This window comes from Urocitellus parryii, chromosome Y (assembly GCF_045843805.1).
Source record: "Urocitellus parryii isolate mUroPar1 chromosome Y, mUroPar1.hap1, whole genome shotgun sequence".
NCBI lineage: Eukaryota > Metazoa > Chordata > Mammalia > Rodentia > Sciuridae > Urocitellus > Urocitellus parryii.
Genome location: NC_135548.1, coordinates 9,194,798 through 9,266,886, shown reverse-complemented (window position 1 = coordinate 9,266,886; position 72,089 = coordinate 9,194,798). Strand labels below are relative to the sequence as shown.

General features: G+C 39.1%; 1 pseudogene; it reads right to left on the bottom strand.

Moving 5' to 3' along the window:
* Window positions 1-47,716: 47,716 nt before the first annotated feature.
* LOC144251069 (protein transport protein Sec61 subunit alpha-like) lies at window positions 47,717-58,465 on the bottom strand (annotated as a pseudogene).
* Window positions 58,466-72,089: the final 13,624 nt, after the last annotated feature.

The window sequence follows — 72,089 nt, the reverse complement described above, 5'->3', positions numbered from 1 at the left end:
GATTATATACCTAGAAGGCTCAAAAAGCTCCACCAGAAAACTTCTAGATCTAGTAAATAAATTTAGCAAAGTAGCAGGATATAAAATCAACATCTATAAATCAAAGGCATTTCTGTATATCAGTGAAAAATCTTCTGAGAAAGAAATGAAGAAAACTACCCCACTTACAATAACTTCAAAAAAAGATACTTGGGAATCAACTTAATGAAAGAGGTGAAGGGTATATACAAGGAAAACTACAGAAATCTAAAGAAAAAAATCAAAAAAGACCTTAAAAGATAGAAAGATCTACTTTGCTCATCAATAGGCACAATTAATAGTATCAAAATGACAATGCTACCAAAGATCTATACAGATTTACTGCAATTCTGATCAAAATCCTAATGCCATTCCTCATAGAAATGGAAAAAGCGACCATGAAATTAATCTGGAAAAATAAGAGACCAAGAATAGGTAAAGTAGCCCTTAGCAGAAAGAATGAAGAAGGTGGCATCACTATACCAGAACTTAAACCATAGTAAGGAGCAATGGTAACAAAAACAGCATTGCATTTGCAAAAAAAAAAAAAAAAAATACTGCAGACGAATGGTACAGAATAGAGGTCACAGAGACTAACCCACAAAATTATAATTATTATATATTAGACAAAAGTGTCAAAACATGCACTGGAGAAAAGATAGCCTCTTCAACAAACCATTATCTCTCACAAAACTCCAAGTGTATCAAGAACCTAGGAATTAAACGAGATACTCTGTGTCTAGTCTAATGGAATAAAATACAGGCTCTAATATTCATCATGTGGGATTAGGCCCCAATTTCTTTAATAAGACACTGATAGCACAAGAATTAAAAGAAATAATCAATAAATGGGATAAAATCAAACTAAATAGTTTATTCTCAACAAAAGAAACAATCTGTGACATAAAGACAGAGCCTACATTTTAGGAGGAATATTTTACCCCTCACATATCAGATAGAGCACTAATCTCTAGGGTACATAAATAACTCAAAAAACTAAGCAAATAATAATAATAGTGATGATGATGATGATGATGATGATGATGATAATAATAATAATAATAATAATAATAATAACAACAATAATAACCCAATCAAGAAATGGGCCAAGGATCTGAACAGAGAGTTCTGAGAAGAGAATATACAATTAATCAACATTTTTTTTAATATCTGATTGGTTATGGTCCTCCCTTTACAGGACCAAGAACAGTTCTGGTTCAGTTTCTAAGGAGGGGAAACACAAGCAAGAATTATTCTCAACTCTCCTTTATAAACTATCAAATACAATTATCTATGTCATTTTCTAAACATAGCTGGACATGGAAAATATAGGTTTAGAGCAGAGAAAAGAAAGAAAAAAAAACATAATTATTTCTACTACATTGAACCACAAGAGAAATGGAGCCTGGAATTCAGAAAAAAAAGATTCAAACTTTTATACTTTGGAATGTGGATGACATGGATGCCTAAAGTGAAAAGGTTATTACAAGCTTTTGAAAGAAAATTCATGGGAGTGGCAGATAATGGTTAACCAAATAGAATCTGCACAGTGTATTCCAGGGGCTTTGTCAGCTGTGCACTACAGAACATACAGGTATTCATAGCCTCATGAAGAGCATTATTCATCTGTGCCCTCTAAAATTATTCCCAAAGTACAGATGAAAAAACATGGGTATCTGGATATTAAATGGCAATTCAGCAGCCCACAGAAAACTACCAAGATACAGAACTGTATAAAATTTCTTCAAAGACCATCAATTTATTGTTAGCTCCTGACATAGGGATATCAGTCTGGGGAAATATTATTTTCTCTCCATTTTGAAGAGAGTGCATTGAGAATACATTTCGGGGGCAACATAAATACTTTTTTTTTTTTCATATTAAGAAACTCTTCAGAAACAGAGCTCACAAGACAGATTTCTTAGAAGGGTAAATGCCTGGAGATTACAAAACAAAACAAAACAAACAAACAATAAATCAGTGGCCCTAAGTGACTCAGCAAGGAAATAAATCCAAAAGGCTTATAAGAAACTGAAAAGCAAAAAAGTAACTATTTCTAAAAATAAATATATTCATTAGTTGCTATCTCCACAACATGTCATTAGGTAAACAACAAATTATATATGAATATATCTAGGATTGGACAAATTTTATTCCATATGATTTTATATTAAATTCCAAAGTCCAGATAATAGAATTCATGATTCACTGCCAAAAATACTACAGAAAAAAAATTTTAAGGAATGGATGTTTAGTAAATATGTCATTTAACAATTTTATTACCATATGATTTTAAAGAAATTTACTCATTTTCCTGCAGCCATAGTGTAGAGAAATTTCTTATTTATTTTTCCTGTAGTGTAAGGGGGGAGTCCGGCGGAATGTCGGAGGAAGAGACCACACACAAGAGACTTACTCCATGCAATTGGCAAAAGGGGATTTATTGGGGATCCATTCCAGCGCGCTGGGACTCTGTGCCCACTCAAGAAGGGAGCTCAGCTCAGAGCCCCGAGCAGAGGTTCAAACAGAGCTTAAGTACACTTTTTGGGGAGGGCGGGAGGCTTTGCATACATCAGAACAAATCATCATGAGGCACAGGGAAATTGAACAACAACTCTGAAACGTGATTGGCACATTCATTGGCGGGCGAGGGTGATTGGTCATTCATAAGCGGGTTACACATTCAAACTGATTGGTCCAGGTCCTGTGAGGAACTGCACAGGGCCCTAGGCTAAATGGCCAGTAGGGTGTTGTCTTAACTATCTAAGGAATCTGGGTGTAACAGAGGAATTTAATAATACCTAATCTTTTACATTCAAGCTTTCCAGCTTAGAAACTTTACCCTTTCAGTGGTTCCAATACTCTTCCTCCCCCAGCCTCCCTTGCTAGGCCAATGCACACTCACCATTTCCTGCTTCTCAGGAGTAGGGATACTTGGGATCCTCAGTTCCTGCAGAGCAGAACAACATGTGACTCCGAAGTGTGAGACTACAGATGGCAAAAATGCGGGACTCAGGAGATAAGAAGTGAAAAGCCCACCCTCCCTGATGACACACGATTGGACAGTTCCCACAAAATGCTCTTGATTGGAAGGAGCTTCAGATCATGAACATTGAATCTGAGAGAAGTGAACCCTTTTATGAGTGACAGGGAATATTATCCAACCCAGGCATGAATAAGGGCTAGAATCTTAGGTCTTTGAGTGCTTTTTTTTTTTTTTATTTTTATTTTTTGTATTTTTTTTTAATCTGAGAAATGTACCCCAGAGTCTCACGCTGCTGTTATTTTAAGGCATGGTTGTTTTTCCATAAGTGGGAACCAACCCAACCAACAAAACATTTTCATTTAAACTTACATATAAAGTCATTTCAGTTTATGGATTATATATGCTTGTATATTATTCAGGAATTAATATAAAATAATGACAATAATTCTCAAATTTTATTTATTTATTGATCTCTATCCTTTTTAGGTGACAGATTGAACTTTGAACTGGGAAAAAACCCTAAAGTAAAAATGCCCAATAAAAACAACACATAAGGGGCTGGGATTGTGGCTCAGCAGTAGAGTGCTCACCTCCCATTTGCAAAATCTGGGGTCCAACCCTCAGTACCACATAAAAATAAATAAGTGAAATAAAGGTATTGTGCCAAGCTACAGCTAAAAGAAATACATAAAAAAACACATAAGGTACAAGGTGAGAAACCAGCCTCTACCTCAGAGCAAAGACTGTCCAAAGAAGGGGGCATGACTCTTGTCCTTGAAAAGACACACAGAGTAGTCCTATGCTCATACTCACCCTGCTGAGTTCTTTATCTACAAATAAAAGGAGAGATCTGCTGTTCCTGATGTCCCTGACTCAGTATGGCTAGGTGGGGATCCATAACAACCCCCTAGCAGTCACCAATCAGCATGAGACAGGGAAAATTCCTGGGATTCCAAATTACCCTTCTAGTAGTTTATGGTGGTTGATAACATTTTGGGAAACCATAGAATTCAGCATATAGTCCCCTCATGGCCTAAGCCAATCTGTTCAAATGAATCCCCATCTTGTACTAACTAATCACGCTTACCCAACTTGTTCCCACCAGTGAATGTGCTAATCATGTTTTAGAGTTGTTTATGATTTTCCCAAGGTGTGTGATGATTTGCTAAGAGATGCTATGATGTATGTGGGGTCCCTGGCTTCCCCAGAGAGTGTATAAAACTACTGCAAACCCTGTGCTCAGGGCCTCTCAGCATCACCAGTTGATGTGTGCATGGAGGACTGAGCTAGCTCACAATAAATGCATCTTTGCTGCTTACATTGATCTTGGTCTCTTGTGGTCTTTTGGGGGTCCCACATTTGAGCATAATAGTTTCTCCTGAAACCCATGGTAAAAGAAGACAGCACTCCAGTTCTCTAGGACTGTAGTTTTATACCACAAAAAGTTACAAAAAAAGGGGTGTCTTGAGAACTCACATGAACAACAGGATTTTCACAAGCATAATACAGAGACACGCAGTAGGTAAATGGTCTAAATGGTTTAGCACTTAGGGAGTAATTTGGATCACAACATCAGAATTTATGATGCACCACTAAAGTTTCAGAGTGAGTTGTTATTTGGTCAGGGAAAACCAGAATTTATGAGTCATCACTAAATTTCAGGTAGGGTTGTTATATCATGTGGGAAAACCAGACATGGGTGAATTCAAGGTACTGGTAGGCATTTCAAGCAAGTTTACAAATCACAGTAATTTATAATGAAGCAGAAATTAACTTTTCATGCCTTTGTGATGAGATGGCTCCCAATCTTAAGAGGAAATTAGGCTGGATTTTTCACTTGCTATAGCCATAGCTTTTAAAGTATATGTTTCATATTTAACAAGTATTATAATTAAAGTATTAATATTAATTACTACTAATTTTTAAAAGACTGAATAAAATAGGAAATTATATATTTGTTATTAAATGCATAAAAATTTTGATTAATATATTGATAATATAAACATGGAAAATTTTGACAATGATAAAAAGACTTTTAATATAAGGGATTCAATATTATAAGTCTCTCATATTCAGTGGGTCAGTCCTTCAATGATTTTTTTTTCATTTTTTTAGGTTATTTTGAATTACACTTCTGCAAATGTTGGTTAAGTATACAAATATAAGATTTTGTATTTTGTAAAGTAGAAAAATGGCAGATTTGAGCTCTTTCAGGATTTTGAAACTTATAATCCATGTGGGGCATCTTAGTACATTTTTTTCATATTTGCACACAGTCCATTTCTAGAGAGGCATGAGTTGGAGATATAGTCTACTGTCCTGAGCAAAAAAGAAATTGCCTTAGGATATTTCTAAAGCTTTTAACATTTCTAACTTTTAAGAATATTTGGTGATTCAAAAAAAATATTTATTTTAAGAAATTAATTGTTTGAAATTAATTATTTATCTTTTCTGCATTATTTTCCACTTTCATTGATTTTTTTAGAACTACCAGAACAGAATTCAAAAAGTATTCCATGTAAATTTAAATGTATGTTTCTAATAATCAAGATAAAAAGTAGAAGCCAAACATCATCTAGTTTGACGGTTCTGCCTCAAACTAGAGAGTTACTTATTTATTTCTGCTATTATTCACTAGGTTCCTGAGGTTGCAGAAATCACCAACCAACACAGAGAAAAGTCTTTTTAGTTTGTTCCTCACAATCAATTCAACCTAAAATACACTAGTATCACTGTAGTTTCAGACCAAAGTGTGTTTCTAAATTGTAAAAATATGTATACATAAATATATAAATAAATATAAAATTAAATATTATATATTTTTTTTTCTTGATAATCAGTTTGTACATATTTTCCTTTAGACACAGTTCTGGGAACAAAGTGTCACAAATAAGACATAAATCCTACATTGCTACGCAGAGTAATTAAGGCAAATACTAAGAGCTTGGTATAAAACTTAGCATATTGACATAGATAATTAGAGAACACCATAGAGAATTATACCTAAGTGATAAGCAGCAAATTCATAGTCTTTAAGTACATGAAGAGACAAGTTATCATAGCAAATTTTATAACTCAGTTGCTGCTAATATAGAGAGATAGAGATATTTATTAAGAGATTTTTTTATGCAGATTTTTCATTTAAAAAGGGAAAGATCAGATAATGTAGGTGATTTAAACATGAGCAATAATATTTTTCTTCATTCAGTACCTTTTTTGCAGATATATGAATTATACTTAATTCCAACCAGTAAAATGCAGAAATAGTGTAAAGATTATTCACTAGGAATAAAACTACTTAAAAAGAGAACCAAAACTTCCATTCCTGCCCAAATGTTTATTTCTGACAAAAAGACTGCTTTTTTGAACCATTTCTGTAGATATAATTTTTTTTGTAATAAATATTTTGGTAATTTTTTGCATATTGCTTAATACATTTATGCTTCACATTTTCTCTTTTGTCCTATTTTACTACCTATATTCTGAAAGAAAAAATTTCTAACTCCTAAACTCCCTTGATATATGAGATATCTTTTAATTTTTAAGCTTATATCATTTATATAATGACTACTCTGCTTTCAGTAAAGAGTGACTATTTTTACACACCTGGCTCATTTACAGGAGTTTTCTTGTGTTCTTTGGTTTTATTTATAGTGAAGTTAAAAACAAAAAGGTTGATGTTAAACCAAAACAAAGAAAAGACCACCAACTCAAAATTTAAATCAAATTAAATCAAGATTGTATTTTGTACACAAAAGCTGGCCAAGACTGTCTGTTACAAGATTCTATGCTAGAGATCATCCCCCTGATCTTCAGGAAAAAGTTTTTATGGCACAAAAAGTTACACAAGAGGTGGGTGTCTAAGGTACTTACAGCTAACAAGATTTTGACAATCATAATACAAAGGCAAATAGCAAGTTAAGGATCTACGAGGCTAACATTTCAAGGTAGAAAATAAATTCAGCTCCAGACATTAGAATTTATGAGCAACCACTGAGATTTAGAGAGAATTGTTATTTGGTCAGCAGGAACCATAATTAATGAGGAAGCAGTAAGGATTTAGAGAGGGTTGTTATCTGGTAAGGGATAGCCAGTCATAGATGAATTCAAAACACAGGTAGGAATTGCAAGCAAGATTAAAACATCAAAATATTGTCAGGCCAAAGAGAAATTTTAGTTTTCTTACACAAAACAGAAATGAAGTTTTTACCTCTAAAAGCTCTAAGACAAGATATTATTATTATTATTATTATTATTATTATTATTATTATTATTATTTTGGCTTCTGGAATTCCTTTGTTTGTGACTATATATATATATATATATATATATATATATATATATATATATATATAGAGAGAGAGAGAGAGAGAGAGAGAGAGAGAGAAGCCCTTCTCATAGGGAAGATGTTTCTAACATAGCAAGTAACTACCCTTTAACCCACAGGGTCTGACAACCATATTATAGGATATGAAAAGACCCTCCAATATGCTTGTTCTTCAAACCATTGTTTGCAAAGATTGACAAAAGTCAATTCATTGCACTGAATGAGTGAGGTGAGTCTCTGCTCTGCAGTCCAGAACAGGAGGTAAAAGAGCCCCCAAAGTGAGTTTAAGACAGGGTTTTACATGACATAGCTGACAAAGTCCTAAAAACAAAAGAAAACATAAATTCAGAGATAACCTACCCCACATAATCTCATTTGACAGAATCAAATTCATAAGAAGAACAGAGGACAGAGGCAAATCTAAAGGGATTTAACTATATTTTCTTTTTCTAAATTGCTATTAATGTCTCCCACAATTATAGAGTTCTGGATCTCCTCAGTTACTACTTTATCATTACCTTCAACCTACAATGCATGAGACACACTGAATTTACCTTCATACTCATGTACTTATCACTTATTTTTTGCTATAGAAATGCATATGTATATGAATTTATTTTTCCCACATTTCCAAGATTCTACCCTGAAAATTTCTGTGATATCACTTCCCTGAAATGCATTTTCATTATTTCATGTCAGTTCATCTAAGTATTCCATATCATGTGTTGGAAAAGTTGAGACAACTCTAAGGCCCTTATTATTTGACTATTTATAAACTATAATTAAAAGTCAACCTCAGTACCTGCACAGAACTTAAGTCTCACTCACCTTTCTCATTCATAGTGCTTTATTTTTTAAGTAGGTAGCAGAAATTTTATTTTGAAAAAGAAAGAGTGATTTAAAGCCATTCAGTGTACTTTAGAGGATCCCAAAATCCTACTGTTGTGGTTCCTAAACAACCTTACCACTGAAAGATCTGGATTACACTCCACATTGGATGCAGATACTATGCTTCCATGGGAAATGGTTTTTTGGTTGTGAATATTCACTTTCCCCTATAGTTTTGGAAATGTGTAGATTGTGTGAACTTTTAGAATCACTATTTTCAACACACTTAGCCTGGACCCATTTGATAATAGAAGAAAAAAAAAAAAAGACCCTTCACCAAACCCTAAAGAAGTGAAAAAATGATCTATAGAAAAAGTAACAGTCATCCATTAGATTATTTTGTTTGAAATACTAAGCATAAGTTTAGTTGGTAAAACATTACTGTACTAGGAAAAGTGATATAAATGCAATTTTAATTTTTAAAGTTGTTTCTGATTACTACACAGAGAGTATATAAAGCTGGGTACATGGGCAAGAGTTGTGTCTCAGTTGGAGACTACTTTGCTAGCATGTTCAAAGCACTGGGTTTGATTTTCAGCAATACATATAAAGATTTTTTAATTTGTTTTATTTTTTGAATACATGACAGTGGAATGCATCACAATTCGTATTACACATATAGAACAATTTTTCATACCTCTGTTTGTATATAAAATATGTTCACATTAATTTCTCTTTTCATATATGTACTTTATTTTTTTTTAGAGAGAGAGAGAGAGAGAGAGAGAGAGAGAGAGAATTTTAATACTTTTATTTTTTTAGTGTTCAGCAGACACAATATCTTTGTATGTGGTGCTGAGGATCGAACCCCGGCCCCATGCATGACAGGCAAGCACACTACCACTTGAGGCACATCCCCAGCCCCATATATGTACTTTAGATAATAATGTCAATCACATTCCACAATCCTTGCTAATCTTGACAAAACACTCCTACACTGACTACTTCACATAAACTTGCCTCAGGAATTTAATGCATTAATCAAATAGATTTTATTCAGCCTATGCAGTGCTGTTGGAATGGCTATTATAAAAATTTAAAATTGTCATGTATAATGGCATATGCCTGAAATTCTAGAACCTATGGAAAATGACACAGGAGAATTGTTAGTACAAAGACAGCCTGTCTCAATATATAACATAAAAAAAAAAATTTGGATGTATCTCAGTGGTATGCACCTCTGGCTTCAATACTCAGCACCAAACCATACAAAACCAAGCAAATATCTCATAATTAATAGGGATTCCAGGGTACACAAATATGTAAAAATGTTGGTGACAATATAATTTAATAAATATATTTTTATAAAAGTGTTAAGGTTCTTTAAAAGCCCAAAATAAAAATGCCACATAATTCACTAGTAATAATTTGGAATAGCAGTGCAAAATTGTATATGTCTGTACTCCCAGGAGCTTAGGAGAATAAGAGGTAGAAAATTAGGGATTTATTCTCAAGTTAAAGACCAGCCTCGTGAACTTGGCAAGGTCCTAAGAAACTCACTAAAACCCTCCCTCAAAAATAAATAAATAAATAAAAGTGTTGGAGCCTGGGTATGTAGCACACTGGTAAAGTGCCCTGGGGTTAATCTCCAATATTTAAATAAATAAAAATATATAAATAATAATTCTCGGTAAAAAAAAAAAAAATGCCATACAATCCAGTAATAATAACTCTGGGTATATATGTAAAATATTTGGAATCCTCTTACTAAATATATTGACACACATCTATTTTTATTTTACCTTTATTCACAGTATCTAATAAAAGAAAACAAATAAAGTACCTTTTAGATAGAAAGTATATCAGAAAATGCCTTCCAGCTGCAAAGCATCCAATTAGTCCATCCTTTCAGAAGCTACACACTTAAAAATTCAAACTGGTCCCTAGAAGACAAGACTCAGAGAGTGGTGTTTTCTAAATACACCAAAAAATTGCAATCTCTGGGAACCTTGTTTCAGATATTCTAAAACTCAGAACTAGGTCCTATGGGAGGTCAGAATGAGAACACAACACATAGTAAATTCATTAATGGGGAATCTTAACTCAAACACTGATATAACCAAAAGCAGTGTTGGAGATAAAAAATAGATTCTGTTTCACTGAATTCTGGGTTATGGATTCAAATAAAATATATATTAGAAAAAAAGTTAAGGCTATTGGTTAAAATATATGTAAAACAGGTATTAAAAATGTACCAGGGGCTGGGGGTGTTGGTGCAAGCCTATAATCCCAGTTGCTGAAGAGGCTGAGGAAGAATTATCAAAATTCAAAGCCAGCCTTAGCAGAAACAAGGTGCAAGAAACTCAGTGAGATCCTGTCTCTAAATAAAGTAAGAAAAATCCTGGGAAGTTGTCTTAGTAGTCAAGTGTTCATGAGTTCAATCTCCAATATCCCCCATAAAAAATATACCAGGGGGCTGGGGCTGGGGTTCAGTGGAGCTCACTTTTCTGGCACATGTGAGGCACTGGAATCAATTTTCAGCTCCACATATAAGTAAATAAAATATAAGGTCTATCAACAACTTTATATATATATATATATATATATATATATATATATATATATATATATATATATATAGAGAGAGAGAGAGAGAGAGAGAGAGAGAGAGAGAGAGAGAGAGAGAGAGAGAACCAAGATATTGACATGGACATTGATATAATTTGTGTGTAGTTTAGCCCTTAAGATTGAAGTTGTTTGGGGCTGGGGATGTCGTCAAGGGGTGGTGCACTCGCCTGGCATGCATGCGGCCCGGGTTCAATCCTCAGCACCACATACAAACAAAGAATTTGTGTCAGCCGAAAACTGAAAAATATTTTTTTAAAAATTCTCTCTCTCTTTCTTTCTCTCGCTCTCACACACTCTGTCTCAAAAAAAAAAAAAAAAAAAAAAAAGAAGATTGAAGTTGAAGTTGGTCAGTCATGGTGGTGCATACCTGTAATATCAGCTGTTTACAAGAGTGAGACATAAGGATCATGAATTCAAAACCAATCTCATCAATGGTGAGGCACTAAGAAACTCAGTGAAACCCTGTCTGTAAGTAAAATACAAAATATGGGTAGGAATGTGGCTCAGTTGTAGAATACCCCTGACTTCAATCCCTGGTCTCCCCACCAAAAAAAATTGGGGCTGAGTAAATATCTCAGCTTGTAGAGTGCTTGCCTTCTAAGCATGAAGCCCTGGGTTCAATCCCCAGTACAGAGAGAGAGAGAGAGATTGAAATTGCATGTAATTAAAATTTAAGTTAGTCCCAGTTTTATTTTTTCCTGCCACACCAGAAGAAAAGAGTTTCCTGAAATGTTTGGAATGTTTCTGTGGGTTATTTATTTATTTATTTATTTATTTATTTATTTATTTTTATATGATGCTGAGGATCAAACCCAGGACCTTGCATGTGCTAGGTGAGTGCTCTATCACTGAGCCACAACCACAGATTGTCTGAGCATAAATAAATAAACAAACAAACAAATTAATAAATAAATAATCCCTCAAATGATGACCCATTACAGTTTTTAAAAATCCTTAATTGGGACACATAAACCTCATTTAGGAGAGAGATTCATTCTTTTTAATGTCACCTAATTTTATTCTGCTTTCTTCTCATGTGAAAATCTCAGAATGATAAATTAAAATCTTTTAAAAATGCCCTCCAGTTCTTAAAGAAAAATATTTTTAAATGATGCATACATTTGAAATAAAACATGGGAAAGTAATGATTAATAATTCTGAAAGTGGAGTTTAGAGATGAACCAAAATTTCTCAGTTTGCCAATTGAATCTGTGTGCTTGTCTCATAAATTTTGAAGAAAAAAATCTATTTAAGCAAGAAGAAATAGAACTGCCATCGTGTGGTATGAGGAATGATACCAGAAAAAAAAAATTATTTTAGTGTGCCATCTTAGAAGTTTCCTGATGGTTTTGGGCAGAACAGGAAGCATAATACATTTAGAATAGGCATTGGAAAAGGCATTCTGACTACCATATGGGTTCACTTTCATCCTTTCAGTAACCTATCCTTTTTTCTTCAAATTCAATCTGGGACAAAGGAATTTGTTGAAGGTGTTCCCACAAGTGGGCTTCAAGGTCTTTTACATTTGAAATAGGCCTTAATGGTGCCCATTAATATATCTTCCAGTTAGACTCCAGGTGTTGTTGAGTGAGGCCCATTATCCTGATTACATGGTCATTATACTATCTATTCTATTGCATACTTATTCACTGTGAACAGAGAACCCTAGATTTGGATATGTGAACAGAGAGCTAGAAAACTAGGGGTTTATTCTGAGACATATGGAGAGTTCAGCTGAAGTTCTGGATTTCAGATTTTTGTTCTGGATTTGAGATACTGCTTCTGCTACATTTAAAAATCTCAGGACTCATGAAGAGAATGAGTTAAAAGCTAGCATCATAAAATTAATGAGACCCTAAAAACTCAAAGGGACCCTGTCTCTAAATAAAAATATTAAAGAATGGGTGGGGATGGGAATCAATGGAAGAATGCCTCTGGGTTGAATTTCTGGTACCAAAAAGAAAACAACACACACACACACTAACACACAAAAAAATAAATTAAATAAACAAACAAACCAACAAACAATCAGCAGCCTCTCTCATGCATGAGTACAACAAATGGATTTGGGGTTCTCTCCTAATAATTATCCCAGTCTTCACCACACAGTCTGGGACATGCTGGACTCCTGGCACATGGATGCCCAAAAAGGGCTTCAGAAAGTAGCTAAAAACACCATACAATGATGCAATAAAATGCCCAGGTTTTCAAATGCTGATCTAAGCCTCACTAGACTAGTCAGAGGGAGGTGAAGGCTAAGCTACCACAGAGAGACCCTCTGGCCACAAAACTCTGGAGAGGACCATGAGGAGTCCCTAGCCAGGACTCCCAGTTTCCACCATTGCCACTCCTGTCAGCATTAAGCCACCTTCCTACCCAGTCTCAAGATAGTAAGTCACACTTACCATCTCCTGGCTCTCAGAGTTCTCAGCGTTCTCCCTGTGGTTTGTTTTCAGATTCTGCACAGCACAGACACCTGGGCTCTGGATCCAGGACAGAAGCCTACAAAAAGATTGAAAAAAATGGTGGGCTCCAGACACCAAGGGAACAGAAGATTGTGGACGACCTCCCCCTCATCACCAGCTGCATGAGGATTGCACAGTTCTCACCTAAGAGACTGATTGGTCAAGGCTTCAGGCACTGCCTCCAACCTGAGCCAAGTGGGCACAGAATCAAAGTCTGAATGACAGGCTGCTCCATTTTCATTGTTAAAAGACTACAGATCATGGCTGAGAATATAGCTTTGTCAATAGAGTGCTTGTTTGGCTGATATGAGGCTGATATGATTCAATCCACTGCACTACACACATACACTCTCCTCCCCCCCCAAAAAAAAAAATAAAAAAGATTAAGTAAAGGACTTTGGGGACTAGGGTTATGGATCAGTGGTAGAGCACTTCCCTAGCATGCATGAGGTACTGGGTTGAACACCCAGCACAGCATTAAAAAGCCACCCAAGAGGCGATGTGGCTCAAGCAGTAGCACACTCGCCTGGCATGCAGGCAGCCCGGGTTCCATCCTCAGCACCACATACAAACAAAGATGTGTATCTGCCAAAAACTAAAAATATATATTTAAAAAATGCTAACAAAAAACTACTAATGGTACTGTGTCCATCTACAACAAAAAATATTCAAGAAAAAAAATACTGTGTATTGGACTTGTGCACCCTCACTACAGAACTCATAAACACTTTTTATAAATAATATATACATATATGTCTTCAGACATTAAAAAATTCTCCTATTATGTCTTTTCAAGTAACTTATATTACAGCTATGCTTCATAACCCTGAAATCCTCCCCACCTCTCTTCTTCTTCTTCTTCTTCTTCTTCTTCTTCTTATTATTATTATTATTATTACTATTTGAGGCCTGTTAATTGCATTAAATGCCTCTGTATGGGGTTATTTTAAGACAAAGTTTTCTTCCAATAATAGGACCTATCCCAGAGAGAAGTGTTTTGAAACTTATAACTGTTTATAAGGTTAAAGCAATTTTTGAATAAATATGTATACATTTTTTATGGAAATAATATCACAATTACTTTATTTTTTTTTAATTTTTCTATTCTTTGTCTCATAAAAAAACAGTTTGAGCTTTAAACTCATTAGCAATGTCTTCATATCCCTTTCCCCAAAAAAAGTGACTCACAGGTATAATTCAAGTTATTTAGACTCATATATTTTTGATCCTTTATTTTAATGAGTGAAGTCTAAAGATTTTCTTTTTATTTTCACCTTTAAATGAAGCTCACTTTTTATAGCTTTCTTGTTGTGTAACTGACCTTTAATATTCTGCAAATTTTACCCCCATTCTGATCACTTTGAACTATTGATGTTTTGATGAAGGGGATCTCAAAGTGGTAATGCACAAGGTAGAAAATGGATATACTAAGATATACGCCTGGTGATTGCTGAGTATGTAGATTTTGCTATACAAAATAAGTATTGGTGGACATATGGGGGTTGGGAGAAAAGAGCAATGAAAAAATGAAGAAAAACTTGAACAGTAGAGGGGTTCACATGCTACAAGTCTACAATGATAGTGTGAATATAGAGGGTAGTGTTCTTGGAAGCAATAAAAATTGAGGGGAAAGAAAAGGGTAATTTTTTTGCAGTTCCCAAGTAAGAGAGCCAGGTGAATGGGTTCCATGTTCGACTCTTCCCACCTAGGAGTGGAATTTGTAATTCATAAGGTATGTCTCAGTAAGTAGTAAAACACCATTTCTATGTACCTGTACACTTTTTCATGGCTACAAGCTCACTTTGAAAATTCTAGTCACATTACATCATTGCACTTGTTAGCTATTCATTAATTCATTCATTCATTAAATTATTTATTTGTTTTTTATTAATTCATTTTTTCTTTAGTTGTCATTGTTTTTACATTACTGGTGATTACATAATTGCATAAATATTCTGAATGTTGACTTTTGGTTAAATATTGTTTTATGTGTTTATTCATACATTTACTTTTCATTGAAATGTTTTTCCTTTGCCAACCCTGATTTATATTAGACCTCAATCTTCATTTATTAAGACTAGATAAAATCACATTATTCCAAATAACTCAAGGATTTATCATCTTTGCAGAACCCTAATCACCCACTAAAGTTGACCCAGTCTGGGTCAACTAAAAGCTATATCAAAAGTCTTCTTTTTTCTTCTATACACTTTAATAAAGAATCCCTTTCTCACTTTTATATTTTGGAGAGTAGACTAACTTCCCAAGCAATAGTTAATAATCTAGATGAGTTTTCCGACTATCTCACTATTACTTTTAAATTATTTACATCCTTGACACTAACAGTGTCACTGATTACTTTTTTTTATTTTTGCAAGATCTCTCTCTCTCTCTCTCATCTCTATCTCTATCTCTCTTATATGACAAATTGAAATCAGATTTTTTTTTTACTAAGAAACACTCTCAGCCTTTAATAAATTATTCTATAAAGAAAAGGGGTTTCACTGATTTTCTTAGAGGTGTTATATATGCAGGTTTTAAAAAGTCATTTACATAACAATAAGCCTATTAAAATTGGGATGTATTTTGTCTTACGTTAAAAAACAAAATCTACAGACTGCGCTGTTAAACTGAATTGTTTAAAATTCATTAATCTCAATAATTTGGAAAAATGAATTCTATAAAAAGTAGAATAAAGAAAAGAACATAATACATAAAAGTGGCAAATTTGAAGACACACCAAGTGTATATCTCAAAGAGTGTCATATATTGGTGCTCTCAAAAGACAAATTAATTTAAAATAAATGTAGTAAATGTGAGATATAGTAATCATTTATTAGTTATATATAATGGTAGTATACATGTATATGTACAAAATGCATCTCATATAATTATGTGTATACATTGCAAAAAATGAACTCTACAGTATTTTTTTTTAATTTTGCTGACAACACTATAAATACCTACATCTAGGTTTATGTATTACCAAATGTTCAGGATACATTTTGTATTTTATAAAGTTTACAACTGACCAACAGACCTTTTTTTTTTAATTTTTAAAAGGAGTAGTATTTATTTTCTGTTAGAACATAATGCCATCATTTATCTTTAATTTTAAATATTTTTAATTACATGACAGAGTGCGTTACGATTCTTATTACACAGAGAGCACATTTTTTTCATTTCTCTGATTTTATACAAATTATATTTACATGAATTCACTTTTGTATACATGTACTTTATATAAAAATATACATCATATTTCACCATCATTTCTAATCCATGATCCTTCTCCTAACCTCCCAAGCCCCAAAAGTTTATTTTGATACACTCTGATGTATGCTATGAAGTTATAGAAAAGAGTATATAACCTTATAATAATATGAACAGATAAAGTTTTATAACTAATATAAATAATAATAATAATAATAATAATAATAATAATAATAAACTTGCCATTTAGATAGTAATAAATTATATATCTGGCATTATTGACATCTTTTCCAAAAAAATGACATCTTTTCAAAAAAAGGGGTGTTATTTGTGGTGGAAAATTGTATTCTATGCTTTCTTAATATCAAGAATAAATTATTTTCATAAGTAATATATATTTCAATATAAGTAAAATAGAACGAGGGTCCATGGCACACACCTCTAATCCCATTGGATTTTGAGGCTAAGGCAAGATCATCCTGAGTTTAAAGCCAGCCTCAAAAACTTAGCAAGGCCCAGCAACTATGTGTGACCCAGTCTCTGTGTGCCATTGATTTAAATTTCCAGTAAGCACTGGGCTTATTATTCTCTCAGGTCTTTGACCACTGAGTTCCCAAAACAGAGCCTTCCTCCAGTCCAAGTGAACTTTGTCCAAGGCCATATTTTCATGAAATAACAACAGCATTACTTCTTCTGACTCTGGGCAGATAGGGCCTGCCTCACAAGTACCAAAGAACCCAGAAGGGCCTCCCAGTTGTTCTTCTGTGCTGTGCTGACCATCTTGAAATCCTCAACAATTTCATCCTTGAACTTGTGCTCTGAAAGGGCAGTCTAGTGGAACAAAGGCAGTCCACAAGCACAGAGTGCCTGCATCAGGCATGGCCATCCTCCCTCACGTTCCCAGTCACCTGCAGAGCCTGCATCACTCCAGGAGCACATGAGGCTGGGGCTGGCAGAATGCCTTGTCAGTCAGCAGGATGCATAATGAGTACCACAGGTGCATCATGAGGAGGCCAGGAAGACAAGCTGCCTCAACAAGTTGCTCAGCATCTAACCACAGCTTGCTTTCAATGCAAAAAATAAAAAAGAGAGAGCAGCAGCATTCTAAGAAATATGACTGACAAAAGAGCTGCCTAGTGGATTCCTGCCTCCTGTTACTCTGGAGTATTAACCAACTGTTCAGGCTACAGTGAGGCCCACAGAGGAGACGGAGGAGAGGGCAGTACCGACGTGCTTCTCTTGCCAGCTCTCCTTGCTCATTGGCACACAAAAGGAATAAACTATTGATATCATCAGAAAGAGATAAGTTTCAAAATAATTACACTGAGTGAAAGAAGCCAAAAAATAAAAGTACATGTGATAGAATTCCATTTACAAAAAGCCCTAGAAAAAGCAAACTAACCTACAGTGCCAGTAGAGAGGGAGGTCAGTGGCTGCCTGGAAAAAGGGACAGAGAACCATGAGGATAGAAGTACAAAGAAATTTGGGGTGGTGATGGATCTGCTCATTCTCCTTATTGTGATGAATGTTTCCTGAGTGTGCACATGTGTCAGAACTGACGAAATCATACACTTTAAACATGAAGTCTATTGATTATCAATTAGACCTCAATAAAACTGACTTTAAAAAGAGCTACCTGAATTTTATAATATCTATTTTAAATTGTCCCTTTTCCATCAGCATACCAAAAATCTTTCACTGTAGCAAACTTACTCATGTAACTGCTCCAAATACACCTTTTCCTTTGACCTTTACTCTATATAAACATGACTGTAAAAGAAAATTACTATTGGATAGAATATTGAAGAAATTGGTCTCCCTGGATTGCACAGTTGTCTGTTTACTGGCTTCAAATGAAGTCTGAATGTTTAGCTAAACTACCAGTCACTGAATACTGAGAACATTACTTTTGCAAGCTGCCCTAAAGCAAATCTCTAATTCAAATAAATATTTCTGCATATGTGCTCTCTGTATGGCACTGTTGAAAGTGCTGGATTTCATCCAGAATAGAGAGTACCGAATTACAAAGTAATTCCATGTCTTTTTTTTTGGAATAATTTGTAAAGTTTAGCAACACTTAAATCACATGATGAAAGAATAGCAATGGAAACATGCCACAGCCTAGAGCAGTCACTCTTCTAATTAAAGGTTAAAATATTAAATTTCAATGATAACATGACTGAAGAACTGTATCTTAACAGCTTAGAATTCCAAAATGACAAGTATCTCTCCTCCCCCTCCTCTGCCTGCGACCGGTTGCCATCAGACGCATTTCCACCACAGTGGGGCAGGTGGGTCAGAGATGGGAGTCGGCAAGGGACTGCCCCCTCCCTCCGACCACCTGGCGAGCGGAGGAAGGTGGCTAGGGGCACCCGGCCCTTTCCCTCCCTCATGGAGGCAGAAAGGACTAGGTCCCCAGAGTCTGAGTTGTTGCTTGGGAATGCAGCCCCAAAGCGGGTGGTAAACTTTGCTCCCCTTTGTTAAACAAAATTAGGAAAACAATGTTTTCTTTCCCTCCCTTAGTTGGCTTGAGTGCAAATAGAGATGCCTGCTGATTAAATTGGTGTTAATTGGTTTTTGGGGATGGGAACCAAATTTTCAGTCACAAATTTTGACACTCCCAAGGGGGCTTTTAAGAAATCCCCACTTTGCTTTCTTGGGGAAGCCTAGCACTCAAAATAACTGCAAGCAGAGGGTGAGCATATTGGGAGCTGGCTACTAAAGTTAGAAAAAAAAAAATATATATATATATATATATATATATATATATATAGTGCCTAAGGTCAAACCAAACTGGAGAAGAGTTAATCTTGCAAATGAAGGGGAAAACTGAGGAATTCCCAGCAGCTGCCAGAGCCATTTTCGCTTTGGGTAAATTTCCTCATTTTTTTTCTCTGCACTGTAAGGATTACTACTCCACCTAAATGCAGTAAGTCAGTCACACTGAGAATTTGCTGTGACCTTGCATGCACTTCTAACAATGGGAAAGTACCCACATTAAGCAGAGCAGTAAGTACAAGTAGGGATGAGACAGGAATTCTTGAAACTTAAAAGAGGGGTGAGGAGATGCAACTGGAGAAGCAAGCAAGGAAGGGATCCTTAAGAAGGCCATTATCTAACAGGTAGGAAAGGATTGGGGCAGCTAAATGATATGGAGAAGGGTGTGTTTTAGAATAATTGAGAAGGTAAAACATTGCCATGGATGGCAACATTAGATCAGATGCCTAAAGGGGGTCAGTACTTCATGTCTCTTTAGTGCCTGAATTCTTGGGTCAGTCCAGGGGAATTGTAGCCCCCACGAAAATGAGAATAGATATTCCTTGCTGTTTTGTTCATGTCTGTGTCCTCTCTGCCTAGGAAAGAGCCTGGTACTACAGTTTTTTTTTTTTTTTTTTTTTTAATGCAAGGAATTATGTTTCCATATATAAAATTAAATGAAGGCTGTGGTTTTGCCTAGAGGTAGAGTGTTCATCTATTATGCATGAGGCATTGGGTTCAAGCCTCACCATAACATAAAAATAAAATAAATATATTGTGTCTACCTACAACTAAAAAATGAATGTTTTAAAAAAAATACTAAATGATAATACTGTCAAAATAGATCCCCTGCCCCATCCATTGCATATTGCCTTTTAGAGAATCATGAAGCTGGAACTTTGCCTTACACAAGCCTGAGAGGCAGATGACACTTTGTATCCCACTTTACAGACTTTTGGAGTGTCCCAAAGTAGCACCTGGAAAGCGTCAAGGCCTCTTCCCTCATCAATGCTTTTTTTATTGCCCAGGTGCTATGAAACCCCTGCCTGTGAGTGAGTGAGTGAAGGGGACTGTGCGATCCAGATCAGACTCCAGCAAGTGATGGCTGCATCACAGGCTTACCTTCTCTGGACTTCAGGGTCTCAATATGTAAACAGAAGACACCAAGAGAAATCTCTGTGAACACACAGGAAAAAATTATTGTTCCCCCAAAACAAAGTGTCTCAGGTGATATCCCAAGGACCCCTTCAAGAAACCCCATGGGACCCAACCAACCTGAAAATATAGAAAGTGCACAGCATCCAATGAGTGGGAGGAAGAAAGATAGGCTGTGCCATGGCATCTTCAGCCTCCCTTCATTGCCTGAGTGGGTAAGAGGGGAAACTGAGGCCCCCAATGGAGCAGACATTGAGGTCACATTACTATCTCAGAGGCCAAAGACCCTGCTTCCCCTCTGGGTCCACAGTGAATCCTGACAGAAATACCAGATGGATGCCTCTCCTGACTCCATTTGCCTCCTGTGATGCACCCACCATGCCCTCTGCTCCTGCATTACTGTGCCTCCTGGTTCCTAGGCTGTGCTCACCTAAGGGTCTTGGGTGGGGTGCTGCCTCCCACTTTCTTAGGAGTTGGGCTCCACTCACTCAGCCTGACTCTGCCTCACCAGCTCTGCCCACAAGGTCGTCTCCACTTTTTTTCATAGGCTTCACCCAGCATCTGGCCTCTTACCTGCATTGTTCTGAGAGCCACGCCCACTCCACCAATTTGATCCTCTGTATTTTGTCCACATGACTCATCCTCCAATGACATATTAACACTATGGGATTGCAGGTTTTTCCCTCTAGTCCTGGAACCTTTGCAGTCTGGCTTGGCCCAATTCCACCAGCATCCACTAGCATACAAAATGGCTCTGCTCTTCTTTATTAACCATGGTTTTCCATCAAGTTCACTCCTACACCATCCTCACTGTCACCTGGCCTCTCCACTGCTCCTTGAAAACTCCATCTGAAATGAATGAAAGAGATCTTGCTTAGATATCCATGGTTGTGACACCACTGAGTCTAAGGGACAATTACCTTTGGGCTCTGGTCATGTTTGAACCCCACATCTTCAAAGGTTCACCTTGAACCACTCTGCTAACCACAGAGTATCTTCATTTACAGAATTCCAACTGATGATAATACTTTTTTGCATAAATGTGAGCATGTTTTCAGCACTGTCTTTGTATTATGGATGCAGAAGAGGCACTATACAGCAACTAGCAATGTCCCTGCCCTATTTGTGAAAGATCCCAGCCAGATTTAAAAAGGATGTTTTCAAAGGACATGGCCTTCTGCTTTTTTTAAGCTCTGTGGCCTTCAGCACCTTCTCTCCCCCTTTCAGCACAGGATGGGCACAGCTACTTGGCAAACAAGAGTCATCTGTGATCTCTTCTCCAGCCAGCCTGGGGCATCTCAGAATGAGGAAGCATAGGTATCTGGTCATGGCCATTTTTCTCAAGGTTCAGTCTCAGAAGGGAAAGCCTCTTTATAATGACTTCTATATAACTATGGTTTATTCTGACAACCTGACCCAATGCTGTAGAGACAGGGCAGCAGTTGGGGACTTGGGCTTCAAGCTGCAGAAACTGAACTAGGTGATTTTTTTTTTAAATGACACTGGGGAGGTCAAGGAATCTGATAGCAAAGTTTAATAAAACCAGGAGCTGGGTTTTGCCGTGTGATTTCCGTGGCCAAAACCCATTTATAGTTCTCAGTGAACCCCATTTCTATATGAGCACACTGAAAGTCTTCCTGCTGTTGCTTTGTTTCTGCAAAACAACAAAGAGAAGGGGTCCAGTAGGCTGGGTATAAGTATTGGCTGGGAGTAAAAATTCTTCACATTCAACTAGGTATTAAAGGATAAATTGAAGTATGCTAAAGAGCAAAGAAAAGGACATTCTATGTAAGAACACCATTTGTGATCTCACAAAGAAATTTGTGTCCTCTCAGAATCCCACAACCACACTATGACAGGTGCTTTTCTCATCATGTCATTCAATATCTCCAAACCTTTCAAAAATAGTGTCATACTTTGGGAAACTTATATCATTGTTCCACAAAAATGCTAAAGGCTTCAATAAAGAATTCAAAATATTTAGCAGAATACTGCAAAACTGGGTAAGGGGTGGAAATTTTGCCAAAACCCAGTGCCCCAAACACCAGAATTAACATTAGGCAGTATCATTTCCCAGGACTTTTTAGTCACATAGATTGGAGGGTGAATAAAAAAACAAGGATGAGTAGAAAGAAAGAAAATAATTTGATTAAAATGAGGTTAAATGTGGGCTGGGTTTGTGGCTCAGTGGAAGAGTGCTTGCCTAGTGCACACGAGGTGCTGGGTTATATCAACACCACATAAAAACAAAAAAAAAATAATATTTAAAATTATATAAAAGTTATTAAATATGAAAAAACAGCATTTCACTTGAATTTATAGAAATAAAAAAACAAAATCAGTAAAAGAGAAGTAGTTGCTAACATGTCATATTTATTTTGTGATCAAAATGCTTGTTTGATATAAGAATACCCCAATATTGTGATTAACAATGTGTCTCAAAAGCTAAAGAACACCATTTAAAAATCTGAGGATGAGGCTCTGTGGTTATGTTCCCCTAGTTTCAAACACTTGTACAAAAAAAAAAAAAAAAAAAAAAAAAAAAAAAAAAAAAAAGAAAAGAAAAGAAAAGAAATAAAAAAGAAAAAAAAGGAAAAAAATGTGGTTCCTTTTTCTTATGTTACATATTTCAATTTTAGCATTCATTTTTACCTTTTGTGGAGGCTGTGAAACATCAGGCTCTCACACATATGTCCATTCCCACACCTGACATTTTGCTGTCAGACTATTGTTTTATATCAAGGTCTATACTTTACCTGCCACCTCACTTTAATTGGAAATCTTTTAAAATCCTAGGTTTCTCTGGAGGCAGGGTTCATCTTCAGTCCATGGACCCTGGCTTCTTCCTTCTGTGTTTATTTAGGTTCAAGTCTTTTTTGGAGAAGACCCACTTCAAAATTGGGAACAGTAAGGCTTGCTTAAAATCACTTTCCCAATGTCCCATCAGTGCAGGAGTTGAGATTGGGACCAGTGTTAGTCTGTTGTGGAACAGTTCTCAGGAGAGCCATGCGAGTCCTGGGATTTTGGTCTTGAGTGTTGGCAACAAGAGGAAATATACTCACTCTCTGTGAACATTCTGGGACAGATGAGGGATCCTGGAGATGACTCAGGACTAACTCTGTCCCAAGGGCTCAAATTAGGTACTGTAGAGGTTTTGTGTTGTACTTCCACTCCATCCCCAGAGACCTGAAAAAGAATTGGTGACAAAGATAGCTGGTTCTTTTGACCTGCATTGTTCCTGAACCTGAGGACAAAGAAAAGAAAGTAGAACAAGGAGAAAAATCAATGCATCTGTCTTTCCACTGCTAGAAAAATGTACCCATCAAATACTGAAAAAAAAATTCTTTTACTTGAAAATCAAAAAGCCCAGTGGTTGGCAGTCTGGGCTGCTATGGCTATCCAGCTATGCCATCATGCCTCAGAACCTTTTCTGTTTTTCATTCTGCAATCCATTCAATACAGCAATCAGGGGAAAGGGAAGAAGGAAAAAAACAAAGATCTAAGAGGCCCAGTGGTTTCCACTGATATCTCATTGGCCAGCACAGAATTATAGAGACCCCTACCTGTAAATAGTATTGGGGAATACAGTTTTTTTTTTTTTTTTTTTTTTTTTTTTTTTTTTTAGTTTGAGTTTGGTTCTGATTTTTGGTTGTGGGAACTGATTCTAGGATTTCTTAAGCAATGAACAACCATCCCCAACCCTTTTTATAGTTTATAGACAGTATCTCTCTAAGATTTTTAGGGCCTCACTACATTGCTGAAGCTGACATTAGACTTTTGAGCCTCCTGCCTCAGCTTCTATAGTCACTGGGATTATAGGCATGTGCCACCAGGCCTGCCTGGCCTTATTTTTTTTAACATGCTGAAGTTGAATCCTGTGGGAGGCCATCCTTACATGTGATTTGAGTTACCTCCCTGCCTGGGTGAGAGGTGCTTAAACACAGCCTGTGTTAAAAAGCCTTCCCCACCTTTTCCCAGGTCCGAGGGCTTGTCCATGCAGAGGTGTGCCTGGCCACTGACCTGAAGACCCAATTGCCAGCTCTGACCTTGAGATGCTGACCCCCTTATCCTTCATTGGCTGGGATTCTCCCTTGAATTTTTTTTTTTTTGTTGCCCAATAAAAACTCACTCCCTGGCATGCTCTCCCTCTCTCGCTAGTGTCTTCTGTAAACCTCACCAACAGATTAGGTGGCTGGAGGCGGGAGCTAGAAGAAGCTATTTTGGAGCTGCATTAAAGGTATGAGAGTGTGTCTTTTTAATTTAAAACTCTCTAGCATTTTATTATGCCCTGAATCTTCTTTCATGAAGTTCACGCTGGTCGGGTGGCAGAGGAACCCAGAGCCAGGCACATGGGAAACACTCGTTTTACTACTGAACTGTACTTTCAGTCCTAAACCTGTCATTTTGAATTATTAGAAACCCATTTTATAAAATATAATGTCCCAGTGGAATGAATTAGGAATACCTGCACCTGGACCTTAAGAAACAGTTGTTCTTGGGTGGCTTAGTGTAGGCTCAGTGCATAGTCACACAGTGGCGTGAAAGGATGGGCATCAAGTGAGGAATATGTCCTCATGGTCTGTTAAAGGAAAACTGCTGGATAGGTGGCCAGGCTGAGATATTGTTCTTTCACATGTGTCAGGGTGGGCATCCCAGGTGAAGAAGGGGTAGAGGGTGAGTACATTTGGGTGATTACACACTGAAATACACCTCCAGTTTTTTAAAATATTTTTTATTTGTTGATAGATTTTTATTTTGTTTATTTATATGTGATTCTGAGAATCAAACCCAGTGCCTCACACATGCCATGCAATTCAATTGTGTTACCACTGAACCACAGGCCCACTCATCCCCAGCACTTTTTATTTATTTATTTGATTTGGTCCTTCTGAGATTTAACTCTTGGATACTCCACCACTGAGCAACATCACCAGCCTCATTTTGTATTTTATTTAGAGTCTCACTAATTTTCTTAGTTTATCACCATTGTTGAGGCTATGAACTCATAATCCTTCTGCCTCAGCCTTCTGAGCCAGTGGGATTACAGGTGTGTGCCACTGAGTCTGGGGCCTCTTTTCTTTTTTTTATTATTTTGATACAAGATTAAATTGTTTCTTGGGACCTCACCAAGTTAATTATACTGGCTTTGAACTCTCAATACTCCTGCCTCAGCCTCCGCATTCACTGGAATGACAGGCCTGTGTTACTGAGCCAAATCTAATACAATTTTTAAAGTTATTTATTCCATGGAAATATGGATCTATTTAAATTCACAATACAAAAATTTACATATAATATATACATTTATTATAAATAAATTTATAAGAATTAGCATATGCCATTTTTATAAAAATAAATGTCACAAAACTTACTCTCACCAAATGTGACCCATAAAATCTTGAAAACATATGGATATTTGATTTATATATTTTTATTCTTTTTCCAAATTTATTATTAGAGACAAGTTCAAAACACTGAATGAGTGAATGCAAAGAATTATGCCAATTTCCCAAATTATTTATTGAGGATAATATTTTATTTTTCCTAGTAATAACATTTATTTTCCCACAAATACTGCATGTGGCATTTATGTGTTGAAGCTGAAAAGTTGATTACACGGAAATTGAAAATAGAAATGCTAACCAGATTTATGATAAGAATGAGAAAGAGACTGATTTTGTGTAAGAAGTGTCAAAAAAAGTTAAGACCAGAAAGTAAGTCTTAGGTTTAAAGCACAATAAGGTGATTATGTTCTATAATAACTTCTTAAACAAAACAAAATAGCAAGAAATTTGCAGGTTTTAAACAAATAATAATTTTAATGAGATGAAAATTACCCTGATCTGATAATTACACACTGTATCCAAATGTTGAGTTACAATATTGGGTCTCATATCCAAGTACAAATAGTAGATTCCAGTTAAAAATTAAAATAAACAGAAATCAACACTTTGATGTTTTAACCAAATATCTACATTACCTCAGATTTTAAAATGGTATCCTATGTTCATAAATGTTTCACTATTTTGGTTTTTCTTATTGTTATGTCTTTTATATCTAAAAGGTCTAAATAGTAATGGAACAATTTAGCCTCATCCACATGGTTTTCTGATAACTGCTATTTTTTTTCAAACCTTGTTTACACTTTATTTTATTATTTTATTTTTTATGTGGTATTGAGGATTGAACACAGTTTCTCACATGTGCTAGGCAAACACTATGCCACTGAGCCACAATCTTAGCCCTGATGACTGGTGTTTTTAAATATGTGGCTTGAAACAATTTAAAACACATACCTACTATTTTAGACACTTGACTTAAAACACAACATGCCTTTTATAGAAAATATTCCATCAGATTAACATCAAATTTTCTGTATCAATTTTATGTATGGTTTCTTTACTGAAGAAACACATTTGCTTCCATCCAGCATATGAATATTGGGATTTTATGAAAGTTTATCTTTTATGCTTGGGTCAAATTCTTGATTTTTAATTAAAAACCTTACAATGGAATGACTTTGAGTCTATCTAAACTGTGACTTGAATTACCACCTTTATTCAAGATGACTGAGGAGAAGACAATAATAAAATATTTCTACAGATATTCAATAGCTGCAATTTGGTCACTTAAGATATTTTTTCTGGTCATGATAACAACATATATGCAAGGTGGATAGCTACATTGGGGATTCAAAGACAGGCCTAAAATATTGCCAACGAGCTTTCTACACATATTGCTAGAATATTTTAACTTTATGAAAACAATTTGAAGCAAAAGCATATGTAGCCATTATTAAAATAAAATATTTAAATCTATTAAATCACATATATGTGGAACTGCGTAATTAAAACAATGGCCAGCATTTCTACTGAGGACTTTTTATTTCAGAAACACATCCATATGTGTTCTTCTTTCATACACAATACCTCTAGAATATATGTAATATGACTCTGTATATGTCATACAAGATGATCAGATTTAGCATCAAGGTGACACTTTAACTCAATAAAAAATTATAAATACAAATACAAATGTCACCTTAGAGGGCATGCTTCTCAGTGACATCTTAGATGATATATTAAAGGCATTAGGTCGGGTAGTAAATGGTCAAAAGAGAGCACTAAAAAAATACATTGGTGTGCACACCTACTACATTGAGATTCATTTTTTCAGATGGTTGCAATTCTTTACTTTTGTGCAATCCTTCCATTTCAATTCACTGAAAATTGTAGAGTTTTCAATATGTTCCTACTGATTAATCAAGAAGAGAAAAATGAAATCAAAGTAATATACTACCCCAGAAAACCTCAACATGAGATTATATCAAGAACTATTTTGATAATATATGGTAATTCTGAATCTATAAGAAAGTTATGTATAGTGGGAACACAGTTGCCATTTTATAATTCAGACATAATTTGGTAATAATATTGGAATGGCACCTGGAGGATATTAGAGGGACTTGATAACTGAAGTGAGAAAAATATGTGTTGGGTTAATCCACATATATCCCTTGTAATAGGATAGGGTTAGATTGATGAAGATGACACTATTTGAAACAAAGGCTTCTGCTTCATTTTCTCCTAAGATATATACTATTGATATGGAATATGAAAAAACATGAAAAAGATCAACAAAGTATATTATTTTATTAGTAAAAAAAATCCTCTGAAGTTTGGAGATTTCAGCTAACACCATAATTTCCTTCTGCAATTTCACATTCCTTTTCTAGCACAAGATCTAGCCCAAGAACTTTACCATTAGTATCTTGGCCATAATACATCTAGGGATGTTGACAATTACGGGGTTCATAGTTACAGATATTTTTGTCTCAGCATTTTGGAGATGACATCAAATAAAAATTAATAATCTACTTTCACAGTTTCTTGGGGGGGGGTGATTCTCCATTTGTACCATCTGCCCACTGAGTGTTCTCCATGACATCACCTTCAGCCCCAGAAGCTCCTGCTTGGCAAAGTTGAAGCATCAATTCTCACAGCAGAGTCTGTGATTCCTTGTTCCTTGTGGGTATTCTGCATGTTCTTGAATGTTTGATTCTTATTCTCTTCTGCTGCCATCATCAATGTGACCTAACATGATCTTATATTTACTGCTGTATGCTGAACAATTGTACCAATGTATTAATATCTAAGGCATTTATTTTCAATATTGGGGGTGTTCCAGGAAGTCTTTTTTCTAAGGCTCATGTCCTTGGGTCTTTCTAAAAGTCAACAAAGAGATAAACTCTAACTAAAAAAATAAATGATGTTATCACTATTAATACATGAACATTAAAATAAATAAACAATATTTTATACTCTCAGCCCATAGGTATAAGGACTTAGATTACATAGATCAATTTGGTGGAAGACACAAAATACCAAAATGCATTGTATACTTGGTGATGTTTGTACTGGAAATAAATTATTGGTTTCAGCATTGGACTCTCACCAAACCATGGGTTTTTTAGAGTAGGACACTGCTGTTTTCTTCTGTAACCATGACATGGTATCAATCATACGTAAAAAGAAAAAAAAATAACAGAGTGTTTTCCAGGTTGTTTCATTGAGTGAAAAATAAGGGGCAGATAGGATATACAGGAAAACTCTCTTTGGGGTAACAAAGAAATTTACATAATAACATATTATTGTTATTGTCTCCTACCAGAACAAGAAACAGTAAGAATATATACTAGAAACAATTAAATAAGTTGTTCATGAAGGCCAATGGTTAAAGATTAATGGAGATTAAATATAGGTGAGTCTTCAGTGTATTTTAACATGAGTTTATATTTGAGCCACATAAATGAAAACCATGTTCAAAATATAGAGTTAAATCAAAGGACAAATATCAAGCCCAACACACAGTTAAGAGTCTGACAACCCAAGCATTAACCATACTATTCTGTGACTAATTAATTTCTTAAGCTTGCATGATTTCCAGGATCTTTTCTTCAATGTGAACAAAATGTTTACCTAAAGTAGCAATGCTTGCTGTGATGTAACATTTACTGACCAGTAATTGACAATAAAGAATCACAGGATTCATATGCAATGTTTAGTGTCAGCACAGCAAGGGACAACATGGGTTTTATGCTTTCTCCATTAGACTGGAGTTTACAAGGGCAGGGGCCACTTCTTATCTAGTGTGAGCAGCCCGGTGAATACACATATATGACTATTAATATACACTGAAGAATTCTTTGAAAATTTAATGCCAAGAACACAGAGAGGACTTGACAGTTACTTTCAGATTCAAGTTTCAGAAGCTTGGTTATACACACTTCAGGGAAAATGACCAGTCCTAGACCCTGTGTGAGTATGTATTTTAATATTGTGGTAGTTTATCATGAGCCTAGGCAGAAAAAGGTGGGGTCCTGCAGGTTATTAAGTCATGGAATCGAATTATTGTCATTAATTAAAGGAAGCTGCCAAGAAACTTCTCAATTTATCCTGTGAGTACAGAGATGGTGTACTTCCTTACTCTCATCAAGATGCTATAATAATCTATGGTAGACTGGGTGGTTTATAAGCAACAGACACTCATTTTTCACAGTGTGTAAGATCAAAGCACAAGGTAATTCAATGTTTGGAATGGATATTTATAATGGGTAGAAGCTTCTGGCTGTGTCATCATGTGGTGGAAGAAGCCAGATAGCCTGTAGCACTGTTCATTACAGCATTAATTCCACTGATGAAGACTTCAGCCTCACGACCTCAACACCTCCCCAATGACTCACCTTCTAATACCATCACCTTAATGGAGAGGAGTTCAACCAAGGTACCCAAGGGGACACAAACCTTCAAATTATAGCTATATATGAAAAAGTAGGTTCTCAATAGTCAATAAACCGGCTGGAAACTTGATCTTGGACATTTGAGCTTTCAGAAGTCAACAAATGAATTTTTTTTTGCTTGTAAGGTGTATGTCTCTAGTATTTCCTTAGAGCAGTCCAAACAGACTAAAATATATTTAAAATGATAATTCTGTCTTTTCAATTGTTCCTTCAATATGAACTCTTCCCTGAATTTTACACAGGTTATCAACTCTCTGGATATTCCGCCACGTATTGTGCCTATGTACATGCACATACAACAGCAAGGAGCTTGGGGCTTTTTGCCAAGCCCAATCTACATATACTGTATTTCTACATTTTAAACTTCGGAACCACCAACTTGGCCCCATCCCTGCAAGGCAGGTGCAGGCCTCCTATGGTGTAACAATCTAAACTACCTCTTTAAGATAGGAATGAAGCCTCATTATACCCTGCACTCTGGACTCTGCTCTCACCTCCTCAGGGGTCCTGCCTGTATCCTGGTTTGAGCCAGGGCTCCCATTGCACTTGTACATCATTTTCCTACTCTATGACCTGATCATTATGTGCCAACACTTTACCATGCTCATCTGTGCATTTTTTTCTCTGTTCCCACAGCAACAATGAAGCTGCCATTTGCTGGCTATGTGGCCTTAAGCAAGTTAACTCAACACAGCTGAGTATTCCTGCCCTGCAACATAGGTATAAACATGGCTTCAACTCATGGAATTCTTATTGCCTTTGAAGAGGTCAGGGATAAAATTCTCAAAAACAATAGTCTAGAACATGGTCATCAATTGCTCCTGATGTCATTAAGTGTCACCATTACTAGATGTCAACCCCACTTCACAACATGGGAAATATGAATCCGTGAAAAGTAAAAAATAAAATAAATAAAATAATTAAGTTCATGTGGCCAGTGGGCCCAGGTCTGCTCTGACTCTAGATTCCCTACCTCCAACCAGAGCTCAAGGCAGAATGAATACAAAGGTGCCACATGAGGAGAGGACTAATGTAAAGCAGATAAAGGCAGTTTCATGAATAGACATAAGGGAAAGAATTGAGGGAAGGAGCCAAATCCTACATCTGACACTTAGATAATCAGGAGATTTTACCTTCACATTGACTCCCTCCTCTTGAGAGCAAAACTGTACTGAAAACAGACCATTAAGACAGGTTAGTCATCAATGCAGACAATGAAGGACACTCTGGAAGTTACCAGGCTGGTTGGTGCATGTACAAGTAGTCAGAGCCACAGATTGGAAGACCTCAATATTGACCTTTTGCTTCCTGCATCTTAATTCCCTGGTTCACACAATGGCAGGCTGAGCTTGGACACTTAAGGTCCTCTGTGCTGGCAGGTGACATCCCCAGAAAATAGCATCTACACATATTTTTACAAGTTTACTCATTCTACTCAGCCATACGCAATAATGCAATTATATCATTTGTGAGAAATGAATGAATCTGGAGAACATCAAATTAAATGAAATAAATCAGATCCAGAAAGTCAATTGTCAAGTCTTTTCTCTCATATATGAAAGGTAAAAGAAAAATGGTGAAAAAAGAAGTGAATCTCAAAAAAATGGAGAAAGAATAGTTGAGTTTAGACTGATGGAAGAGAGGATTAGAGAGAAGATTCAGGCACTGAGAAATGAGACTGGTCAATGATGTTATGCCCATATATGTCTAGGTCACAAATGAACATACTAATACGATAATTTCAATGACCTAAATTAAATGACATTTTTGGTACCAGTGACTAAAATTCAGCATTCTTCACCATTGAGAAACATCCCCATCACCAGTCCTATTTTTGTATTTTTTTGAATCAGGGTTTTGCTAAGTTGTTCAAGGCTTTGCAAAAAGAGCTAAAGCTGGGTGCCCAAAAAGCAAAAATACAAAGGCCTGTCATCCCCCCTAGCTTATGGAGCACTCAATATGCACTAAGTGCCAACTATCTATGACTTTATTTAATTCTCACTATAGTATTGGGAAGCAAGTGGCATTAGCCCCATCTTAAAGATAAATAGTAGAGAAACTAAAGATCAATTCAAGCTGAGAGAGGTGGCACATGTCTGCCATCCCAGCACACTGGGAGCCTAAGGCAGAAAGATTGTGAGTTCAAAGCCAACCTCAGAAAAATTGAGGTGCTAAGCAACTCAGTGAGACACTGTCTATAAATAAAAATACAAAATAGGACTGAAGATATGACTCAGGGGTTATGTGCCCCTGAGTTCAATCCCAAGTACCAATGAAAAATGAAACTATTCAAGCCTCTATCAATATATAAAAGCCAGAATACAAATGTACGATATTTACTCAAGACCTTGGTCCATTAATATTTATTTTATACTAGTCATAAAATCTAGGAACCTCCTGCAAGCTTCATAGATTTAATGCTTGAGAGTACTCCCCAGAGATTTTTGTTTCATTGACTGGATCTAAAGTTCAGGTATCAGGGTAATTGACTCTAATGCTCACAATTTGGGATGTAATCACTTTTCTATTAAAAATCATGGAAACTTAGACAAAGAGAGTGAATTCACCTGCTCAATGTTGTGCATCAAGTCCACAGGAAAACTAGGTGTGTGTATGTACTTCTATAGCTCTCCGTGTCTCCAAACAAAAGAAGACTCCACGAAGCTGGGGGGGACAAAAGCCAACCCCTCTGCCACAACTCACCCCACAATACTCCCAGGGAATAAGTGTACATAGAGGAGAATATTCCAGGTGGTATATTGGTGATCAATGGAGAATGCCATGCAAGGATATAAGGCACAACCCACTTCAGCAAAGGCAGAGGAGTGGCTGGGCCAGGATGAAGGCTGGCCTAGAGGATAAACTTTTCCATGGCACATGAAGTCCAGGGCTTCCTCCTCCCCATATGAGCCTTGCCTTATGACACATATGCTTGTTCAACTATTTATGCCCTTCTCCTATTTTATATTTCTCTTGCACATGGATTTGGAGGTCTCATGCTTTGGCATTTCTTATAATTTTTTTTTTGCACCTTTCAAACTACTTTAAATTCAACCATGTGGAAAATTACATGTAGATGTTACAGTTTCTATTTTATTTTGTTACCATTTAATTCAAGTTTCCAAATCTCTCTTAAAATACCTTTTTTTGGATACTTAATTAACTCTTCACACATTGACAATGGTTGTGATAAAGCAGTATCTTCTGACTCCAACACTGGAATTTCAGTGACCCGCTTGAAATGATTGTACTTTCTTTTGACTCTACATCACAAGTCTCCATTTTATTTTTTATGCTTTATATAACTTTATATATAGTACAGACAAGACTAAGCTAATATTACATGGTTTGTCTCAGAGCAAGGGCACGCTTCCCCTCTACCTCCATTAGTGAAAATGAGGGCTCATCATAGGTACCTTAGGGTTGCCTTTAAGCATGGGCTCTGACTCAGCTCCATGTTCAATATTCCTGTGATCTCCTCAGCCTGTGGCCTTCAGTTCTTGTTCTTCTTGTTCCTCCTCCTCCTCTTCTTCTTCTTCTTCTTCTTCTTTTTCTTCTTCTTCTTCTTCTTCTTCTTCTTCTTCTTCTTCTTCTTCTTCTTCTTCTTTTACTTCTTTTGAAATTTCAGATTAATTTTAATATTTTACACAGATCCTGAGTCACAAAAAAGCCAGTTTAGAAATGGTGGCATGCAGAAACAACACTACCCAGAAACCAGGTTCTTCATGTGAGAAAAAGCTAGGGAAGAGGAGCTAATCACACATGATAGAGAGAGAACCCTCAGAACCATGGTGTAACCATGGGAGGTGCCAGAAATCCCTCACCCCAAAGTTGAGGCATTGTAAATTGTTAAATTGGACTGGAGTAATTTGATCTTATTATCAGAGTAATAGCAATTTTTTTGGACATGATTCCAATTGAGATGCCTTTCCAAGTATTGCCAGAAAAAAGTTTGGAGACCAGCTCTCCCAGGATTGCTGTTATCCACCAAAGAAGAAGTAAAATTCAGAGACAGCTTACCTGTGACACTGGGAAAGCCACAGTTCTGTGTTTTCCAAGGATATTTTTGTCATATTTCTCTAGACAATAATATTATAGGCCTGCAGAGACAGTACTTAAAGATATCTTTCCTTAAAACGTGCAACTCTTTAGGCTATTAACTGCACCACATCATCCTTTGCCTCATCATCTGGATAAGTGCCTCTGCATTCTTTGATTCAGAAGTAGTGTGCAGTTGGGTCATGAAAAGGCTGTGGAAGGAAGAAATTTTACTAGTGAAGTTTCTTAAGATGCAGAAGAGAGATTTCAGCTCCAACAGTTTTACTCAACCCAGAAAACTGTGTTCTGTATGGTTCACTGAGGATATTTTGTTCTAACAACGTTTGCTTCTTTAATTTATATCCTCTAAAATGAGTCATTTTTAATAGGGAAAAATGATTAATTTTAGTTTTCCATTTGTTCTAACTTTAATGAGTTCTAGTGATACAACTTAAATATGGAATGTCATCTAGAGATTTTAAAAATTACTTATTTGTATACATATTATAAAAGAAGACATGAGTTTTACCTTGATATTTTATAAACCTTTATTTTATTTTATTTTTTTGTGGTGCTGAGGATAAAACTCAGGACCTCACACATGCTAGGCACGTGCTCCACCTCTGAGTCATATCCCCATCTGTAACTTAGCATTTTTTATTTATAAACTTGCTTTTGTAATATTATAAAATAAAATAGAACTAATATTGATATGAATTCTATAATTTGAGTAATTATAAGTTTTTTAAATTTTAGAAGGAAATGATATTCTATGTTAAAAACTTCATTTCATAGAGGACAATATCACAATGCCATAAACTACTTATATTTATCTTAAAGTCTTTGGATCCAAATTAACTCAAAAGATTAAAAATTTCCACACCCTGTACTCTTTAAGTTAGGAAATGACAAATGAGAGGATCATGATAAAAGGGTTTGGAAGCACACTGAATATTTTTGAAAATCAATGAATGTACTAGTAATTTCCCATTCCTGGAATAAAAATACACAGGAATATAATTTCCAAGTTTAGAGGAGGAGTATTTTTGTTCATTGGTTATTTATGTATTAGTTTCATGTGTGTATATATATATATATATATATATATATATATATATATATATATATATATATATGACTGTATACATACATATATGCCCTTTCTCATTTCTGTCACAACGGAAATGTCTGATTCTAATTTTTCTTAAAGGACCATTTAGGTCAGTGGAATCTCATCCTATCCTGATCACTGTACTTAAATTTCTGATATTTTCACAAACTCAGCTGTTTTTTAGTTCTTTTTTCACTTGTTTGTTTGTTTGTTTTTTGTCTTTAGCATGAACAAATAACTGTGAACCTATCTCATTCTTTGTTCACTGAAACACAAAGAACAAGATGACACAGGAAAACCAAAGTTGTGGGCAAGAAAAACAGGACTTGAAATTTACATAACTACCTCAATCAGAGGGACAGACTGCCCTCTAGGACTTCTTTGGTTTCCCAGTAATGACAGCTTGATATCTGTGAAGAAGCACCTCTCTGGCTTCCTATTTCTTTACTTTAAGATTAAACAGATCTTAACTTTATGAAACATAAATTTATTGATCATCAACAATGTGAAAACTCTAAGACTGGACTCTGAGATGAGGAGTTCTTTAGGCCACTTTGCATTTTCTATCTTGCATAGTAATTGCTCTCTAATTTAGAAACTGTATGATTACCAAGTGTTTCTAAAAATATATTCTATAATTAGAGAGAGGCATATAACTCATATAAGCATATATTACATTAATACATCTGAATAAATGCAGGACATGAGATCACAAAACAAAAACAGAGACCTAAAACTCCTCACACAGCTACAAAAAAGCTACAATTACAAAGCAAAATAACTGTCTTTTAGGTCCAAAGCATGTGTTTTCAAAGTCCTGTAGCTAATAAATATATATACTTTCTTTATTCCAAATTTATTGCTGTGCATGCATTATCATAATTTGTTTGAAGGATCATGTGTTGATATAGTATTTCATTTCAAAAAATTCTCTTAAAAGAACTAAGAAATTTTCTTGTAACATCCATCACTAATGCATTAGTACCATCGTTATATGGCGAATTTTGAGCCTAGAAGAGAAGTTTACTTAAAATTTAAAAATTCTGTGTCACTGAAAAGGTAGGAGATATATTAAAGCTGACCTTATTGTCTAGGAAATAGAAATTTGTCAAAGAAAATATATCCAGGCATTTGGTCATTTTTGAGGTACTGATCTGTGTATAATAAGTAAAATTTAATTGTATTTGCAGATTTATGGAACTGTGCTTCAGAATAAATGTGCCTTGAGAAATAATATTAGTGTATTTAACTTCTACATCTATGTCTAGAAAATTGACATAATATCATACAAATTATATGATTTGTGTAGAAGTGCTATTCATTGTATAGTATTTTGAGGAGATTCATGGATTTGGTATTTTTGCTTCAAATATGTTTTGTCAAAAATAAACAGAACTTAGTTATAAAGCTTTTTGTTTTATATTATAACATCAATTTATGGTGACATAATTGTTGTCTTTCAAGCACAACTATATATAAAAAATAGTGATTCTTTTTCAAGTTGTCATGTTATCTTCCAAAATTCTTAACTTTTGTGAAAAACAATGAAATTTTGTAGTGCAGAATTACATCCTAATGAAGCCTATTTTATTTCCTCCAATTTTACTCATGGATCTAAATCCATATTAAAATGGATTGAACATTTTTGATTGTGTATTATAAGCCCATAAACTAAGCTAACCATTTTATTTAGAGATCTGTATCTTCAAATATACAAGTCTGGGGCTGGGGATGTGGCTCAAGTGGTAGCGTGCTCGCCTGGCATGTGTGCAGCATGGGTTGGATCCTCAGCACCACATACAAAGATGTTATGTCCGCCAATAAGTAAAAAATGAATATTAAAAATTCTCTCTCTCTCTCTCTCTCTCTCTCTCTCTCTCTCCTCTCTCTTTAAAAAAATATACAAGTGTATTTTACTGACAATGAATTAAAGTAACAGAAAAAGAGAAGCATAAAATGAGATAAACATCCACAATGAAAAGAGGAGGTAATCTCCAGTGACAAAAGACTTCCAAGAACTTCTGGAAAACAGAAAGTCTGGAAGTAGATGAAGGATGCATTTGAATTCTATTAGGGCTTCCCAGGAGGTGGATTAAGACCATGACTAGGCATCTTGGAAGTCCATAAGTTAGTGTGCTTCAGATCAGCACAATGGAAATAAAGGGAAGGAAGCACATTTGGGCACACAGAATCTGGGGTCGCAGTTTAATCTCAAAGGAGGCTTCTGCTTACTCAAAGTGAAATTATGGATCTGTATTGCACTCTTATATATTTCCTACTTGAGACATGGAGTGTGATTTACATGAGTCTCAAACAATCTTGAGTTTAGGAAGCCTTAAATGGTAATGGCCAGTAAAACGATCTTCTACTAATGAAAATATTTTGAAAAGACCACTTTCAGCAATTGTCTGGGAAATGAATCCTTCAGTCCTAATGGTGCCATAAAGCATAGTTCCCTATAGTGACACCACAAAAATCTCATTTTTTCAGTCTAAGTTCTTTACTTAGTTTATGATACTGGTGAGAATCTATTCCTGAAGAAAACTTATAAGAATGGAAAAGAGTGCAATTAATTACAGTTTTGACAGCTGTGTAGACTGAATGTCAAATTAATAGTCATCTTGGATCTCTTCTGCTGTTCATTTTAGATCCAATAAACATACTTCTTTTGGTCTCTATACTCATCTCCAAATCATTTGAGGCTCCTTACTATAATTTTCTCAAGACACAACTCTTGCACTGATACTTCTACAATTCCTGTATGGAAAGTGAATACTAAAAAGTAGAGAATTGGATCATCTGTTTTCAAATTGAATCATCTGATTTTTATCTTCAAATATACAATAGACTTTTATATTTGCATACAGTGGATACCATGGTCACAGACCAATAGTATTGTTTTTATTTTTGTTAAGTGTGGTCTCATTCAATTTTAGGCATGATGTATTAGTACTTTATTAGTGCTACTTGCTTATTATTACAACATGGAATCAATGTCCTTCTGGTGAGGAGAGTGAATTGACCTAGCTAAAACTGTAATTTCTCCTCTTGCTTTCTGTTTTCTTAGTACATAGAATTTAGAGTCCTCAAGTGCAGTTTAAATTTTAGTTGGAATTTTGTTAGACATCCTGTTGGAAAAGTGTCCTCTTAAATAATTAAGATTTCTAAGAGTGGAGGATGCAGAGGCATGGTGTAAGAAAATATAATTGCCAAGAGCATTAGTAGGAGTGATGGTGAGTTAAGACTCTTAAAATTTGACACTCTGTTTCCTGGATCTATATAGTGTGTCTCTTGGTAGCACAAACTGATATAATGATGTGAAATTTAAGAAGTGTTAGCAACACCATCGCCTGTTCCAGAATTCTACCAGGCCAGCAGCTTTTTGTTTATTTTTTAGATGATAATACAGTGGATCTCATGGTCATAGACCAATAGTAATATCATTATTTTTGTTAAGTGTAGTCTGATTCAATTTTAGGCATGATGTATTGACACTTTATTAGTGTTACTTGCTTAGCATTTATTGTGTGTAAAAGCAAAATTTAAAAAAAAAAAAGTTTGGGTTTTTCTGGTTAAAATTATTTCCAGGTTAAAAGATGTACACTTGTTAATTTATTATGAGAGAATGATGAAAAGAATGATGCTGTAACAAGAACCTAGAGATAGACCTCTCCTCCTAGCTGGCTAGATATTTGGAAGAAGCATTTGATAGATAAAATACAGTGACTGGAAAACACTATGGTACTCAGTCCTCATTCATCCTGTGCAGCATCAGAGGCTGGATAAAAACAACTGGCCAAGTCAAGTTGTCAACTTGGTTTTCTTGTACAATGATGTATGTGCTTTGGTATGTGACAGCATGAAATCTTATGATATTTACACTGGATTGTCTCTCTCAGAGATCCATTCTTATTACTGTACCCCCCCAAATTTTATACTCTTCATAAGTTTCTTCTAAACCATTGACCAAGTCTTGATTTCTTCCTATTATTTTATGTACCTTGTTATGTACCTTCTTACCTGAGGTAACATCTTTTTCCACATGAAATTAAGGATGAAGTGTGCTGCCAAGTATTCTGCTCTTTAGAAAGAGTTTTTTTTTTTTTCATTTTTTTATTTTTCAAGGGTAATCCTGAATGATATTGTACAATGGTGTTATTTTATTTCACTTTACTTCTAAATGAAGATAACTCATATTTATTTCTAGTAATATTTTGATAGAGGTTGGCCAATTTCCTCTTCTATCTGATTCACAAAAGGGACCTTTATCCAAAGAAGGAAATGAATAGGTATTGTATCACACCTTTGCTCTGAAGTTGATTGGGGTTTTCTGAAAAAGAGTGTAACTTAAGTGACTATCTTCTTCGTTAGTTATCTGCTTAGTTATTGATCACTCTGTGACCTCAGGTGAAATGCCAAGAAGATATAGAGTAAAATAAGTAGAATTTATCAATTGATTATACTTTTGTAACTGAAGTAAAGTTTGTGAAGTACTATATGACTTCCATATCTCTCTGCCTTCCATTTAAAATCAAAACATAAAATTCATCTTTATTTTTTATGTATCACCAATAAGCTTCTAAAAATAAAATTTACACCTATAATTTTTCTAATCCTGTTCATGATTTCTCTATTTTCTTGATTTTATGAATTTTTTATAAGTGATACTAAGTTGATAATCTGTGTCATTTCCTGGTTTACAAACACTTATTGATTTTTGTCTCTTTTTAGTTATATTTGGCCTCCAGTGACTAAGGGAAGTCTGCTCCTTAGTCAGACTTCCGGTCTGTCCCTCCCAGCTCTGATTCAGCCTCTCAGCTTCCCATACCCTCATGCAGTTGGTTGTAAATTCTTCCAGAAGCTGTTTTACTGTCTGCTTTTCGTGATTAAAAATAAAAATCAAAACTTAGAAACGATACTTTAGGGCTTGGGATATGGCTCAAGTAGTAGCGTGCTTGCCTAGCATGCGTGAAGCACTGAGTTCCATTCTCAGCACCATGTAAAAAAATAAATAAATAAAGATATTGTGTCCACCTAAAATGTAAAAACGAATATTTTTTAAAAGATACTTTAAAAAGCAAAATGTAGAGGGAGAAAGTAGCAACTTTTTTTTGGGTAATTAGGCTTTTTAAAAACTTTTTAACATTTTTTTTTTTTAATGTGGGTCACCCACTAACACTTCATCAAAATAACAGTTTCTTTGCTGAGTTCAGGTGACCAAGGAATAGCCACACTCTTGGAACAAAACAAAACAAACACACACACACACACACACACACTCACACACACACACACACACACACACACACACACACACACATACAAAAGAAAAATCAGAATTATTTTTAACCTAATTATTTTTAATTATTTTTATATGATGTCTCAGATCCCCTTAACTTTGCACATTATCTTCTTTGTTCAGTTGAATTGTAACTGCTTTTTGTAGTTGGAAAGACTGTGACTATTAAACTTGAGAACTTTTATTCTGGGTGTCTTGTTGGTTTCTGGTGAGGTTAAGTGGGTGAGAGGGTGAAGAGAAAGTGAGGGATTCTTTCCTATCGCAACATGGAATTTCCCCCACAGTCTGCTCTCAGGTGCCAGACCTCAAGTATTTCCTACAGTGGTATACTTTGATTATTTTTACTTCTCCTTTACCCATAAGTTTTAATAGCGTTTTATCAAAATGCACTTATTAAGAACCATTTTTAAAAGAAAGTTATAGTTCACCTAACCAGTCTGCACTTATTGATTATGGTTTCACTCACCTGCCATGCCTGTTTTTTGGTGTCTGAAAAACAGATATATTGATTTCCATATTTTTTTCCATTTTTCTACATGTATATACTGAAAAGAAAATTAGGTCTGGAAATATTTTATTTCTATTTAATGCTAAAATCAAGAAAATAAAATTTAAATATGCTAAATATTGCTTAAGGTTTCACTCACCTGCCATGCCTGTTTTTGGTGTCTGAAAAACAGATATATTGATTTCCATATTTTTTCCATTTTTCTACATATATATACTGAAAAGAAAATTAGGTCTGGAAATATTTTATTTCTATTTAATGCTAAAATCAAGAAAATAAAATTTAAATATGCTAAATATATCTCCATGTTTTCTCAAGTAGCTATGCTAAAAACAAAGAAAATATCCTGAAATTAAAAACAATGGTCAGCTTCAAGAAAGCAAGAATAAAACCCAACATTTATCCTTAATGATGGATTATAGATGATAAATACAGAATAACCTCAAGATTTAAAGGAAAAATAGTATTCAACCTGGTATTCTAAAATGAAGCAGATTGTCCATCAATGATAAATAAAAATAGATTTTCATAAATAATAAAAACCTAAAAAGCTATTTTCCATGCTTCATTTCAAAGAGAGTTACTAAATATAGAAGAAAAAAATTTAAAAAGGGAGCAGAGTTTTTGGACAGAAACAGTGGTTTTAACTGCAGAGCTCAAGAAAGTTATGCTGATTCTGCAGTAGACCTTGAAAACAGTTTTGTTAGCATACCTCAGTCCTAACTTTAAAATGATTGTTTAATAGAAATGTTAGCTAGTGAATAGTCAAGTGATTGAATGTAGCAAAAGTTAGAAGATTCTAGTAATCTATTTTTCTCACCACAAAAAAACTGAATATTAAAAAATACAAGAAAAACAAAGTGATGAAAAAAGAAAGTTAAAACACACTAAACACAAATAATGGAAAGCCAAGTTCTGTATATGAAATACAGTAAAATGTGCACTTTTTGTGAAATTTAATGGGATTGAAGAAAGTAGTATTGATTGTTCTTGATGGTAAGAACATCCCTCCATGTGCAGCATTCATGTCCTGTTATTGGATGTCAGAAAGGCTAATAAATTAGAGAAAAAAAATCATTCTTACTTCTGGTGTGTGTTTTGTGATGAAAACTATCTTAAAGTCAAACTTGTGAAAATGCTTAAGGGTTTTTAACCTTCATAAATTTTCTGTTGACAAAGAATGCAACCCATAATTAATTTTAAAAGAGAATAACTAACTGGGGAAGCATGAACACAGGGACTTGTAACTATTAAAAAATAGAGTGGGGTGTGTTGGCCTGTACAGATGCTGATACTCAGAAATAATAAAATGTCCAATGCAGATTAAGCAAGAAATCACAGAACACATATCATAAATGATAATCAATTAAATGTTAAATCCTTTTAATATTTGATTCATTATGCCTGAAGAAAAAGAAGTGGCCCCATAAGTTAAATTGGTTTTCCTCCCTTTCTCATTGCAATTAGAAAAAATAATGGGAACACATAAATCATTGTGAAGGGTCTTCTATGTATATATTTCAAGATTATGATCAATATAATCAGACAACTAGTAGTAGGTATGGCTAAATTTAGTTTCCTTTTAAAATATTACATACTTGCAGATAGAGTGTAGGCTGCTGATTTGGGTGTAAATTTTGAAAACTAATGTTTTATATGGCACTGGGGATTTAACTCGGGGTGCTTTATCCCTCATATATATACAAAATTCTTTGATATTTTATTTTGAGACCTGGTCTCACTTAGTTACCAAGGCTGCCTTGAAGTTGTGATCCTTCTGCCTCAGCCTCTATGATATTTGGGATTACAGGAATGTACCACCACATCAGGTTTGGACACTACTTTTTTTTACATGCATCTAATAATCAAAATTATTTTAAATATTTCTGCCTTTTCTTTGATATAAAATATTCAATACTCTCTTACCAAATTGGTTTTCACCCTAATATTCTTTTCTTGAAAAGGCCAATATTCATGTTGAGTAGTTATACTTTTTTTTCTTACCATAACAAGATTTACTCATTAGATTCTATCCTGATTTAGCACGTCAATTTTATCCATGTTTTAGAAAAACAAATTACTATAATTTTTTCTGGTCATGGTTTTAATAGAAGTACCTTCCTCTTAGTCATAATAAAAAAATGATAGGAGAAGATTTAGTAAAGTCAAAAGCTAAGATCCAACAGTTTGCCAGTTCGTGTTTCAACCAGATGTTTATGATTTGATTGTTTCTCTTTTAAATTTCTTCTTCTGGTTACTCTGATGGCCTTTTCTATGATATTTAATAATCAGCTTCATTTAAAAGCACTACTTTATGTGAAAAGTGGATACTAAGGGAAATAAATATCTGGAACAAATTCATAGTACTCAATATGTTTCTCATGATTATATACAGTTTCCTCCCAGCATTCCGGGATTACAATTCATAGAGCTTTAAATGACTTCCCTTCCTCACTATATTTCACTATCACCACATGCAGGAATAATTTATCAACAAATTTATATTAAATAAGTAGCAATTTAGAGGAAACCAGATATAATTTACACCTGTGAAATTAAAACAATATATGTGGAAGTTTGCCAAAGAATACTTGGCATATTCAAAGAATAAAATGAAGAAGTTTACCAGAATTGTTGCTTTCCTTTATGTGATAGGGCACAGTTTATTGTCATGTTGTTTCAAAAGACATTAGCGTTTTCCTTATGAAAAATAGTTGTTATTCTTTAACATAAATTTTACTTGATTTTTAAATTTTTTACCCATTTATCTTGCACACTGAGAAGGTATTTGCTGGGGTCAGTGAGATACTGATCAATCAATTTTATTTTCAACTAATGTTGTAAAATGCATCTCTGACACAATTGCTTGTTTTCATTTTATATAATAGCATCATGCACAATCAGCATGAGAAGAGTTTGCTCATTAATTTTGGTATCAATAGTGGGTTAGGTACATTAAAAAGATGTTGAGTAAATTACATCTATAATGGTGGAATCTCCCAATTCTTTGTTCTTATCTTTCCTATGGTGCTTCTGCTCTTGATATTAGAATGTTAACTTCAATTTGCATTGTCCACACAGTTTTTTAAAACATAAGACACTTTGAATTGAGGAAATCACATATAGTAAGATGATTTCATAAACTGATATAAAACTCAATGAAAGACTTCAGCATTATTAATGTAAATTTTATCAAAATTCCATTATATCACAATGGTACATACATATTAAAATTTTATATAGCTAAAGGTTTTTTAACAATGAATGATAGTCACCTAAGCAAGTATGTAGTTCCAATTATTCATTTACTGAGCTTCATTCATTCATAATATATGAGTTGACAGAAACCACACATCAGAGTGTCTGTTTTTGAAAAAAATTTGGAGAATTACTAACAATGCAGCATGAAATTTTTATTTATTATTGGTTCATCATACCCACATCTTACTCACATAGTAAGATTGTTATAATATTCAATAATTTGTAGCTAAAATCATGAAATACCACATACCATATTGTACAGATTATATAAATGCTCTTATTATTTCTTCATCCTTTTCACAAATATTTATCAGTCACTTTATATATGCTAATTAGAAATAAGTTCATTATAATTATTTCAGATATTTTTTTTTTAAAAAACTGCAAGACTCATTTAAAAAGAGCAATATAGATTTCAGAAGTAAGTACTGTTTCTCTAGTGAATAATGTGTATAGAAATCTACTAAGGTCTTTTTATTGTAGTACCTAGAATCTTTATTACTACTAAGAAATTACATTCTATGTCTCATTTTTACCATTGTCTCTCTCGTATTACTTTCATTATGATTTGAGTATGTCCTCCAAATTCTCATGTGTTTTGAACTTAGTTTCAAAGGGAGAGAGTTGGAAGACAGTGAAATGTTTAAGTAGTGAGATCTAGTAAATTGTGGTTAGATCATTGGGGGAGATGCTCTTGGAAAGGGCTAATGTAACTTTCATGGGGCACAACATAGTTCTTATTAAAGCCAGTTGTTACAAAAGAACAAATCTTTTTTTCTGAATTTCTCTGACTTCCTGTCTCATTATGTTCTGACTCTCAAATGAGCCCTCACCATAATGCCACCCCATGTGTAATGCAGGTGAAGGAGCTGTCACAGGAGCTGAGAAGTTTCTCTTACAGTGCACATAAATCTTCAGAACTACGTACTCAAAAAATATTTTTATTTATTTATAAGTTGTAGTTGGACACAATACCTTTATTTTGTTTAATTATTCATTTTTATGTGGTGCTGAGAATTGAACTCAGATTCTTGCATGTGACAGGTGAGCACTCTACCACTGAGCCACACTGCCAGCCTCTCAGAAAATACTTTTTATGCATTTATATCTCTTTTTATACATTGGACTGTTTCTGGTATTTTTCTATAACATTATAAAACAGACTAAAACAACCTCTGTTTCTTATTTCTAAAGAAGAGAGGTGAGACTTTGCAATGTATTACTGAAAAATTCTGTAAAATATTTAGAATAAAAAGTGTTATGCATTCACTGAGTTACTTTTAGTGAGTGATTAAATATCTTTGAGTCTAAGACATCTTACTATGAGAGTGAGTAGAACATCTAAGTTTACATGTTAAAAGCTCTGGTATAGTTTACATGGTAATGGCTTAGCATTTCTGATTCTTATTTGTTTTTTATATTTCAAAGGTGATATCTTGTGTTTCTTATATTTCTCATGGTGCCTAGGGATCGAATCCCACACCTAAGGCACCTGGAAGCCCAGGCCACATGGGACAGCAGTAACGCAAGCTCCTCTGAGGTCTGGAGCTCTCCAGCCACAGCCTGGCAGCTAGGGACTGGGCCTGCCTGCCAGAGGCCATGAAGTCCCCAGTGGTGGACTGGGAGGCCCTGCCCTTTGACAGGAGCAGGAGACGTATGGCGGAGGCCCCCCATGGGCTGGGAGGCGGCTGGTGGTGGGGCTGCCCTGCTGGGCACTGGGTTTAGACAAGGCCCCATGGGAGAAGGTGCTGGACCCTGGCTGGGGCCAGGACCCCTCTGGTTCTTGTCCTAGGGCACTGGGGACAGTGTGCCACCTCTACTAAGCCATGACTAGGCCCATGCAGAATAGGGGCACCCTCCCTATGGAGCCTGCAGGTGAGTCTGAGAGGGGCCTCAGAGAATTCCGGAAAGGTCCCCAGCTTCATGGTCTACTGGTTAACTGTCACCACAGACATCATTGTCTTTCTGTCTCAGACACCAGAGCATCTTCTCAGGGAACCTAGCCCCTGACTCTGAGCTCAGGCCCTGAGCCTGAACCTCCCCTCCCAGGCTCCGAGTGCGGTGGAGGCTGAATGTGGTGGTGTCTTGCTGTCCCCTTACTTGCATTTGGTCCCTAATTGCACGCAGAACATTCTAGAAACATAGGGAGAGTGCCGCAGCCTGGCTGTGCACAAAATCACGAGCCACTCAAGCAGGAACAAACTTTATTTCTGAACTCCACCAGCACACTCCACACATGCTCCCGGGAAATATGACTAATGCCATGCCATGGGGCTCCTCCCGGGACACACTACAGCAACAGAAAATCCCTCCTCCGGAATTCCCTCCTACTGCACTTCCCCAACCAATGGGAACTCTCTGGGAGTCCAGGAAGTGCTCCAAAGTAGCAGGCCTAGGCAGACAGCAGGGGTCTAATCTCCAATTGAATGCTGATCTTAACAATCATTATCATCTCAATGGCTTGCTGGCATCACCTTTTAACCAAAAATGACACGCATCATTCCTACTTGGCTATGGCTCTCAGCAGGAGAGACAGAAGATGTCCCTTCCCAGAGGCGCAGGTGCAGCTGTGCAGTGAGGATGTACCATGGCTGACTGTAGTCTGGACAAGTGGACGTGGCAGGGTGGTCCCCTGAGGGCAAAGAGCTGGCCAGGCAAGAGTGGAGGTGGCAACCCCAGGTCTCCTCTGAACGAGGACAAAGCTACCAGAAGTTTTGGGGCAAGGAATAAGGCCACAAGGTTGCCACGAGGTGGCAGGGATGGCAGTCCTGGCTCTGCCCAGCAAGAGGCCCATCTGGACACTTGGTGGGAGAGCAGCCACCCATGGCTGGACAGGGAGCTGTGTCATCCTGAGCCCAGAGGACACAATGCCCCCCAAGGAACAGTCTGCACCCAGAGAGTGCCACCTCTGGTGATGATGGGGAAATGCTGATGACTCTGTCCATGTCCCCAGAAGAGGTGCAAGCTGATGCCCGACAATCCTAAGGCCACACAAATAGATTTTGTGCTTCCAACCAGAGTCAAAAATCCACCTTTGTGGGGACCAGGGTCACTATGGTGGCTGCAAACATCACTGAGGGAGGGAGGGAAGGCCAAAACCAAAGTCAGACAGAAAATGGGGGCACTGCTCCCAATCCCTGTCACAGCTACAGCTGCCAAAGCCAGAAGGAGGAGAGGAGCCCCACCGAGGGTGGACACCCCATGGTGGAGATGAGGGGCAGAAGTCTGCCAGACGATGACATCCCCACGTGCCACAGCACCACTTCCCCCGGCCACCACTGTCTTCCAAGGCCCTGCCCGGCATCCTTCCTGGTTCTTGGCTCTCAAAATTGCAGGGTGCCCATGCTGCCCACCTTGCTCCGCTCCTTGACAAAGATCTCTAAGGACTGGGAGACGCCAACTGGATCCCCGTCCCAAGGCGATGGCACCCAGGAAGGCAGCCAGGACCAAGAGGCCCCAAGGCACAGGCCCCCAGAGGCTGCTGCCATGGGGATGTACTTGGGGGAGGGCAGGCAGTCAGCTACGGGCCACCACAGAGCACCCAAGATGGCCACCAGGCTTGCCCATGACTGAGACCAGAACCTCAAGAGGCCCCTCCACCTCCCTGAAGCATCATCTGCTAACACTCCTGTGTGCCCCACTAATCCTAGGGGACTGTGACTAGTCCAAACTGAAAGGCTGCCACATGCAGTGGTCCACAACTATCACCCCAGTAACTTGGGAGGATGAGGCAGGAGGGTCACAAGGTAGAGGCCAGCCTCAGCTACTTTACAAGGCCCTAAGCAGCTCAGTGGGACCCTGACTCAAAATAAAATATAAAAAGGGCTGGAAACGTGGCTTAGGGGTCAAGTGACCTAGGTTTGGTCCTCAGTAAGGGGGCTGGGGGCTGGGGACGAGACTCAAATGCTGAAGATATCTCTCAAAATGGCCACTGTTCCTACCATGGACTCGAAAGCAACATAGAATTTGCAACTGTGGCTTTTCCAATGGTTGCTTCTTTCAGGAAATGTCACCAAATGAGAACCCACAGGAGAACTGGGCTGCCACCTGACTTTGTAGACACAGCCCTTCTCACTGTGGCTGCTGCTGAATGGCAGAGGAAGAGCTAAGAAAATTGTAGAGGGCACCAGGGAGGCCGGGGGGCAGCCCTAAATCCAGGACAAGGCGCAGCTGCAGAGGGCACTCCTCCTGCCCCGGGGCACCTGCACCCTGGGGCCTCTCCCACCCTTCCTCTTCTCCACCCCAACACGACAGCCACACAGGCCACTTGGCCAAGGCCCAGCTGGTCTCTGGCCTCCTCTCTGTCATGTCCTTGTTTGCTGAAACTGACCTCTCCACTTCAAACACCACCAGCCCTCTGCGGCTCTGCTGGCCACTCAGCCAAAACCACCATCTGTCTTTTTTCAGTCTTGGGGATTGAACCCAGAGGTCCTCCACCCCTGAGCCCTGTCCTCAGCCCTTTTTTGTATTTTATTTAAAGACAGTGTCTCACTGAGTTACTTAGGGCCTCACTAAGTTACTGAGGTTGGCCTTCACCTTGCCATTCTCCTACCTTGGCCTCCAGGCATGCCCCAAAGAGCCCAGCCTTTCAGCTCAGGTCTATCTGGAGCCCCACTCTGTGCTCAGAGCCTAGTCACCAGCTCCTTGATGCCTAGGGCATCATCCCACCAGCAGGAGCAGAGATGATGGTCCCCTGCTACCAGAACCTTCCCTACAGAGCCCCATGCTGGGTAGCCAGGCTGGGGGCTCCTGGCTCCCTATTGAGGGCAGCAGGCATCTTTTTCCATGTCCCCAGCATCCAGCACTTAGCAGATTCATGAATATCCAATAACACAGGAACCTTGCCTACCCTATGATGCATGAATGAGACCCATGAACACTGGAGACCACGAGGCCCACTGGTGCTCGAGGCCTGGAGCCACACCTCCGGACTGGGGGTGGGTACTGCACTCGCTGGTTGAGCTCATGCACCATGGACGTCTCCCGGTGGCCCCGCATCACCCTCTGCTGCTCCTTCAGCTGCTTGGCCACCTGCATGATGCCCAGAGCAGAGGATGGGCTCAGATGTGGGTTCGGAGGGAAAAGTCTCGAGCTGCTGGAAACTTAAAGGGCTCTTTATGCAGGTCTACATCTTTACATGGATGTTAAAAATGCCCTAAGGGCTGGGGGTGTACCCCTGTCATTCTAGCAACTTGGGAGGCTGAGCTAGGAGGATTGCAAGTTGGAGGCTAGCCTCAGCCACTTAACAAGGCCCTAAGCAACTTAGCGAGATCCTGTCTACATATGAAATATAATAAGTGCTGGGAGGTGGCTCAGGTGATAAGTGTCCCTGGACCAACAAGGTGCCATAAGGAGAAGACCAGACAAGGTGTGATTTTCCACTCTGGCTTCAGGTTCTCAGACCTGCTGCTGATGGCTGAGCTTTGTCCATCTGTCCTTAGTGCTCTGAACTGTCTCACCAAGGTTGGTGGCCCATCTGAATTTCACAAACCACCACTGTGACAAAGCAACAAGCCGAGTGACATGTTAAGAACCTCCGTTCATTCTTGTGTCCTTGGCAGAGGAGCCAGAGACCTCGACCCAGGTCTCAGAGAACAAGGTGCAGGAGCCCACCATGAACATGAGGTACACTACCGCATGGACAGGGTCCTCCAACACGGAGCCAAAGGACTCCAGCAGAGACAGGTAGTAACACAAGTCACCAACTGGGTAGGTGGGGGTGGGGATTCCAGAAGACATGTCCTGGGAAGAAGGAACAGAAGGTCTGGCATGCTGCGTCTACTGAACCTGAGCTTCGAGATGAACCCAGAGCAGATCAAAACTGTGATTTCACCCGGGCACAGTGACACACACCTGTAACCCCAATCTCAGGAGGCTGAGGCAGGAGGATGGCAAGCTGGAGGCCAGCCTCGGCCACTTAGAAAGGCCCTAAGCAGCTCAGTGAGACCCTGGCTCTAAATGGGGGTGGAACAGGGCTCAGGGGTAAAGGGCCCCTGGGTTCAGTCCCTGTTACAAAAAATGTCCTGCACAGAATTTGGGAAAGGACACAGGGGAAGAGAACTGTGGGTGAGACACTTGGTCAGGAGCAAGATGCACAGATGCTGAGCAGCGCCACCCACTCTGTGGCCAGGAGAGGCTCCCCAGGAACATCTGACTGACAGACCAGGTGCCCAACAGGCTGACGAGTAGGTGCCTGCTGAAGTGGCCCAACAGAATCTGGGAGATGATGTAGAGGTGGGGACCAGGGTGGACTGCAGGATGATCGGGACTTGGAGATAAAGAAGAGCTCAATTGGGTAGGTGTGGTACTGGCCCTAGTAGTGCACAGTCTTGATGGGCAGGTCAACCCGGAGGCCCTGAGAACAAAGAACAGGGCGCCCTTCACTGCCTCGCTTCCCCCTATGGTTCAGAGGCACAAGAGTTGGCACCAGCTTTGGGGACCGACTTCTGACAGTGCTGGAGAGCACCTGCCCCTTTCTTCACTCCCACAGTGCTTGGGGCACATGCAGAAAAACTAGTTTCAAAGGTACTAATGTCCACTCTATGGCTATTTGTATCTAAAGGAAAAAAAAGAAAAAAAGAAAAAGCAATTATACTGAAGCCAGAGACAGTGGTACAGGCCTGTCATCACCAGCAGCTCTGGAGGCTGAGGCAGGAGTACTGCAAATTGGAGGCCAGCCTCAGCAACTTAGTGAGACTATGTCTCTAAATAAAATATAAAAAGGGCTGGGGATGGGGCTCAGGGGTTAAGTGCCTGTGGGTTCCATCCGTAGTACCAAAAAATAAAGAAAAAGAAATGCAGACTTCCTGTGCTCACGCTGGACTCACCTGGAAATGGATGACCACAGCAAAGACAAAGATGGAGGCGATGAGGTTCATGAGGTCGGGGAGATTCTGGCAGGAGAAAGCCTCTCTAAGGGCTCAGTCTTTGTGTGCGTGGCCCAGAGATGGAACAGTGCAATGATGGCACCCTCCAATTCCATGCCCATTGGCAGAGGAGGACACAAAAGTGAAGGGAAGAACAAGGGGCTGGACTCCCCTGGGTCTTGGGCCTCCTCCTGGCCAAAGCAGAGGCAGGAGAACAGAATCAGCCAGGAGACTCAGCCAGGAGACTCATGGCACCCACAGTCATGGGGTCATGGTCTGGATTTTTTTGGTAGCCAGGGGCCCTCAGCCACTGAACCCCACCCCCAGCCTATTTGTATTTCACTCACAGACAGTGTCTTGCTGAGTTGCTGAGGCCTTGCTGTAGCTAAGGGTGGCCTCCAAGTTGAGATGCTCCTGCCTCAGCCTCAAAAACAGGCAGAAAAGTGCCTGGCCTGAGGAATAGGCAACAGACCAGCCAGGGACACTGCAGCACAGGGCGCCAAGGTCTGAGCACTTCAGAAATGGCGTGAGACTGACTTTAGGACAAAAGCACAGTGGGAAACACTGTCACCATGGCCCCTGCTGCCAGGTTGGTGCTTCCCTAGATGTGGCATTTGTGGGCAGAGTGGCTAATGGCTGGGGACTCAAACGTCCCAGTCTCTCCCTGGGACTGCATTTTCCTGTCACCCCAGAGTTGGGACAGCAGGACTTGCATCACCTTCTGGATGGCCACTCAGATGGGCCATCTGTCCTGTAGACCACATAGACAGGATATCTGTGACAGAAACGCTGTCCTAGCTTTCCCTGCCCCCCTGGTATCCTCGTGGTGGTCTTCTGACAGACGGTCTCACTGCCACCTCGCTGTGTGGGACAACAGCTGATGTCCCTGTGATTGAGAATCTGGAGACATGAAAGTTTGAGCATTTTGTAAAGGAGGAAGTTCAGCAATCCCAGGGGGAGAAAGCAGGGACTTGTCCTGGCTCCTCTTGCCACCAGTGACCTCTCTGAACTCCCCTCGCTTGCTGAGCTAAGCCACGCGCCGTCTCTCAACACACCAGCTCATCTCTGCCCCAGGACCTTTGCATCTGCCAGGTTCTCTAGATGGACCCGTAACACTCTTCCCCAGTTACCCCGTCTTCCTTCTCTGCTCTACTCTGACCCGGGGGCCTGGGATGACACTGATGCTCATAAGTCTTACGTTATATCCCTTTGTATTCTTAGCACCCACAGAAGTGCCTGGTGCTTAACAGCACCTTCCTGACAGTGTCTGGAATGAAAGGTGGGTGACAACAATGGCAGGGTGAGGGCCTTATGAGCTTTCTGAATGTTTAATATGGTCATTTCTGGAAAATCACTACACCCTTATCTCTGGGAACTGGGTTGTTTGATATACTAGTGTCACCTGGGAGCAAGAGCCATGTGATGTCTGTACTGTCTACCTCCCTCCAAGCCTGGACTGTCCCCCACCTCAGGGAAGAATGACCAACTGCGTTCTCCACCCTAGGGCTCCTTCCACACCCCACTTTCCAGGTCGCAAGCTGAGCCATGGTGGCGCTCCTGGTAACAGGAGACCCTTCCAGCTGCAAGCTACTTGTCCCTGCTCCACCCTCTTCTTGCCCATCCTGGGAGTGTCCCCATGTCTCCACCATTTTGTCTCCTTACAGTACCACTCAAAGCCCCCCAGGTAGCCCTTCTGCCCCAGCCAGGTCCCAGAGGTGGCCAAGGGCAGCCACCTCCATGTCTCGGTTGTCTGTTGCCTTCATCTCTCGCTAAGTCCTAAGGCCCTCACCCTGATGTCACACTGGCTGGCTCAGGCTGGATGGCTGTGCCAACTTGCCAGCTATTTTCTCAGCCTGTCTGCCAGGGACAGCAAATCATTCCTTCCAAAACTGTCCCCTCACTCACCACCCTGCTCCAGAACAAAGTGATCCTCTGGCTGACTTCCGTGGCCCAAGCCTTCTCTGACTGGCCCCCTGTGACCACCACTGTTCCCACTCCTTTTCAAGGCAGGCCCCCTAAAGTGAGGAGGTCTTGGCAGACTCCTAGACTCCTACCCAGCTTTTACCCCCACATCCACGGCTGGGGCACAGCAGCTTTGCACCCCAAGATCCTCAATTCACCTTAAATTTTCTGAAATTCTAGGAAGAGTCTGGTGTCACTTTGCCTACTCCTCTGAAAGTTTCCCTGACCCTCCTTCCTGAGGTCCAATCTTTCCCATGGGATCTCTCAGGAACCCTGCAGGGACTATCTACAGTTTCCTCAATTTGATGATGTGGCACTGGAGGCCGAGAACCAGCTCCACAGTCAATTCCAAGAAAACATGAAAATGCACACAAATATTTTCCATGAGAGACTTCCCAGCAAATAACAGATTCAGGGATCAGAGGCCAAAAGAAAAAGAAAGAAAAAAAAAAGTCAATTTCCCTCTCCTATGAAGTCTCACATGTTTTGAAATTTTTATTTTATTAAGATTTGTAAGCCAGGTGTCATGGTGCCTGACTGTAATCCCAGTGGCTCTGGAGGCTAAGGAAGGAGTATTGAAAATTGGAGGCTAACCTCAACCAAATTGGGTCTCTAAGCAACTCAGCGAGACCCTATCTCTGAATAAAATACAAAAGAGGGTTGGAGACAGGGCTCAGGGGTTAACTGTCCCTGAGTTCAATCCCCAGGGCCTTCCACCCCAAATTGGCAATACTGCACCGGATTGAACCCAGGAACAGTCATTCTACCCCAGCCCTTTTTGAGACAGGGTCTCACTTATATGCCAAGGCTGACTTTCAACTTGTAATCATCGAACTAATTGCTCATCGCCTGAACAAGTGGTTTGGTGTAGCAATTTCATTTTTCGAATCTTATTTGCTAAGAACAACTGCTAAAATATATGATGATGATTTCACAAGGATATTCACTTCAATGCTAACTGTGACTGAGAAAGGACTGAAATGTCCACCAGAAGACAATTGGCTAAAATCAACACTTCTTTGTCTTTGCTGTGCAGGTTTCTGCTAGGAAATATGAGGCAGGATTACTCTATGGCATGTTAACTGTCCTTGAAATATTTTTATAAGATGTGAAATTTTCGATATCATTTTGAATATAAGTGTTGTTGTTATTATTATTATTATTATTATTATTATTATTATTATTATTATTATTATTATTTGGTACTAGGGATTAACTCAGGACCACTTAACCTCTCAGCCCTGTCCCCAGCCATTTTTATATTTTATTTAGAGATAGGGTCTCACTGAGTTTCTTAGGGCCTCACTAAGTTGCTGAGGCTGGTCTCCAACTTGTGATCCTCCTGCCTCAGCCTCCTGAACTGGTGGGATGACAGGCTTGAGCCTCTGCACTCAGCTATATTTTTAAACTTTGCACACTGAAAATTCAGAAGAAATGTTTCTGAAACAGACATTTTCCCCCAGAGGAATGCTCTGCATGCATGAACACTTCCTGCAGAGGTGCCCAATGGGAGGCAGGGCCCTTACCTTGGTCGGTGTTGATGGTGGTGGGGTTGAAGGCCTTCCCCAAAATGGTTTCACAGATGTTAATTGAGATGGAGAGGGAGAAGCCAGAGCCCAGGCCATTACCTTTATAATGAAACTCATCCAAATGGAGGATGATCAAGCCCACCACAAAGAACTGCAGAATTAAATTAATTAATAAAAGTAGACTCTGCATTACTGGCCCCAAAGCCCTGGTTCTTTCCATCTTCAATGACAGGGCTCTCTGCTATGAAGGCTAAATAAGAGACACTTCTCAATCTGCCTCATGGGAATTCAGAAGCCAAAGCCGGGTCTTTCGATTCTCTATTATTTTTTTTTAATCTATTTTTTAGTTGGAGGTGGACACAACACTTTTTTAAATTTTTATGGGGTGCTGAGGATGGAGCCCAAGTCCTCGCATATGCCAGGTGAGCCTCTACCACTGAGCCCCAGCCCCAATTTTTTTTTGTTTTTAATTGTTTTGGGGTTAGCAGGTGGAAAGCATGCCTTTATTGATTTCAATAATTCTCGTTGTAGATGGGTGCAGTGTCTTTATTTGATTGATTTTGGGGGGGGCAGTGACCAGCTTCCAACCCAGGGCCTTACCCTGCTCAGGCCAGTGTTTAGCCTTGAGCCCAGCCCTGAGCCTGGCCTGGCCCCAGCTCTGGCTGAGTACTGCTGAGGAGGAACAGGGACGATGGAGTCACTCAGGAAGCGGGGTGAGATTGGGGGTTCACCTGAGGTGATCAGAAGGCAGATCCCAGCGCCCATCTCTGAGGGGTCCCTGTCCATGCCTGTCATCACATCCACGATGGACTGGCCAATGGTGACGATGATGCCAAACACTAGGGTCCCAAGGAAACCCTGAGCAGAGTGTGGCAGGAACACAGATGACAAATACTGACACTGCCCCCGGGAACCTTGGTGAGTAGTGTCCCACTGTCATACATCAAAGCACATGAGAACTCAGAGGCTTTCTAGTGAAAGCACATTTCATCTTTTTTGTGGCTTTATGGATTGAACCTAGGGCCTTGCACATGGTAGGCCCAGTCATCCTAAATTATTTAAAAAAAAATGATCGGGAATTCTTAAGATGGAAAAACATTTTTAAAAATTGTCAAGGGTAAGGAGAAAACTTCTGGAGCTCAGTGGTAGAGGAACTGAGTTCCATTTTCAGGTCTGCAAAAAATTAATATTAAAAACAAAGGGATAAAACACCCAATTTGGGCTTTAGAAAAATAATGCAAATTTTTTGTTTGTTTGTTTTGCTTTGGTACTGGGGATTGAACTCAGGGGCATTCAACCACTGAGCCCCATCCCCAGCCCTATTTTGTATTTTATTTAGAGCCAGGGTCTCACCGAGCTGCTTAGGGCCTTGCTGTTGCTGAGGCTGGCTTTGAACTCACAATCCTCCTGCCTCAGCCTCCCAAACTGCTGGAATTAGAGGCATGCACCACTACACTAAGCCAAGTAAATTTTAAAGTGTCCAAAATAAAAATTTTAAAAAAAGAAAACAACTAATTAGAGCTTTAGAAAGATAATGCATCGATTTAAGGCATTGAATAATAAATTCATTACTTAATATTTAATAATGCATTACTTAATTCATTAATGATTAATGCATTAATACATAAATATATTCTAAAATCTCGATTTGTGTCTGAAACTCACAAATTTAAGTTAGATGGATTTCTCACTGAATTATTTAACCTACTAACTTAAGATCTCTAAGGCATGCTGTATGGAAGATGGCAGAGTAGAAAATTGTAAATATTGTTTTCTAAATAACACATTCCAGTTAACAGAAGCTAGGCTTGGCTGATTCTGAGGCTGGTCCCCATTATTGGGGCTGCCTATCATTTGATACAGCCAATACTCTTAACCTAGTTTAACAACATGGAGAAACTGAAACTCCAGAACTATTATCTAAATTTCTTCCACATCAAAGAACAATCAACAGCAGAGCTGTACTGAGAGGATCACCTTTCCGTTCATTAAATCATTTTAAATACAGAAGAAAAATAGCACTTGCTAAATAACTACCATGTACTAGGCATTGTGAGAGTGATTAATTTAATCCTCTTTTTTTTTTTTTGGTACTGAGGACTGAACAGAGGTGCTTAACCCCAAGTCCCATCCCCAGCCATTTTTTAATTTTGTTTAGAGACAGGGTCTCACTGAGTTGCTTAGGGCCTTACTAAGTTGCTGAGACTGGCCTCCAACTGGCAATCCTCCTGTCTCAGCCTCCAGAGCTGCTGTAATTACAGGCATACTCCACAGCATCTGGCTTTGATTGAGTTCTTATGACAGCTCTGAAGTAGATTTCAGCTCCTTCATTAGGTACAGAAATCATGGCTGGTGAAATCATGCCCTGATCCTTCAAGTCCATCCTCTGAGATATTCCTGCCTTCCCTTTCCCTGCCTGGCCTTCCCCCATACCAAGCACCTCCCAGAAGTGCTCTCTCACTAACAGGCCATGGAGTACCTACAGGGTCGGCAGGCCAAGCATACAGGCCAAACTGGGCTGTTTTAATGCCCCCAATTTTATAGACAATTCAAATTCTCAACTAGACACCATAACTGTATCCATGATCTTTCTTTCACTTCTGGTCTCCATTGAAGATGGCTTGGTCTTTTAAGGTGTCACCAACTTCAATCATCTTGGCGCCAGCCAAGAGCTACATGATGAGGCCCAAGTTGACCATTGAAGAGATACCCAGCTCCATGAGTGTGCCTAAGGAAATGCACAGCCACAAAGCCCCTGTGAGCTCAAGAATGCAAGACATCATTTAATAAAATGAACCTACAGAATTGCATGTGATCCCTTCTCCACATTGGATGGACTTCAGTTTCCTGGCAGCAATTATAGAATAACTCCCCAAAACCAAATATCAAAACACAACTGAATCCCTCTGTCAAGCCCACCAGACCCCGTGTCATTCTGTTTGGAAAGTCACGTGTCCCTCAACAGCCTGCTGCATTCCCATCCCAATGGACAGATCTATTATGGCTGGACAGAGGTCAGAGAGGCCTGTCCTTCATCAGTTCATAAAACTGGAGAACATTCCAACCATTTCCTGAGTCTCAGGATGGGGCTGGCACAATTGGATCTAGTTGGGAATCAACCTTCCCTTCCATCAATTTCAGATGAGCTCTGATTCTGAGTGACTGAAACCTCATTGGAACCCCATTTTTATACAGTGTCTATCAAAAGCACCATCAACATATACAAGAAAATTGTTTCCAGACCCACTAGTGACTATTAGAGTCGACCGTCCACTCTTGCTCATGGTTTTGATCCATATATTTCACCTGTGGATAAGATGAAGCTGAGAAACCAATGGAAGGTTCTAGAGAATGTTCTAGGTGGACTCGCCATCTCCTTTCAGGGATTTCAAACACTCTAGTTTTTTCAAGTTTTCAGAAATTTTCAAGCAGAGACTTATCTTGCTCTTCCAGGTTTTGTATTGCATTCAAACCAAACTCCAAAGAAGATGATGTCGCCGAGGCTGAATGCACCATTGATCAGGCTTTTCAATGTGGCACATGCAGACTTTCCAGGCCACGGAGTTGCCCATTCTCTGAGCTCCATAGAAAGGCTGTCATTCAACTAAATGGTTCTGGTCCAGCAGCAAAGAGGCAGAGTGAGTCTGAGCTTCCCTCTATTGGAGGCCAGAATCCCTCACATCCAGTAAAAAGGGTCCGCAGAATATGAGGCCATAATACCAAGTAGAGGATTTGGAAACAAGCAGAAACCAAAGGAGTGGCATGTATGTCCCCCCTCTCTCACCAGCCCCAACACCAGCACAGGAAACCAGATTGATCTGACAACAGACTAAGAAGATGAAGAGGGGGATGGCCATCCACTGCACTTTCTTCTTCATCTGGATGGGCAGAAGAGGCAAAATCAGAGGACACATAGTTTCCCAGTAAGTCAATAAAAATAGAGTCACACAGACCCTTTCTCTGATCACCAAGGAAGGCCAAGGAGGGATGGGTCACAGCTCCATGGGGAAGCACTTGCCTAGCATGCATGATGCTCTGGGTTTAGTCTCCAGCAGACAACCTCCCCCAAAAAAAGAGTAGAAACCAAACCATGTACCAAGCAGAGTCCTGAAAGGTGAGCCTCATGCTCTCTGGGACAAAGCCAATGCAAAAATGTTCGAAGATGTCATGACTGGGAATGCTCATATAATACAGCATCATGATTTTCCCACTGCTTAAGTTAGTACAATGGCAAAGCTGTGCTCTTAACCATTGACATAAACAGTTTAGTTCTTCAGGGTAAGGCAAGAGGAAGGCAAGTTCAAAGCCAGCCTCAGCAAAAGTAAGGCACTGAGCCACTCTATGGTACCCTGTCTCTCCATAAAAAACAATCTAGGGCTGGAGACATCTCTCAGTGAGTGGTTGCTTCTGAGTTCAATCCTAGTTTTTGGTAGACACTACATCTTTGTTTTGTAAGGGTGGTGCTGAGGATCAAACCCAGGCCGCACGCACAACAGCCAAGCATGCTATCGCTTGAGCCACATCCCCAGCCCTCTGTTGTTAATATTTTTAAAATAATATTTCAGTCTTTATTTTATTTACCTCTTCTCTGATGTTTAGTATTTTTTCTTCTACAAGTTTTGGGTCTGGCTTGTTCTTGATTTTCTACCTCCTTGAAGTGGATGTTTTGGTTGTTTTCTTTTTTGATGTAGGTATGTTTTGATCTAATCTTCTTAAAATTGCCTCTGATCTATGCTACTGGGTTTTTTATTTTGTGTTTCTATCATCATTTTTCTGAAGAATTTTTTAAAATTTCCATTCTATTTATTCATCGACTCTTGGATATTTGAGAGTCTGTTGTTACATTTGCAGACATACAGGATGTTTCTGAAGTTATTCCTGTTGTATGTTTCCAGATTTATTATATTGTGTTCAGAAAAAAAGTTATTTGAAATGATTTTTAGCTTCTAGAATTTGTTAAGGTTTGTTTTATGACTTAACATATTGTCTATTCTGGAGAATGTTGTTGGTACTGTTGCAAAGAATTGGTCTTCTTTTGGTTTTTGTTGGAAAGTTCTGTTAAGTCCATCTGCTCTGCAGTGTACTTAAAATCCTGTGTAAAGAAAGAAGAATAGACAGAAGCAAGATGCAGAGGAAGAATGACAGATGGCAGAAAGACTCCTTGTCCAAGCTGCCAGCTTTACTTATAGTAGTAGGTTACATTAGGTCACTGGCATCAGTAGTATATTATTGTTCATTGTGCCATTAGGCTACAGATTTAGCAACATTATGCAGCTTCTTCCATAGTTACCTACTAAGGTTGCAATGTGCAATGTTAGGAGATTTGTGTGGCTCTCAAGTAAGTCCATTATTTAAAGTTACTATTAAGTGGACAGCTTCAGGTGCAGCAGAGCTTGGAAAAACACTGTGGTTGTCTAGAAAGAGAGTTCCCCCCAAAATTTAAGTGCCTAAGGTCAACGTCGAGGATGATAAGATTCTAGCAAAGAGCTTCCTCATGTAAGGCATTGCCACAACAGCTAGGTTTTGTACATGTATTAGTTATCTTGCTAGTTTCTGAAAGAAACTGCAGAGTTTGCTCACCAAAGGAATGCTGTCCTTATGTTTCTATGGTCAAAACACTTACAATCCTGTGTTGCTTTTTTGATGTTTTTGGATGAAAGATCCATCTATTTTTCACACTCTGTTATTAGAAGTTCTCTATTAATATGCATTGAAGACTCTCTCTCCCTTTAGATGAAGCAGTGTCTGTCTTATGTCTATGTGTTGTAGTATTATGTGATTTTATATTTATTCTTATGATAGTTTCTTGCTTAATTAAAACCATTTGTCATTATATAATGACTTTTATCTATTTTTACCTTTGGTATTAAGTTCTAATTTTGTGATATAGGAAAAGCTCCTTCTAATTTTTATTTCCATTTTCTTGATATATCTTTCTCTTATTTTTCATTTTATCCTATGTGGATTTTTAGAGGTGAAATGAGATTATTCTAGGCAAAATATAGATTTTTTTCTGTTATAGAACTTTATGTCTTTTTACTGGAGAATTTACTCCATTAAGGTGGTTCTTGACAGGTGAATATTTACTAGTGCAAATTGGTTATTGTTTACTTCTTGTGCTGTCTGACCTTTCTTCCTCTCTTACTGTCTTCTGTTTTTGTTATCTTGTACTACATTGATTGGTACCACAACTCTTTGAGAGTTGAAAATTAAATGAATGAGGAAATCTAATTGATATAGCATGTGCAGAATCAAATAATTAAAAGGTCTGAAGAGGCTTAGGTTTCTTACCTCTTACAATATCTACCCTCCTGACAAATACTATTTACTCTTTTATGTTTGTTTTTTCTTTATTATTATTATTATTATTATTATTATTATCATTATTGTTATTATCATCATCATAATCATCATCATTTCATTAATCTTTTTATATGCATTTATTTAAAATATTTTATAAGTAAATAACAGTGGTTATTTAGGGATCATAACACTAATTTATAAATCAGTTGAAATAAGAAAAATCTGATTTTAAAGCTTTGTATATCAAAACAATAACATTAAAATCAGAGGAAATGAATGTTTTGGTTATTGGGGTAACTAGATATGATTGAACAGTTAAAATAATTTTTGCATTGAATTCCAACTGCATTAAAAACTAAAGTCAGCTGAGTGTGGTGGTGTACACCTTTAATCCCAGCACTTCAGGTGCCTAAGACAGGAAAATCACTTGGTACTAAGGTGTAATTTTTGTGATATAAAATTAGCTACTTCTGTTTAATTTTTGTTTCCATTTGTTTGAGATAACTTTCTTTTATTCTTTACTTTGGTCCTATGTGTTTCTTTTGGAGGTGACCTGAGATTCTTCTAGGGAAAATATAGATGGTTTTTGTTGTATCAAAAATCAGTACCTTGTGGTGGTTGATGCTTTTTGAAGTGCAAGGATCTCACATTAGATTTCTTGGTTCCTCTTAAGTAGAGGGGAATGCGGACATAAAATCTCTTAGAATCCTATCATGCAGAGCAGGAGCTCAGGGCTACAGGGTGTGATGTTCACCCCCAACTCTCTGTCCAGCCAGCTGTCTCTGCACAGTGTTGACTTAGATGAGCCATTTGGAATGGAAGTCATACTGGGGGTGCTGGGATTTTGATTTCTCCATATGTAGCTTAAAATTTTTATAATGAGCACCAATCCTTAGAAATAAAAAAATATTAAAGACTTTTGAGAGGAAAAGTCCACTAGGCATCCACCTAGCTGTGGGGCCTGCAGTAGTGTGGAGAAGGGAGGCAGTACCTTTCCAGCCTGCCAGGTTCCAGGTGCTGGATGGACCAGGTGGGTGACAGAAGGGAGCCTCTCTGCTCACTCTTAAGGGAGACTAGGCAAAGCCAGTTGGCCTCAGGTGTTCTGGAGGCCTCTGGAGGGAGGGGAGAAGGGCACATCTGTTGCCACAACCTGGCATGTCAGCACCATCTACTGGGTATATTAGGGACAGTCACCCATGATTCCCATCTGGGAAAAGAAAAAAAAACATCAAAGCAGATTAAAAAAAAAAAAGCCATCTTGACCACTGGAACTTAGAAATGAATTCTCTGGGTTCTGCAGTGAGCCAGTAAAGCATGTGGCATGAGGGCACTTGCTGTGTGCTTTGAAGCTGGCATGCAGCTGATGGGCTCAGGAAAGGGCAGAGCCATTGTGATTATTTACAAGGCACACCTATTCTATATGGTTCAAGCCTGTGCTTACCATTAGGAAGAATTCTGAATGCCACCACTTTTTTAATGTATTTCCTTTTTAAGCAAAAATAAAAAGAAAACATAGCATTAGCATTTCCCATACATGTATTATGTGGCATTCGTGTAGGTGTGTTCCTGTGTCTCACCTTCACAATAACTGGTAACACAACACTACGGAGTCCATGTGACCTTTTTGCAGATGGGACAACCCAGGCAAACCTGCTAAAGGCACAGTTTCAGCAGATATTGAGTCAGACAGGAACTGATCAGCTTGTCTTAGTTTGAGAGCAGACATCTCCCTGGTCCCCAGCTGTGGGGAAGTGCTCTCCCCTCATGGCCAGCACAGAGACTGGCAAGGCCATTTGTTGGCAAGAACTCTCTGTCATTTCCAATCAGAAATAGAAGGCTTTTGGAAGGCTTCTGGAAGCCACAGTGCCCATGGACAGCTCACATGGCCATAGCTACATTTCATGATAAACAGCCTAGTTCACCTGCCAACAGTCAAATGGTTCTTTTGGATTTTAAGAAAACCATTGTCTCCAGACAGGCTCTCTTGATTTAGCAGCTTTAAGGTGGTGTCAAACAGAACCTGGAGTCCCTTGCATAATCACTCCTAAAGTTGTCACTCAGGCCTCATCGCCCACAAAACTGAACGCTCCCAGGGTAGAAGACCTTGATGAATGTGCCACACGATGGCTGTTTTGTGGGTGGGTAATAAATATTAGTGCTATTGACACAGCCCTGAAGAACACGTCCTCGCATCTGTGCACACGAGTTTCCAAACCATTCTGGTGTGCCTCTGACTGTCACCGCCTGCTTCTCTCGCTCCTGAACTCCCTCCTCTGAGTCCATTCCTTCTTTTCACCTTCAGAAATTAGAAATAAGTAAAGGTTCTCGACAAAGACGCCATCAGCTAAACCAAACACCTTGATGACCTGTCCCTTCTCTTGCACTTGGCTGACACCAGCTTGCCCTCTAGAAGGCAGCCTTGCACACTAATGTCTTTTGCTGGGCAGAGGCACAGTGTCTAAATCCAGCTGGGGCCACTGCAGAGGTGGGCTCAGGAAGCACCCTCACTACAGCCATGTGCAGGAAAGATGCTCAGCTGGGCACCGGCATGGGACCCATGTGGCACCCATGAGGCACCCACTCTGAATCAAGTGTGAACAACAGCTGCACAAGCTTGTGTCTCCACCAACAAGAGTGGTTATTTCCTGCCCTGTGTAAAGTGAACTCACTGAACACACATTGTCCTTGACAGTTTGAAATGGCTCCTTTTACCTGTGAGTGGATGTGAGTGTGGTGATGATATTGGATGAAAATAACAAAAACTAAATATTATTAACTGCATGGAATATTCAGGACAGAGTACAAAGACTGCCTTTAATGTCTCACTTAATCCTCAGGAAACTCCACTAAATGACTGAGGTTCTTAGCATGATCACACCTGACACCACTGCCCTCCCTCCACAGCATTTTCCAACTGCAGATGGATACACCATGAGTGCCCCTGAGTGAAGATCAGCCAAGTGGGGGTGCTCGTGGCCACTAGATACAGAGTACACAGCAGGATCATGGCCTTGTATAGCCTCAAGATTCTCAGCCTGCACCAGCAGGGAGGAAACAGGATGATGAGGTTGGTGACAGAGCGTGCACCTCACTCAAGCTGCAAGCAGCCACCCATGGGGGCAGCACCCAGCTCTATCCACTGGCCTCTGCTCCAGTCACCAAGAAACTGATACCCCCCTGGTGATAGTGGCAATGCTACTAAAAGACTGTCCAGCTGATTTGCATCTTGATCACAGGCCAGCACTTCATTCACAGCCATGAAGTTGTTGGCAGCTCTCCCCCCCCCCCAATTCTGCTTTGTCTCCACCCTGGGACCTGACCCTATGAGTGACATCTCAATGAGCCCAGCAACTGAGTCATGTGGCCCAATTAAATGCAATGTCATCACTGGTCAAAAAGGGCTGGAGTCTTTTGGCAAAGTCTCGTTTCCTGATGAGGAATGCTGAGAGTCAAGAACAATGTTCCCTAACAGCAACAGGAAAGCAGCCCTCTCCTCACCTGCCTCATCACACATTATTACAAGGTGCTAAAATTAAAGTTCAGCCAAAGATTCTCTCTGTTTCAAATACTCAAATCCACCAGCATCACCATCCAAGCAGCAATAGAATGACAATGATCATGGCTGGATTTCAATACAACTTTATGTACACACCAGGCACCAGGCTGGATTCAGCCTGTGCTCTGCACTTGCCAAGGCCTGTTCTCCACTCCTGCTCTGGTCCCAGGCCCTGACATGTAAACACATCTTGCTTCCCAGAAACTCTCAAAACTGGTGCCTTTCCAAAAAGGGAGCATGAAGCTCTCTGCTGAATTCCACCATTGTAAGTGTCAGGATGCTTTGGCACCAACAGGGAATTGAGGGCTGGAGAAGAAGCATGGGACAAAGGGCAAGGACTTGAGTGAAGATATTCTACAACTATGGCCCACACTATGTTGAGCTGGAGAATCTGCAGAAGAGCTCCCAGGGAGAGGGACTTCAAGGATGCCTTATCTCTCCCTGAAACACACACCAGCCACCTCTGTTCCTCAGCAGCTGTTTCCTACAAAGTCATGCCTCCACCACACCAAACTGTGGATCACTACTTACAGGATCACATAAGTTTCAAAACCTAAATGCCCTGGAACTTGGATTCAAGCACAGGGTCCATTCATTCACTCAACAACCATAAATTGTGTCTGGCCTTGCTATGGGTGCCACGGAGACAGGGGCGGATGAAACTGACCAGGATCTCATCTTCTGGGGAGAGAGTCAGAAGATGACTCCAGCAATGGCAGGTGTTGACATCTGCGAGAATAATGAAATAGGAAGCCATGGACAGAAACAGAAAAGCAGGGAGGGGCTCAGGGCTGCACAAATCAGTGTGGTCAGGGAAGGTGCCTCTCTAACAGCCAAAGTACAGGAGAGGAACCAACCCAGTGAGAGGAAGGGGACATGTGTTCCAGACAAAGGGCACATGTTAGGATCTCAAGATGGGGGGAGTAACGGTAGATTAATTAATGAATTGGGTTTTCATCTGCAATTGGCTCAACTTTGATATCCAACTTGAGTGACAAATGATTCAAAGCAGCCACAGATTTCCCCAGAACACCTGTGTGTGAGATCCCAGCAGGAAGTTCAACTCAATGCAGAATGTACCTGACCATTTCCAGGACAGAAGAGAATGGAGTGCATGGCCCTCCCATAGACCCACAGCACCCCCCTTTTTATGAACTGGAATATCATCCATGACTCCTCAAGTGTGGTCCCTGGGCCTTATTTGTGGACAGAGTTTCAGACAAACAAAGGGAAAAAATCCCAGCTACCTCCTTACCCATGAAGCAAAAACCACAGGCAGTTTAGTGGGCTCTGGGATCCTAAGTTAATCTGGGCAGTTGCCAACAAGATTCTTTCGGTCCACCTGCACTTCAAAGTTTGCCAATCCCAGGCCATCTGGGGACTCTCAAAGCAAAGCCAATTGATGAGGTGCTGGTAACTTGGCACACAAAACTCTGTCCCAACACACACCCTACCGTACATTTCAATAAAACTATCTTCTCTCAGCACAGCACTGGGTCCTTACATGCACAAGGATGGAGATAATAAAGGATGAGGGCTCCCCAAGAAACCATTTCACAGTCTCCAAAAATGAAAAGGGATTTACACAGTAGGCCTACATAGTTTCCAGGAGGCACTATGGAAAGGAGGTAAATGAGATGCAATATAAGAATAGTTTTCTTGTTTAAACAACATGTACCAAGTTCATGGGAGAGAACAGATGACATTCTGCTTCATGACATTGGAGTAATCAAAGTATTCAAAGAAAACTTCTCTGTACATCTTCTCATAAAGCCATAATTGCACAACATTGCAAGAGGGACGATGCCCACAAAAATGGTCTGGCTGATAAAGACCTCAGAAATGACCAGCTTGCTCATGAAGCCCTTAATTGGGTATGCCATTTGCTAGCTGATTTCCTGGGTCCCAGCCAGACCACTGCTGTTGTCAATGTCAAAGTCCACTTGTAGGATCTCATAGACTGAGCCATTTGCTCTGGAAAACAAACACATATTAAAGTTCAATTTGAAGTGGATAACTCAGTATAATGTCAGGAACATAATAAATGGCCCTTTCCTCTTTGTCAACGAAGGAAACGATTGCCACTTTCGACCCACACACAGAACCTGGTCCACAGCTACCTGTCTGTGGCCACATATCAGGATGAGCTTTCAGGATCTTCTGTGGACAGAAGGCTGCTTCTCACTGAATGAGAAGCTGCAACGGATTCCTTCCCAGGACATGGTGCCAGTTCCCTCCCCTGTCCAGCCAAGGAGGGAGGTGCCAACTCCTCAGTGAAGGCCACCTTATAGCCCACATCAACCACCTCTGCAAAGGCCCATTGACCAAAGATCAGGCTAACAAGTTCTGGAGATGAGAATGTAGGCCTGTCTTTGGACGGGCCTCTGTTGCCTAGGTCCATGTGCTAGATGGCCACTGGCACTATAGGCACTGCTGCTACTGAGCATTCCATCTAGTGGGACAAAAAGCTGCAGGATGGGACACATGGAGGGACCCCTTGACAAGCACCTTCAGAGCATCAGACAGTGATCCAAACAAAGGCTTTGGAGTCAATGGCTTTGACCACAAACTGGCTGTGGGACTATGAGAGGTACTGAATTAGCCCTCCACTCAAACAGCTGTCAAGTGGGAATAATGACAGGTGTCCACTTCAAGGACTCAGGTTTCTAATTTTTGAAAGTTTTTCTCCTGAAAGACTTTAAACATGATTCCTGGCTCCGGATATATATATATATATATATGATTTTATAAGTTTGTATATATATGTGTTTGTGTGTGTGTGATTTTAACACAATCTTTACATAAAATAAGGTATAGATGACCAAATCACACAAAATGTTCCTGAGAGACAGACTAAACCTTCTCTGTGTTCCTTCACTTTTCAGTGAACCCTTTAACATAAGTAGAGGAGAAGCTAACACCAAATGGCGGCGAGGAGGGGCAGCAGCACTGGCTAGTTGCAGAGGTGCTGCGTGGCCTGCTGAGGACCGGCCAGCAGCTGCCTCCTTCTTTTCAGCTCAGGTGTGAAATGTCAGCCCACTGGGAGACACACCTGATTCATGCCCCATGCCCCATGTTGTGCTGGCTGTCTCTATCAGCACTGTGTTTTGGTTCCATGACCAGTGGTTAAATATAATCAAAAAGCAACTGGTTTCATCAAGTTGATTGACAGGGTGGCCCTCCCCTGTTTCATTAGTGATTACTTCCGTTTGGATCTGGGTGGTCCCCAGAGGCCAGTGTTGATGGTGTTCCTAGTCTGGTATTGATGGGGTGGGGAATCATTGGGGAATTTGCATAAGGCTCTAGATCATGGACCTTGAGGGAGGCTGCCTGAAGCCAGCTCCCTCCTCTTTTTCCTTTGTTCAGGGTAAGAGTGAGAGGACATTTTATCTACCCCACGCTCCCTGCCGCAGGGTGCTAACTCACCACAAGCCCCCAAACCTGATCACACTCTAAATCCTCAAAAACTATGTGCCAACAAACCCCTTCTCTCTGCAAGTTGATGTCTCAAGTGTTTGCTCCAGTAATGGAAGCAAGCGAACTGTCACCATGTTGTCTGGACTACAGCAGCAAAGAAAAATCTCAGAAGGGATCTGGAGATGGATTCCAGATTTCCAAACATGGTCACATTTCCCAGTGCACGTTGCACCAGAGCAACAGCATGGGAAGGGCCTGTCCTCTGCAGAAAGCCTGGGCTTTGCTTGTCCTATTCCCTGTGGAAAACAAAGCCTCCTTCTGCCCCAACCACAGTGCTCAGAAGAGGAGGGCTTTGAACTATGGGTCCTGGTGGCTCACCTCCTGCAGTCTAGGTCCAACAGCCAGAAAAGGCAGGGAAACACTTGCCCCCACTGGCCAAAAGCACGTGGCTTCCATGCAAAGAGCCATGTCCTCTGTCTTGTTCCCTTGGCTTCAGCTTATCTGTTCTTAACCTTTCCAATTTGCTTATTTTTTCTAATCTTTTCTGTTTTGGCCACACAATCCTTTGTCTTCTGGTTTCATCTTTATTACTCACATTCCCTCAGGATGAGTATTCATTACAATATTTTAAATTAAGACCTGCACTGCCCTCCTAGCTGTGTGAATCAGGGCTCCCCATGCAACATGTGTAATTATTATCACAGGATTTCAGGCAGTTTGTACATTATAATTTATTAAAAACTCAGTTCCACTCAAGGTTGTCACAACCCAGGTATCACAGCTTCCTGCCAGATGATGTGCTGAGATACATTCACACATTCCTGTTAGCAGCAAGTTTCCTCCACACACCTGTGTTTCACATCTCATTTGATATAACAATGCAACAGGAGACATAAAAAGAAGCAGTTATTTATTTACTTTATTGAATGGATTCTAGAGGGATACTAGATAAGCATAAATTATCACACCACAGCCACAATCCCTGCCCTTCTTCAGCCCTGGGGAGGAGGGTGGGTCCAGGAGCTGTCAATCACACAGCTCTTTCCCAGTCACTTCTAAGAACTGCAGACTCTGCTCTTAGAAAACAACAGTGACAACCACCTCCAAGAACTTGTGTGGTTCTCTGCATTTGCAACATTACTGTTTGACCAAATATTTCAACAAAATTCCCTCTGCATAAAACCTGGACACCATTATCTACCCAGTGTTCCAGGATACAGGGACAGATGGCACCCACAGTATGCTCTGGGTGTATCAGGACCCCTGACACTGTGGTGACTGTCTGGCTCACTCTCACTCAAATCCCCATCAGAGTCCATGGTCCCCCAGATCCCCTCCCACCTTTCATCCCAGGCCTTCTGCTGAGGTTGATGGGAACCCCTGACTTCAGGGCTGGCTATAGCAATTGCTTAGGGGATCACATGTCATAGTTATATTCCCAGGGCCAGGGATTACCAGGACCTGTGCTGGGCCTGTCTGGGAAGAAAAGCTTCTATCAGAGTGACCACATCATCAGATGGATGCAGATGTAGTAAGTTTCCACCATCCTCCTCCAGGATGGAGAGCACCTGAGAGGAATACAACCATAGGAAGATGGAAACGGGCTCTGAGGAGAAGGTTGGAGGCCCAATTCAATACTCCTGGTGTCTGTCCACCATGAACTCAACCAACCTTCATTGTTACAGGACCAAATGGACAAAACCATCTGATAAACCAAGCACCTGAGAGAAACTTTTCCACTAGAAATATGCACAGCAGTGCTGTGTGTTATGGTTTGGGTCTGGAAAGTTCTCCAAAGTCTCATGCACCTAAAGTCTTAGTCCCCAGTGCAACAATGTCCAGAGGTGGGGCTCATAGGAAATGAATCCATCCCCAGGTGTTGACCTCCTCAGTGGAATAATGCACCAGATGGATTGCAAATGAGAATGAATTATTGGGAGTGGAACCCCTTTGGAGGAAGGTTATCACTAGGCATGTAGCCTGAGAAGGTTCATCTCATCCCCAGCTCCTGCCTTCTCCACTCCCAAGGACTGGGACTGAGCAGCTCTTTTCACCACACCCTCCAGCCATGATGTTCTGCCTCACCTCAGGCACAGAACAATCTATTTGACCAACCATGAACTGAAGCCTCTGAAATGGTCAGACAAAGTAACCTTCTTTCCTCACAGCTGTAGGATTGGGTATCCTTGTCATAGTAATAAAAAGCTGCATCACACACTGTGCAAAACAGAATAAAGCCACAGCCCTTGACAGACACCAACTCTGAAGAGTACTATCAGCCACTCTTCCCTCTTCATTCCCTGATGGCAGAGACCATCTCCTACTACAAAGCCCAAAATATTACCCAACAGGTACTTCCCAGGAGTACCTGCTTCTTGGGGAAAGACAGAGATCCCACAGCTTATGATGAGCTCTGAAGGGAAGACTCCCCTGGAGACTGATTGTAGAAGAAGACACTTAGGACAAGTCCCACTACTTTTCAACCCCTGAATATTTCTGGGTGAGTTTTCAATGCCTGGAAGAGCTGCAGCCATCTTGTGACCATGAGGAGATAAGGTAGAGGATGGTGGTCAGTTCTCTGGCTGGAATGGAGTAGAAGGACAGAAACACTGAGCATACATGAGGTACCACTGTGTCACCAATAACAGGACCAACCAGCTATGAATTGCTTGTGATGTGAGATACCAAATTCTTTTGCAGCAGCCATCTGTGGGCAGATGATCTATTACTTGCAGCTGAATCCCCTGAGCTAATATTAACCATTCAGGAATTTGGTGTGCTCAAGATATGGGATGCTCAGTATTTGGGTATGTTCAAGATTTGGGGATGTTCTGGACTTGGGGTTCCCAGCATTTGGGTGTGCTCAGCAGATAGACATGGATTTCCAGGGACATATTTGTCACTTGAGGCTGTTAGAATGAGTTTGAAGGGAGAGATGTCCAGATCACCCAGACAGTGGTTCCTAACAGGCTTCTGACCAGCACTCATCTAAGCCCCTCTTGCCCCTTGAAAGAGCAGGCAGAGGGAAACTGCAGCTGATGCTGGCAGGGTCACAAGGAAGAGGCATTCACACCATGCCACTCCAGGGAACAGGCTGTCCCACCACACACACACACACACACACACACACACACACACACACCAAAGCTCCTGTGCCCATGGCCCTCAAAGAGTCTAACAGAAGAAAGGAAAGAGAAAAGACTATTACAATTCAGGGTGACAGTGCACAATTTATATTTTCTTCATTAAATTTTCATTTAATGGAACCCCCATTTGATGTAGCTCTCCCTCTCCTTGGTCTATACCTAAAGGACTTAAAAACAGGATACTACACAGACACAGCCACATCAATGTTTACAGCAGCACAATTTATAATAGCTAAACTGTGGAACCCACCCAGATGCCCTTCATTAGATGAATGGATTTTAAAAATGTTGTATGTACACACAATAGAATGTTTCTTAGCAATAAAGGAGAATAAAATCATGGCATTTGCAGGTAAATGGATGGAATTAGAGAATATAATGCTAAGTTACAAAATCCCATATAACCAAAGGCCAAATGTTTTCTTTGATATAAGGAGGCTGATTCATAGTGGAATAGGGAGAGGGAGCATGAAAGGAATAGATGGATTCTAGATAGGGCAGAGGGGTTAGAGGGGAAGGGTATGTGCATGGTGTTAGAAATGATGTTGGAACATGATAATTATTATCATCCAAAGTACATGTATGAAGACATGAATTGGTGTGAATATACTTTGTATCCAACCAGAGATATAAAAAAATTGTTATCTATATGTGTAATAATAATTACAATGCATTCTGCTGTCATGTATAAAAAATCCATTTTAGCTGTTACTATGATACCTGTCTTCATTTATCTAACATGATAAATAGCACTATTTTTTCATATGCATTTCTGTAATACATCTCAAATATCTTTGCATACCCCACATACTTAGCAGATTTTTATATATAATAGTCACTATAGGAAGAGTAGTTAATTCTGAAATCTACAATGCTCTTCTGAAATGAAGTCTTGCAGTTTCTTGAAATATCTGAAA